General features: G+C 50.2%; 1 protein-coding gene and 1 long non-coding RNA gene across 4 annotated transcripts; both read left to right on the top strand.

The window, feature by feature from the left end:
* Positions 1-2818: 2818 nt before the first annotated feature.
* LOC116537340 lies at positions 2819-8588 on the top strand. The gene is made up of 3 exons (XR_004263081.1): positions 2819-3203; positions 4008-4172; positions 8438-8588. It is a non-coding gene; the product is annotated as an uncharacterized LOC116537340 (long non-coding RNA).
* An 8052-nt stretch (positions 8589-16640) lies between these two features.
* SMAD7 (SMAD family member 7) lies at positions 16641-47129 on the top strand. 3 transcript variants are annotated; one of them, XM_032259420.1, is made up of 4 exons: positions 16641-17533; positions 18850-18903; positions 24698-24769; positions 45071-47129. In XM_032259420.1, the coding sequence occupies exons 1-4, from the start codon at positions 16921-16923 to the stop codon at positions 45607-45609; spliced, it is 1278 nt and encodes a 425-aa protein (XP_032115311.1). In that variant the 5' UTR covers positions 16641-16920; the 3' UTR covers positions 45610-47129. The 3 variants fall into 3 exon arrangements, with proteins under 3 accessions (XP_032115311.1, XP_032115310.1, XP_032115312.1); XM_032259419.1 differs by having other exon boundaries at positions 24695-24769; XM_032259421.1 differs by lacking the exon at positions 24698-24769 and having other exon boundaries at positions 16864-17533.
* The last annotated feature ends 19378 nt before the right edge of the window (positions 47130-66507 follow it).

Raw genomic sequence — 66507 nt, 5'->3', positions numbered from 1 at the left:
GCCTCGGCCTCCCAAAGTGCTGGGATTACAGGCTTGAGCCACCGCGCCCGGCTAACCCTGTCTCTTAAAAAAAAAAAAAGAAAAAGAAAAAGAAAAAGAAAGAATCTGAAACCAATAATACAAAGAAGGCAAAGGAAAAGATACCCCTTCACGTCTTTAGTCCCAAATGCACAAAATTACGTGACTGACACCATGAAGTTTCAGCACATTCTCTTAACATAACAGTCATTTATGAGCCTTGCCCCCCAAGCAGCCAGCATATACCTTTTCATTTACTTTTTTTTAAACTTCATAGCAAAATCTGTATTAAATTTGTTTTATGAAAAAAATAGAACTTTTTCTATATTTTTCTAACAATTTCCTATTGTGAGAAAAGGAAGATGAACGTGTCTTGTGCTAGCTGGTAACTCAAAAATGTAAAACCAAAAAAAAAAAAAGAAAAAAGAAAAGGGACTATTCAGTGGATTTATATCTGTTTTTCTTGTTATTAGGGTAGTAACCTTGGAAAATGAATTATTTTCATAAGTTGAAATTGGTTAGTTGGTTGGTTGAAGCAGAGGATAATGAACAAATAATGTCCTTGTCTAATTTGGAAAACATTTTCTCTATGTTATTAACATTTCCCAATTTTACTTTTTAAGTTCATAATTATGTAATGTTCAAAGTTGATTGTAAATTATTCTAAATAAGTAAATATAAGGAGGCAAAGGCAAGAATAAACAGAGAAGACTTTATTAAAGAAGAGTGGGGCTGGGCACCGTGGCTCACGCCTATAATCCCAGCACTTTGGGAGGCCAAGGTGGGTGGATCACAAGGTCAGGGGTTTGAGGCTAGCCTGGCCAAGATGGTGAAACCCCAGTCTCTACTAAAAATACAAAAATTAGTCAGGCGCGCTGGCGGGTGCCTGTAATCCCAGCTACTCTGGAGGCTGAGGCAGGAGAATCATTTTAACCTGGGAAGCCGAGGTTGCAGTGAGCTGAGATTGCACCACTGTACTCTAGCCTGGGTGACAGAGCAAAAATCTGTCTCAAAAAAAAAAGAGTACATCGTAGATTCAGGTGTCTTTTAAAGGTACTATTCAGAATGACTGTATGAAGAGGAGGAGGTCCAGTTTTGACTCCTGAAAAAAAAGAAAGAGAATTTTACCCCTATTTGCAATGGAGAAATACAGTATTCTTTGGTTTGGTTGGATTTGCAAATCCTATTTTGTATCAAAGGAAATATCTCTAAGCTACTGGATGTTTTTAGAATATTGACAATTACTAGGTATTAACTAATAAGATATAGAAAAGATAGCTTTGCTTTTTTAATCAGAAGAACATAAAATAAATTGCAATATGAATGACTGTGAGACATCAGAGAAATGTTTTACTCAGTGATATAAACTACTGTACATTGCTGCTATTCCTAGGAAGCTGTGTTTTGGGCAATACATGGAACCTGAATATATGACCAGAAATGCTTTCTGCCTTGTAATATAGTGTATTATATATTAGAGCTAAGTTTAGTAAAAAATACATTTTGAAATTTGGAAACATGTTGTAATAAAGTTACCTTTAACTTTAAAAAAAAAAAAAAGGAATGGATGAAATTAAAATTCTGAAGTTTGCATACCTAACCATGCACTTATGGTATTCAGAGTCTATTTCATTCATATGCCACATGCATAGAATTTATTGCAATTGCAACTATGCAGCATCAAGTTGTTGCAAAGGAGCCTCTGGAAAGAACTTTCCTTCCTCCCAATGTGTATGCGTGCATGTATATGTAATACTTCTACATATAATGAAGGTTATATATATGTGTAATTGTATTATACCATATATAATTGCATACATGTACATAATAAATTTATATAATCTTCAATTACATGTATATATATTATATATACATACACACATATTGGGAGGAATATATACAATATATACATAATGGAAAATATAGAATTGAAGATGAGCATATTTAATATTTATCAAAGGGTAAAGGAACTTATCCACAGTTTGGATCAGAGCCTCAAAATCTAAATTCATGCCATGACTAGCGTTTTTAAGATGTTGACTTCCCAGGACCCTATTCTTTTAAACCTGATTCAATTTTTTTTTTTTTTTTGAGACAGAGTCTTGCTTTGTTGCCAGGTGCCAGGCTGGAGTGCAGTGGCACGATCTTGGCTCACTGCAACCTCCGCCTCCCGGGTTCAAGCAATGCTCCTGCCTCAGCCTCTTAAGTAGCTGGGACTACAGGTGTGCACCATCACGCCTAGCTAATTTTTGTATTTTGTAGTAGAGACGGGGTTTCACCATGTTGGCCAGGATGGTCTCGATCTCTTGACCTCGTGATCCACCCGCCTCGGCCTCCCAAAGGGCTGGGATTATAGGCGTGAGCCACCACGCCAGGCCACCTGATTCAATTTTTGTGCCTACCAAGAAAGGCACCAAAGATTTCTTTAGGAGGAAATACCTGGTATTCTTATTAAACTTTTCAAAAGACATCGTTTATGTGATCTCACTAGGTTTCTACAGCGTTCCCAGCCTTAGGAGGCAGGCAGAGTGGTATTGCCAATCACATTTTTGTAGACACAGGCTCAGAGAGGTGACATTACCTGCTGGATGTCACACAGCCCATCTGGGACCTCAGGGCTCAAGCCCCGACCTCCTGGCCCCAAGTCTGGCCTCTGCCTGCGGACTCCCAGCTCTTGCTGTTGCTAGAGTGTGTGGTTCCTTTAGTTGGCATGTCCACATTCCTGGGTTGTCCAGGAACACACATTCTTGGAGAGGAAGAGGAATAGATATTTTAGCCACATACAACACACTGAGCTTGCCAGACACCTAATAGGGACACTCAATAAATATTAATTAAAGAATGCAGCCACATTGGCTTACGCGCTGGCCAGATCCTTTAAAGTGTCAAGAATATTCCATGAGAGATTGAGTGTTAGGCTGGAAGGCTATGTGGAGGCGGAGAGGACAGAAACGTATGGAGTAATGGAGTGCATTCTCTTGGAAGATGAAAATACCCACCCGCCCCAGGGGGAACCTATCTGTCACTGTCACAAGCACATAAGGAGGAAGGGAACGTGCGCTTGTGGAGTGCCTTCTGGGACCTGCATTTTTCTTGCTGGAGTGGGATTTATTCTGCTTCTCCTGTAACTTCTGCATCTCCAAGGCCAGTGGCTGACAATAGGGAAGAGCTGGTTGAGACCAAGGGTGGGTGCGACTCGTGGGGTGTGCAGTGGGGTGGGCAGGAGAGAGAATGGATGGGCCCACCCTCTCCTAGTGCCATGAGGGATTTACTGCCCACTGAGTAGGTGCTCTTCAGCTTGTCTGTCTTGACAGCAGAGGTCTACTTGGATAGGCAGTTCTGGGCACACACCACCAATTGTCGGGGTCTCTCCCCTAGTCTGAGTGTTCATGCTCACACAGCTGGTGTACCCTGGAATCCAGGGGCTTGGAAGAGGGGGAAACTGAGCTGGAAGTGGAGAGTGAGGCAGAGGCCTGGATAGGAAACCCCTGGGGAGCCCCCAGCCTGAGGGCTGCTGCCCATTAGACTAAAGTGCCAGGAGGAGGAAGGACATGGGGGCAAACGGGGGTCTCAATTCCACCCAGAGCCTGTGCCTGCCCTCTGTGCCTACCCTCTGTGCCTACCCTCTGTGCCCACCCTCTGTATCTAGCCTCTGTGCCTACCCTCTGTGCCCACCCTCTGTGCCCACCCTCTGTGCCTACCCTCTGTGCCCACCCTCTGTGCCTACCCTGTGTGCCCACCCTCTGTGCCTACCCTCTGTGCCTACCCTCTCTTTGCATTGGGAACTGTTGCGTGCAGAAAGCACAAGTGAGGAAAGTGGGGCTCCTCTGGGAAAGCCAGAACCCAGACATGGATCAGGCTCCTGGGGCTTTTTCAGATGAGCTCATCCCTGCTTTCCTAGGCCTCTTTTGGCATTGAATGGCATTTTCCTTTGGTTCTTTCAAAAGCAAGATGTGTTTGTGTAATTTTAAACAAGTGACCAATTTCAGATTAACGTCAGAGAGTTTCTTCATCATCTCCATCATCAAATTTCACTTAACATGCTCTGCCCATTCCAAGAGAAAAAGAGGAATGAACGTGAGCTCTATTTGGACATACAGCCATTTAGTCCAAAAATGCAGCCGGCAGAGATTCCACAGCTGGAGAGCTGACTGGTAAGCACCCTGTATAAGTGAACGTGCTCAGCGGGACGGAAGGAAGAGGCCTGAGGGGATGTGGGAGGGAAGGGAAGGGCTCCGGGTCACTCAGGGTTTTGTATGCCCAGGAAGGGAATTTGTCTTTGATCCAAGGGCGTGCAGAAGCCCCGCGGGGTGGTACTGCCCTCAGACCAGCACTGAGCCCGGCTGCCTGGCAGGGGAGGGGGACTGGGTGGGTCTGAGGAAGACGACAGAGGCTAGGCTAAGGTGTGGACCAGTCCCAGACAGATGCTGGGTGGCTGTGGTGTGTGGACCTGGAGAAAAGCAGATGAGTGGAGAGGCATTTTGGAGGTAAAATGGATAGAACTGGAGTTGATAGGATAAGAAGTGAGGGAGAGGTTTGCTGTTCTTGGTTTCTGGCTGTGACCACTGGATGGTGAGGACTGAGCTTTCTGAACATGGAGTTCTGGAGGAAATGCCTCCAGAGTGTTTGGGAGTGTCAGAGGTGGTTGAACCAGGGCAACTCCATCTTGAATAGGGGCTGGGTAAAATGAGGCTGAGACCTACAGGGCTGCATTCCCAGAAGGTTAGGCATTCTAAGGCGCAAGATTAGATAGGTCGGCGCAAGATACAGGTCAAAAAGACCTTGCTGATAAAACAGGTTGCAACAGGTTGTAAAGAAGCTGGGCAAGACCCACCAAAACCAAGATGCTGATGAGAGTGACCTCTGGTCATCCTCACTGCTACGCACCGTGACAGTTAACAGATTCCAGGGCAACATCGGGAAGTTACCTTACATGGTCTAAAAAGGGGACACATGAAGAATCCACCCCTTGTTTAGCATATAATCAAAAAATAACCATAAAAATGGGCAACCAGCTGTGCTCAGGACTGCTCTGTCTATGAAGTAGCCATTCTTTTATTCCTTTACTTTTTTTTTTTTTTTTGAGATGGAGTCTCGCTCTGTTGACCAGGCTGGACTGCAGTGGTGCAATCTTGGCTCACTACAACCTCTGCCTCCTGGGTTCAAGTGATTCTCCTGCCTCGCCTCCCGTGTAGCTGGGACTACAGGCGCGCGCCACAACACCCAGCTAATTTTTTGTAGTTTTAGTAGAGAAGGGGTTTCACCGTGTTAGCCAGGACGGTCTGGATCTCCTGACCTCGCGATCCTCCCGCCTCGGCCTTCCAAAGTGCTGGGATTACAGGTGTGAGTCACTGTGTGCTCGGCTGAGGCCTGATCTTTTTATTTTATTTTATTTTTTTAAAGACGGGGTTTCACCATATTGGTCAGGCTGGTCTTGAACTCCTGACCTCAGGTGATCCACCCGCCTCAGCCTCCCAAAGTGCTGGGATTACAGGCATGAGCCACCGCGCCCGGCGAGGCCTGATCTTTAACTTGAATCATGTTCTGCCTCGTTGGCTGTAATGATGGCCGCCTAAGACAGGCATGGGTGGCTGGCAGACCAGGTAGAAGGAAACCTGATCTTTCTCTCTCTCTCTTTTTTTTTTTTCCAAACAGAGTCTTGCTGTGTTGCCCAGGCTGGAGTGCAGTGGCATGATCTTGGCTCACTGCAACCTCCACCTCCCGGGTTCAAGTGATTCTCCTGTCTCCGCTTCCCAAGTAGCTGGGACAGGCGCGTGCCACCATGCCTGGCTAATTTTTTGTATTTTTAGTACAGACGGGGTTTCACCATGTTAGCCAGGATGGTCTTGATCTCCTGATCTCGTGATCCGCCCGCCTTGGCTTCCCAAAGTCCTGGGATTACAGGCGTGAGCCACCCCACCCGGCCAAGGCTTGATCTTTCTCTTCATCCCCTTTTGTATTCTTGGAATTGTGTACCACTCTGCATGCATTGTATTCAAAATGCATTCAAAAATCAATAAAACAGAAGAAGCAAACAAAAGGTATCAAATAATTTGACTTCTGGAAAAATACACTACAGTGTTCAAACTTGACCGCGGACGGTGGGTTCCGGTGTTTGGACTGATGACGGGGACTCTCTGGGCTATGTAACCTTTATAATTCCTCCTGGCTCTAACCTCATTTTGACTGCATTTCTCCAACTTTTTCTTTTATGGTCTACCAGACTCTAACAATGTGAAATAACATCATCTTCCCCCAACCTTGAAAGCCTTCAAAATAAATGTTTATGGGATAGAGGGGGATGAAAACTAAATTGGGCACTGCAGAATCCTGCCCACTGGGTATCTCCTCTCCATGAAAATGAATCCCTCTTCACTTCCTCCTTGCATCTCGTAATTACCAGGGGAGATATTTCCAGGACACAGGAAAATATGTATGACTCATAGTAGTACTAGAAAAGAACTCAAAACACATTGTTTTTTCACTTAGCCCTCTCTTATTCCAACAGGGTAAAGATTTCCCCAGCTCTTTGACAGAGTTCTAATTGGTCCTTATAAAACCCACCCAAGGGGCCGGGCGTGGTGGGTCGCGCCTGTAATCCCAGCACTTTGGGAGACTGAGGCCGGCAGATCACTTGAGGTCAGGTGTTCGAGACCAACCTGACCAACATAGCAAAACTCTGTCTCTACTAAAAATACAAAAATTAGCCGAGTGTGCTGGTGCACGCTTGTAATCCCAGCTGCTCAGGAGGCTGAGCCAGAAGAATTGCTTGAATCTGGGAGATGGAGGTTGCAGTGAGTTGGAATCACACCACTGCACTCCAGCCTGGGCAACAGAGCGAGACTCTGTCTCAAGGAAAAAAAAAAAACCCCACACAAACAAAATCCCAGCCACAAGAAAAAGTAGCTTCCTTCTTCATTACCCTATCACTTGGACAATTATCTCCTCTAAAAACTCATTTCCTAGGCACAGAAGATTAGGCAAAATGTGCTTATTGGGCAGCTCAGACCTCAGAATCCATGATAATATGCTAATTAGCATCTGTGTACCACTTGGTTTACATAGCTCTTGTGGTTTACTGGGGCTCTTGTGGTGTAAACGCCTCCTCCCAGCAACCTGCTGTGAGGACTTTGTTCTTGGAGCCTCACACTGAGTCTGGCACACAGAAGACACGAGACATTGTGAATTTCACATTTGTAGTATGAAGAAGATACACAGACTAGAAACTGACTTTCCTAAGGTCTCGAAGCTAGTAACAGAAAAGTCTATTTAATCCTAAAACTGAGCTGAGGGCCTTTCTAGTCTTGCAGGTCTGCATCAAGAGAATGACCAAGAAGCCTTGGCGGTCACTGCTTCAGTGGGTCCCAGTACGTGCCGGGGGCAGCATGTGCGGCCACCTGTATGACCCCTTTGCTCTAGTCCCAATTCCCTACTACAGGTGAAGCATCACTCATCCCTCCGCAGGCTTTCCGTTCTGATTCACCGTTACCTGTGTGTCTCATAGCTCAAATCCTAACCAGCACTTACTAGGCAGAATTCAGCACCAGAGTCACCCTTTGAAGGACTTTTGGGGGAGGACTGGGAAAGATAAAAATAGGAAAAAAAATTAAGAAAACAGAAAAGGATAATTTGGTAGCCCAAGGTGACCAGGAACTTGGGGCTGCCCAGTTGAGTGTGGCTGGAATTTGGAATGAAGAACTTGTCTGCAACATGGACAGTGAGAAACACCACCAGGGCCCCTCACGGTCCATCTGGGTTAGGCTCAACACTTATTTCCTTGCTTTGTTGTCTTTAAAATCAAATTTTTGACTGGGCATGGTGGCTCAAGCCTGTAATCCCAGAACTTTGGGAGGCTGAGGTGGGTGGATGACCTGAGGTCAGGAGTTCGAGACCAGCCTGACCAACATGGCCAAACCCTGTCTCTATTAAGACATGGTTGTGGGTGCCTGTAATCCCAGCTATTCAGGAGGCCAAGGCAGAGAATTGCTTGAACCTGGGAGGCGGAGGTTGCAGTGAGCCGAGATTGCACCAATGCACTCTAGCCTGGGTGACGGAGGGAGACTGTCTCAAAAAAAAAAAAAAAAAAAAAAAAAAAAAAAAAAAAAAATCAGCTAACTGTATGTCTCTCCATTTATACTATAATGACAAATGATAATTTTTAATTTTTTGTTGTTGGCATATGAGAGCATTATTTAAGTACCCCCATTCCTGAGGCATCTCAGCCAACTTCACTGCTAAGGGCACTTTTCTTCCACTTGTCTTAAAACTGGCATAACTTCCTAACATGACAGTTTGACTCAGGTAAGCCCTGCTCTTTATCTGAGGGGTGGAGATCATGGCCATCTCTATAGTTATTTGAGGAGAAACTTCTCTTTAACTGTAGATGATCTAGTGTTTTTCCTCCAATGTTTTTCTACAGGAGAAAACTGCCTTCTGAGGGAGATACCCTCCCAGAACCCACTGCAGGGACCTCACTTTCATCACTGACTTCCTATGGCTTGGGAGTGTTTATAGATAAAGTTATACTCTTAGGTGATAAATGTAGCGTGGGTATTGAAAGTTAGCTCGAAGAGGCCGTGTGTGGTGGCTTACACCTGTAATCCCAGAACTTTGGAACACTAAGGTGGGCGGAACACCTGAGGTTGAGAGTTCGAGACCAACCTGACCAACATGGAGAAACCCCATCTCCACTAAAAATACAAAAATTGGCCGGGCATGGTGGTGCGTGTCTGTAATCCCAGCTACTCAGGAGGCTGAGGCAGGAGAATCACTTGAACCTGGGAGGCAGAGGTTGTGGTGAACCAAGATTGCACCATTACATTCCAGCCTGGACAACAAGAGTGAGACTCCGTCAAAAAAGAAAAAGAAAAGAAAAGAAAATTTAGCTGCAAGAAAACAAAATTTCGTTCCTTTTTTTTTTTTTTTTTGAGACAGGTCCTGGTTCTGTCACTTAGGCTGGAGTGCAGTGATGCAATCTCAGCTCACTGCAGCCTCTAGCTCAGAGCCTCAAGCAATCCTCTCACCTCAGTCTCCAGAGTAGCTGTGACTACAGGCATGTGCCACCGTACCCAGCTAAGTTTTGTATTTTTTGTAGGGACAAGGTCCCACTATGTTGCCCAGGCTGGTGTCCAATTCGTGGGCTCAGGCAATCCTCCCATCTCAGCTGCCCAAAGTGCTGGGATTACACATGGTGAGCCACCATGCCAGGCCTCATTCCACGTGTGGTGGCTGATATTTGCAATCTTTTCTTTTTTGTTTTCTTTTTGATAGGACAATTAGGACTCTGATCACCTTTGTCTGACTAGTCAACTCAGCCAATCTAGTCCAAAGTATTTCTTCCTTTGGGACACCTTTTGAGGCCTCTCCATACAGAGTAAGTCCCTTAACTTTCTGTTCTTAGAGATAGCGCCTTCATTCTTGCTGTCGGGTGGCACAGATCCCATTTCATGAGTGTTCGTGGCTCTCCTAGGCTATGGGCTTCCTGAGGGCAAAGGCCAATTAACAGTGACATTTATATCCCTTAGAGGTCTCTCCTGGATCCTGGCTCAAATCAGCTCCAAATCAGTGCTGGCTAAATGAATTGAGAATCATGTGAACACATTTCTGTTCCAAAAAGGAAAGCTCTCATTTTCTCAGATGGGGCAGGCTCCTTCCGACAGCAGTATTTATTGTATTTATCTTTTTATTTTTGACATGGAGTCTCACTCTGCTGCTCAGGCTGGAGTGCAGTGGGGTGATCTCGGCTCACTGCAACCTCGATCTCCTGGGGTTCAAGTGATTCTCCTGCCTCAACCTCCCAAGTAGCTGGGATTACAGGGGCACACCACCATGCCAGGTTAATTTTTTTTTTTTTTTTTTTTTTTGAGACAGAGTTTCGCTCTTGTTACCCAGGCTGGAGTGCAATGGCGCGATCTCGGCTCACCACAACCTCCGCCTCCTGGGTTCAGGCAATTCTCCTGCCTCAGCCTCCTGAGTAGCTGGGATTACAGGCACGCACCACCATGCCCAGCTAATTTTTTGTATTTTTAGTAGAGACGGGGTTTCACCATGTTGACCAGGATAGTCTCGATCTCTTGACCTCGTGATCCACCCGCCTCGGCCTCCCAAAGTGCTGGGATTACAGGCTTGAGCCACCGCGCCCGGCTCCATGCCAGGTTAATTTTTTTGCAGTTTTAGTAGAAATGGGGTTTTACCATGTTGGCCAGGCTGGTCTCAATCTCCTGACCTCAAATGATCTGCCCGCCTTGGCCTGCCAAAGTGCTGGGATTACAGACAAGAGCCACTGAGCCTGGCCCCAATGCAGTATTTCCTTGTATTTATTAGGCTGTCCATCCTGGGTTAGGACTTGCACCTGACTGATATCTGGAATGACTTTTGATTAGGATGGGCGTGTTTCCTCACTGACTCTGGCCAAAGTCATGATGAAGCAGGCTCCACCCTTGCCGTCTGGGATGAGACATTGGCCTCTGTTGTCACCAGCCTCTTCCTGTAGTAACTGCCTCACAGAGACAGAAGCCGTCTACAGCATCATTTCCATGTGGGACCTTGCCAACTTGTCCTTTTCTATAAGGACATCAGAACAACACATTCCAGGAAATGAGAAAAGCAGGCAGAGATTTTTTTAAAATTCTAAAATTTGTGTTTTTTAAAAAATTATTTTATTTATTTTTGAGACAGAGTTTCCCTCTTGTTGTCCAGGCTGGAGTGCAGTGGTGCATTCTCAGCTCACCAATACCTCTGCCTCTTGGGTTCAAGTAGTTCTCTGGCCTCAGCCTCTGGAGGAGCTGGGGTTACAGGCATGCACCACCACACCTGGCTAATTTTGTATTTTTAGTAGAGATGAAGTTTCTCCATGTTGGTCAGGCTGGTCTTGAACTCCCAACTTCAGGTGATCTGCCTGGCTCGGCCTCCCAAAGTTCTGGTATTACAGGCGTGAGCCACCGTGTCCAGCTAAAATCTGTTTATTTTTGAATAAATAACACCTTTGCATGGTTCAGAATTCAAAAGATACAAAATGATACAGAGTAAAGTTCTCCTCCCAGCTCTGTTCTTCAGCTGTCCAGTGGCCCTCCTTGGAGGAAAGTGCACCTATATGTGACTACAGATTTGAATGTTTCTGTTGCCCTCACTCTTTCCTCTTTCTGGGGGTTTCTCTTGTCTCCTTCACAGCAACATTCATTTCACTCTGCCCCAACTCCAAACCCTGGTACCTAGCTGCATGCTCTGGACAGGCACCTGGCAAATGTTGGGGATCAGCTGAGAGCTTGTCTGTAATCCAAGAATATTTGTGGAGTCTGGGCTTGGAGCATCTTTGTTTGATAGTGAATTAGATGCATTTTCATTCAGTTATGTTTTTGTTCTTCCAAGAGAAGCCAAGAAGCTTTGATTGTCCCATCAGCCCCCCTCGTACTGTCTTCCTTTCCTAAGCCATCACTTCCATTTATATTGCTGCCAGTTGAGGATGGTTTAAGGCTCACTCACACATTTTTCAGGGGATGATTGTGCAAGAAATGTTGATGTTTTCCAATACTTCTTTGGCCTCTTCAATTGTTTCTTCTTTTGGCTTGTGCAAGAAAAAAATCTTTACCCCTGTCCTCACTCCCATCAACACACATCTATACATGCATGGGGGCCTCTCTCTGCCCTTCTCTTCTGGAAACCACTGAAAATGAGCAAAGAACTGAAAGGTAGACTCCTGTCTTCTGTAGATAGGCGCTTTTCAGCTCTTATGTATAGTTGTTTTGAGGTGTCAAGAGTTTTGGAGATTTTTTTCCCTTTCTCTTTCAAGTCAGGCCCCTCCAGCAGCCTGCCTCTCACCTTGGAAGGTGGGGAGAATTCACCTGCTTTTTTGGCCACTTTCGGTCCACTCTGCTGCTCTCCTTCCTGGTGCATTCTGGAGTCCCCTGGCCGCTCAGAGACCATGGGCCTTGGAGCAGTTCCCTCAACTTCCTCTCTCCTCTGGATGCCTAGCCAGCGACCGGTCAAGAGGCAGCCCCACAGTCCTCTGGGCAGCAGGGGCCGGTGATTAAGTAGCCAGGTCCTTAGCTGATTCCATCCTTGTTTGTCATAACTCTGCTGCAAGTTATTTTGGTCTCTGTGACTTGTGGCGGCACCATGATTAGGGTTTGATTACTATCACCAAAGCGACTAAAAGATGAAAATAGAAGCCACAACAGGAAATAAACAACTGCAAATGAGATATTTTATTCCATATCCCCTGCCAGCAAATGATTAGAATCAAACTCATTCACAATAGTTTGGTGAACTCCTAAACTTTTTTTTGAAGGGTCAGAATAGTCTGAAACTGTGCATTTGTTGGCCTCCTTTGTGCCTGTGGAAGGGAAAGAAAGAAACTCCCTTTCTAGGCATACCAACCAGCCCGGAGTTCCTCTATTGCCAGGCTTTCGGCTTCTTTCTTGGAATGGAGAGGGATTAAGAATGTGACGGGTGGGGCTAACGGGAAGGTTGGGATGTTAACTGATTCACGGGATGCCAGGGAGCTATAAAGCAGTACCAATCATTTAGCTACTTGCTCAGCACCCCCCCACACCTTCCACCCAGGGTAGCAAAATGGAAGAGGAAAGCCATGTAGAGAGGGGTGACACCTGAATTAATACACCTACAATTACACTGTATGGGAACATATCTCTGCAAGTACATGCATGTTCCACCCAAACTGTGACGTCAGACTCCACTCCTGAAACACCCATGAAACCTACCTGCCCTGTGTGTGCTCTGGCCTCTCCTTATAGAGCCTTAGCACTGCTGGCCAGATCTCCAAAAGATTCTTCGGATTCTCCATTTAGCCAAGAAGCTTAATTAGAATTATGACCTCTGCTTTCTCTGCTTATTTAAGTCCTTTCTGTTTCGATGAAGCCTGGTCTGACCACTCTCAAAAAATGAAGATCTTTTAGGGAGACCCAGAACAGAGAGGGAATGAGACCCTAAAGGGCAGGAAACTTACACAGAAAATCTCATAAACCCTGACAAGTGCTGGCCTAACGTGGGGATCGCTGTTGGCCCAAGTTGCTTAACCAGTGAGTGGCAACGCCCCAGCCTAGAATCAGGTTTTCTACCTCTAGTCTGGTACTCTTTCTAAGCCTTTCTAAGGTGAAAATATGATACATTTCCCAGACACTTTAAAAATCCCATTTCTGTCTCTTCCATCTTCCCTTGTCTATAGCGATAGGATCACCCCTTCTCCATTCTCTCCTGTGATTACTTCGCTGCTGTCTTTACAGTGTGCTCTTAGAATGTTTTATATACACACATAAGGTTTCCATGCCCTTTTCAACAAGCCATATTTTAATTTACAACAAAATTATGATGTTATACAGTTGCAGCTTATGTGGCCTTACACAGTAAATGTTCAGAATGGCAGCTTCTGTCCTGTCCAGCAGATTTCGGCACTGCTTGGCAGCCTATCCTCCAAGTCAGTAAGTGTTAGGATCTCCTTGCCTGGGATGATCTTGTAAGCAATGTTGCTGATTTCTTTGGTGGGGTGGAGGAAGGGTCCAAATGGCCCTTAAGCCCTAAGTGTTGATTTCTAAATATTTATTAAGTATCTACTAATTGTTACTATGTTAAAAATCTTTTTAATTGCTGGAGGCGGGCGGGGATTGGTGGTTCCCGCCTGTAATCCCAGCACTTTGGGAGGCCAAAGCGGGTGGATCACCTGAGGTCAGGAGTTGGAGACCAGCCTGACCAACGTGGAGAAACCTCTTCGCTACCAAAAAATACAAAAATTAGCCGGATGTGGTGGCGCGTGCCTGTAGTCCCAGCCTCTGCGGAGGCTGAGGTGGGAGAGTCGGTTGATCCAGGGAGGCGGAGGCTGCAGTGAGCCGAGATTGAACCACTGCACTCTAGCCTGGGTAACAGAGTCAGACTCTTTAAAAAAAAAAAAAATTCTTTAAAACCCCCATGAGTTTCATTGTTGGCCTGATCTCACAATTCTCAATGGCTTTTTAAAAAAAATCGTATTTTACTGAATATGAGGTGAGGTTAGATCACCATGCCAACTAGCGGTCTCATCAATACGGATGTGTGTGTATTTAAATCACTACGTTTCTCAGAACTATCAGCTTTCACGCTGTAAACGCGTTCATGCCCTAGCAATGCCATGCCCGTTTCTATGCAGTAACCCGCCAGCTTGGGTATATGTTTCTTCGAGACCTGGGGTCAAGGAATAAACTCTGACCCTAAGCACCTTGAACGCTACGAGGCCCAGAAACAGGCCCTCCATGCAAATAAATGCCCTAGGCAGGTCTGCTCGCTGGGTAACCTTCCCGCGCCGGGAGGCAGGGTGGCGGGTGGCGGAGGTCTTCCGGGCCGGGGAAGAAACCTGCCGCTGGCGCGCAGGAGAGCCCTCCTCCCGCTCCCCTTCTCCCGCTCCCCTTCTCCCGCCCCGCTTCTCCCGCCAGGATGCTGCCCCTCGCAGCTCGTCAGCCGGCCAAATGCATTCCAGAGCTGTGCACAAGACACGCTTCTCCAGGCAGTCCTAGAAACCGGAGCCGGGAGCGGAGAGGGCGGGAGGGAGCGCGCGGCCGCCGCTGAGGTCATAATCGCGCTGCCTCCCCGCCCTCGGCGGCTGTTCCCTCCAGCGCACGCTTCCCAGGGCCTCGGTCCAGTCCGGTATAAATGCCTTTTAAACCGAGACAGCGCTCTCTTCCCGTTGCCCTCCGGCGCATCCAAGGGATCCGCCGCCAGGGCCTTTAAAACAAAACCAATGAATGAAGCGCTAGGGCGAGCGCGCGCGAGATGGCCACCGCGAAGCCCCGCCGGGTCGAAATCCGGCCACCGACCCGCTCGCTCAGCTCCAAAACTCGCGGCGAAGCCCGCTCGGTGCTCCCTGCGTTTCCAATTTCTCCATGGCTCCGGCCGGAGCTCAGTAGATTCTGGGAGCTTCTATGCCCCCCACCTCTCTCTCCTCTCCATCGGTACCCAGTCTACAGACCCGGGAGGGGGTGGCGGTGGCGGGGGGTTGGGGGGAGAAATAGCTTTTAGAAACCCGATCTGTTGTTTGCGAAACACAATCGCTTTTTTTTTTTTTTTTTTTAAAGCGACAGGGTGTCTAGACGGCCACGTGACGAGGCCGGAGCCGGGCGCGCCACTGCGCAGTGGAACCAGCCGAGCAGAGGGCCGGAGGGGGGGGCGGGGGGGGGCGGGGAGGAGGAGGTGGCGGCGGCGGCGGCGGCTGGGGGCGGGGGAGGGAAGAGGGAGGAAGGGGGAGGGAAGGGGGAGGGAAGGGGGCGGGGGCGGGAGGCCTTGCGGGAGGCGGCGAGCCCCGGGCACACTCGCTTGCTGCTCGGCGCACGGAAGAGCCTGTCCCCAAGCCGCGCCAGCCGAGCCAGCCGGGCGCCGTGCTCGGTCCGCTCGCAGCGCGGGAGAGAGCTGCCCGAGACAGAGCCAGCCCGTCGGCGCCGAGCCGCCGAGCGCCCGGCCCCGGAGCCCCTGAGTGCGGCGCGGCGAGCCCTTGGCGGCGGCAGAAGGACCCGAGCGCCAGGAGAGGGCGGACGGGGGACAAGGAGGCTCCCGGGCGCGACGAGGAGAGTCTCGGAGGAGGAGACGCCGAGAGGACACCCGGGCCTCCTGCCGCCGCAGCTGGGTCAAGGGGAGCAGCCCACGCGGGGAGCCCCGGCGGCCAGCCGCGGCCAGGGGAAGGGACACCAGCGGCCCCCGCACTAGCAAGCAGCTTGTGCCCAGGGGGGCGAGAACGCGCTACCCGCCTGGGGCCCGCCGCCGCCGCGCCGCCCTCCCCTGTGCTGTCAGCCCCGCCGGGCTCAGCCGTCGCCGCAGCATCTTCTGCCCCTGCGCCCCCGCCAGCCTCGAGGAAGTCCCCGCTGAGGACCTGAGCCCCCAGGCGCGCAGGAGGGAAGACCAGAGACTCCCCTAAACCACCCAGATGCGCAGGATTGAAGCGGTCTAGTCAAAGCTTTCTGTGGATTAAAAAAATACACGATTTTTTTTTTGTTTTTGGCAGAAGAAAAGGAGAGGAAGACCAGCGGGACTCTGCAAGGAAAAAAAGGGGGGGTGTAACTCGTGGATGCGTTTTTCCACCCCTCAAACATCTTGTTATACTTTGTAAACATTTTCTTTTTTTAAGCCCCAGCTCCAGCCGGACGCCCCCAGACCTCCGAGGTTCGAGGAGGTGGTGTTTTTCATTTGGGGCTTTGCATATTTTGGTTGTTAGGTTTTGAGAGAGCCTTCTTATTTCGCCAGACGTCTCATGCGGGGTGAAGTCCACTCGGCCCCCTCCCCTGAGCCTTCGTGTGCACGAAATTCGAGGAGATCCGGTTACTAAGGATATAGAGGAAAAAAATAAATCGCGTGCTTGCTTTTTTTTTTTTTTTTTTTTTTTTTTAATTGCCTGCTTCTCCCCACCCCCAAATTAAGTTGCTTAGCAAGGGGGAAAGAGGCTTTTTCCTTCTTCCAGCAGCCCAGCCGAACGCCTTTCGTTTTTTGCTCCCGCGGATCTTCCATGTAGGAAGCCGAGGCTGGCGAGCCCGACATTCGGGAGCCACTGCGGGGGGGCCTCTTTTTGGGGAGGCGCCGACGGGAGCAGGCTCGGCCGTCCCCAGGGAAGCGGCGGCCGGGTTCCTCCGGGGCGCGCCGGGGCCCGAGAGCCGCGCAGGGCGCGGGCCGCGCGGGGTGGGGCAGCCGGAGCGCAGGCCCCCGATCCCCGGCGGGCGCCCCCGGGCCCCCGCGCGCGCCCCGGCCTCCGGGAGACTGGCGCATGCCACGGAGCGCCCCTCGGGCCGCCGCCGCTACTGCCCGGGCCCCTGCTGCTGCTGCTGTCGCCTGCGCCTGCTGCCCCAACTCGGCGCCCGACTTCTTCATGGTGTGCGGAGGTCATGTTCGCTCCTTAGCCGGCAAACGACTTTTCTCCTCGCCTCCTCGCCCCGCATGTTCAGGACCAAACGATCTGCGCTCGTCCGGCGTCTCTGGAGGAGCCGTGCGCCCGGCGGCGAGGACGAGGAGGAGGGCGCGGGGGGAGGCGGAGGAGGAGGCGAGCTGCGGGGAGAAGGGGCGACGGACAGTCGAGCGCATGGGGCTGGTGGCGGTGGCGCGGGCAGGGCTGGATGCTGCCTGGGCAAGGCGGTCCGGGGTGCCAAAGGTCACCACCATCCCCACCCCCCATCCGTGGGCGCTGGCGCGGCTGGGGGCGCCGAGGCTGATCTGAAGGCGCTCACGCACTCGGTGCTCAAGAAACTGAAGGAGCGGCAGCTGGAGTTGCTGCTCCAGGCCGTGGAGTCCCGCGGCGGGACGCGCACCGCCTGCCTCCTGCTGCCTGGCCGCCTGGACTGCAGGCTGGGCCCGGGGGCGCCCGCCAGCGCGCAGCCTGCGCAGCCGCCTTCGTCCTACTCGCTCCCCCTCCTGCTGTGCAAAGTGTTCAGGTGGCCGGATCTCAGGCATTCCTCGGAAGTCAAGAGGTTGTGTTGCTGTGAATCTTACGGGAAGATCAACCCCGAGCTGGTGTGCTGCAACCCCCATCACCTTAGCCGACTCTGCGAACTAGGTAAGAAGTTGCCCCGCCACCCCCAATATTTTTTCCGGCGCCCCAGTGCTGGAAGAAAAGCCCCTAGGGCAGTGCGTGTGCAGCCACCCCTTCAGGGGGAGTGTACAGCCCCTCCTGGGAGGAGACTTGGTGGGGAAAGTAGAGAAGGGACACCAGGAAACTCGAAGGGCATTCCCTGGGGGTTCCCTTCCAGGTTTTCTCCTGTGTTGCCCCGAAAGGGTCTGCTCCTGCACACAGTGTACCAGACGTGCGGTTAAAAATTAGACGCCTTCATTTCCGGATCAACAAGGGGGTGCAGAGGGAGGTGGAGGGATCACGCCTCCCCGCACCCGGAAAGGCGTTAAGGTGTGTGGCCGAGTTGGATCCGGTCCAAGCCCGCCAAGGAAGGTTGGGAGAAGCGAGCTGTAAAGGCTGGAAGGACTCCTCTCCTTTAGTAAATACGGTGAATCACGTCGAACACAAGTGGCTCAGATACTGCCGTGGCCGTGTAGCCTTGGAGTTTTGGGGCAAAGAGGGTTAGGATGGAAGGCCGAGCTGGGTATCTCCTTTCAACTCTGCCAGTTCCTGGCTGAGGAACAAACAGCCAGAAGTTAGGTGTCCCCTACTTTTTCCTTTCTTCTGTACAGAGAAGTCTATAGATAGTCGGCCCCCGGCGCCTCGGTGACGTTGTCTCCCCTTATTGCGCTGGGGCCTGGACTCCTCTGCTGAGACCCTGAAACTCCTTCTTTTTTATCCTCTCTGCTTTCTCCGTTCCTTCCTTTTCTCTACATTTCTGTACAGTGTGTTGTGAGGGTTCACCCCGGGTGTCCGCAGATCTCCCAAGTTCACCAGCACGCTTGGGATGCATCTCCCGAGTGCGCTGGGAATGGGGAGCCCCGTGTCCCCCGCGCAGGTGCCCAGCGGACCGGCGGGGGCGGAGGTGAATTGCACCCCTGGGGGGCGGGCCAGGGCGGGGAGCCGGGGTTGTTGGGAACTGGGTCTGGAGTCTGCGGACGAGGAGGGGGGCACGGTCGCCCCCCGCCCTGTGAACTGTGAAGTGCGCGGCCCCGGCTGAGCCGGTGGTTTCCAGCCGGGCCAGCCGAGCGCGGCGGCGGCGGCCGCAGACGTGGAGGAGCGGAGCGCCGAGGCTGGCGCCAGGCGGCCTCTTTTGTTTATCTGACAGCTAAATATCAAGGCAATCACCGCCTCGCGGCCCTGCCTCCAACCCCCACAGCTAAGACAAACAGTTGGGCTAAAAGAATGCCTCTGTTATCATAAGTTTCTATCTCTTTTTCTCATGGCTGGGCCTTTATTTTCTCTTGCTTTTTTAATTTCAGAGTCTCCCCCTCCTCCTTACTCCAGATACCCGATGGATTTTCTCAAACCAACTGGTGAGTAGCTGATTTTTAAAAAACCCTTCCTGTCGAAGTTAGAAATAGAGCCCGTAGAACCTGGGCTTCTATGTGTAGGCAAAGGCCTGGGAAGGAAGGTGCTAGGCTTGCTTCAGGTTAGTTCTAGGTTTCCTCTGTTGGAAGTTTGGTGGATCTTTCTGTTGTGGCTGGGTTTTTGTTTCGTTTTTTTTGCAAAGACGTTCCCTTGATGTGCTTTACGTTTTGTTCCTTTTTCACATATTTGCACTCTGTGGCTGGGGGGCTCGGCTTTAACACGTGGATGCTTTTAGTTCAGAAAGAAGTATCTTGGGAACCAAATAGGACTGGTTGGTGGGGAAAGCTTGGAGACTTCGTGAGTGCCGGAGCATCTGGAAAGGGTGATTAGATGGATGGGAAGACATTTTTAAAAGGTGCAAAGAATACTTTGGTCTGGAGTAGACACTAGAACATTTCAGTAGAGGCAACAGCCAGTTAAAGAAGAGTGTGGGTTCCCCCGTCCCAGTCACTTGCAAGTAACCCTCTCCCGGGGCTTTCGTATGCTCCTTAGGGACCATCAAAGTTTTGAGCATAGCTCTGCCTGTCTGTTGCTTTGTCACTGGCTGGCATGGAGCCAGGGCAGCCCATTTGAGACTGGCACCAGCCCTGTTGTGGTTGTCTGCATTCAACTTCTGGCCGGCAGCAGCACAGGTGTTCCTCCTCTGGACCTCACAGTGCTGGGGACAGGGTCAGCAAAATGAACTTGGGGGCGACACAAGGACGAGCCCCAATTCCTGGCACTCCTTCTTACAGTAGGAGATAGATCTATTTGCTAGAAGTACAGGCTGTATGTAACCTTGGTTTTTGTGCCCTGTATACTGGTGCCTGTAAAAACATTAATATTTGGGACATTTTTATTTTGCCAAGGTTCTGGGAGAAGGAAAAGTGAAGGGTTGGGCACCATTTAGCTCCTGGAATTTTGCAGTTCCTTCCGCCTCATGTGTTTTGGCTGTTGGGCTTTTCCCCCCACTAATTAAAAGTTTTGCTGGGGCGTTGTCATAAATTAAATACTTTAATGAACGTGTAACCGAAGCCCATACTCTGCAGCCAACCCTCCTGGGACTCCACCAGCTCCCTCAAGTTGGGAAGGCGTTCCTGCTTGCCTGGTGCCCGTTCTAATAAGTGGCCCACAAAGCATGTGATATTTTGCTTTCGATTTACAAAACACCAGATAAATGGTTATTAATGAGGAGATACCCAGCTCTCTGTATTTGTAACAAAGGTTCGCTGGAATTACCAAGCTCTGTTTTCCTAAAGACTGTAACTTGACTGGGTTTTGGCTGAAAGAGTTAAGAATTCTTTTTATGAAGTTAGTTTTCCAGGGGGCCACCTCTGACCTGTTTTTATTTTTCCTTCCATATTTTTCAAATTTGGAGGTTTTCCTTAAAAGAGAGACAACAGTGACCTTAGCCCCAGGGGTAAAGACCAGCAGGGGTAAATGTTCCCAGAAACCTCCAAAACCCATAGAAAAGAAAGGCCATGTTCCCTTTGGTTTCCTGCAAAGACTCTGGGATAAATCTGTTCGCAGGATTTAAGCAGTACTTCTGCCAGGCCCGGACCTCATTTTCGGGGAGTGGAGTGATCTATTTATTCATTAGCAAGTGTTGACATTAGGTAGCAAAATGTGTGTAAACAGAGAAGCCACAGAGACAGGAATGTGCCATTTCCAAGGGGGAGAAAAGTTCTCCAGATCAGCCAATAGGAAGTGATTAACCTGCCGATCGGAAACTAAGACAGCTGGTTACTCACCCAAAATGTTTTGTTGAAAATAGAACAAAAAAAAAGAAATGAGAAAAGGTGCTATTGTGTAAGAATTTAACATCGGTAATAGACAAAGCCCCCTGGAGGGGAATTGTCCTGCCACATTGGAGGACCGCCAGGTCTGGGGGTGGAACACACCCCCCTCCCACAGGTCTGGGGCTGGTTTTGCCAGCTGCTGTGGCCAGGGGCATTGAGGTCAGACCACAGATGGGCGCTGACCCAGGTTTTCATCCCTATCTTGCGTATGGGATAATGTTTGGCCCAGGAATCTAGATGGACCATTTACATTTTTCAGTTTCTAAGTTCTAGGTTGAATTTTTGGTCTGGGGTTACTAGGTGAAACAGGCACAAAGCTTTACAGTGGACAACTGTTAAAATCTTAATCAGTTGCACAATTAAAGGAATACATCCTGTAAAGTCTCCATCTTGGAAAAAGGCGATGGGAATGGGGCTGGGTCCTGGTACCGCTGCACCCTTTGGAGATGCAGAGGCTTCAAAGCTGGAAGCTCCATTTTGCTGTAGTTGAAGCCACTCCACCCAGCCTCTGGAAGGCCTGGACTTTAGACACCTAGGTGCTGTGTGATTTAACCAGCAAAGAGCCATCTTTGAAAGAGTGTTCACATGACTGAACCTAGGGCAAGCCGGTTGTGACTTGTGGCTGTCAGAAGTCAGAAAGACACCCCCACCTTCGTATCCCACAAGAAATCAGAATTTGCTGTTTAAAACTGGATCTCGGGAATAGCTGTGTGGGCTCTGTGTCCACTGTTCCATTGTATCTGATGGTCTGAAAGGTTTGAAGAATGACTGGCCTTGGGGGGTGCTGGGTGAGCTCTTGGGGGACCCAGGTGGCCAGTGGCCGTTCGCAGATCCAGCTTCTAAATCTAGGTTGGAAGTCTGGCATCTTGATCTGAGATCTGGCACTGCATTTGCCTCTTAACTCAGATTCCTCTTAACTTTTCTAGGCCTCTTTTAAAATCAGCAATGAAAGAGAGTAGATCATTCATTCATTCATTCATTGGCTCATTTATTCATGTTACAGGCACGATGATGTACCCACCTAGAAATTTGAGGATTCTGATACAGTGTGGTGTTCTTCTGTAACCAGGGTTCATTTGAGTTCTGGGTAGAGTGAACTACCTGGGGCAAAGCTGGGATCCTTGGGATATACTAGTGGTGCAGTTGGTGGGGAGGGCCTCCTGTGTCTTTAACAGTACTTAAGAAGCTCAGAACACAGTTGCTGAGACTATGGTGTGTGGGACTCCCAGCTCCCTTACCTTGTGCCTATGGGTCGGGTTTTCAAAGACTCTGTTGGAGCTGCTTGGAGAAAGGAATGAGTCTTTTTCTCTCTCAGAACGTAGCAGTTACTGAGGGCTTGGTAATATTTAGTGTTGCATGAGTCAGGAGTGGCCTAGAGCTTCTGTCTGCCTGGGCTCTGGAGAAGAGACGACACAGGCCTGAGGTGAGACCCTCACTTTAGAGATGTGTCTAATGCAGAGCTTTTCTGTGGGTGAGAGATGGAGGTGTGGCTCCCCAGTCTGGATGGCCAGGCCACCTCCAGGAAAGAGGGCAGGGACTCCATGGCCTCCCTGGGGAGTGAGAGCTATGGGAATAGGGGTTGGACTCTTTGGGGATAGCCTGGCTCACTGGGTGGCCCTTTGAGTGAGTCAGTGACGCCTCAGTTTCCCTGGGTGCCTGTGGAACAGGTATACTTTGCTTCTTCACAGGGGTGGTAGGGAGGCCTAATTAATGTTTGTAAATCCCTCCTGAGATCAAAGCCACTGCAGAAGGGCAGAGCATCATTTCATAAAAACGCTTGTGGTTGCCTGCATGGAGCTGGCTTACCTTTGATCTGAGATGGGCTGACACCCTGAATGTGGTCCCAGCTCTGCTCTGAGATGCCTGGCTTTTCCTTTGAAACATACCTTGCCCCTGGGATTCTGCCAGCCAAAGGTGAGGGAAGTGGCTTTGGATAAGTCATCATGTTTAATGTGGGGGTATCTTCCATCTGGGGGGAGTGGGTGGAGGAGAGGATTGAGAAGCCTATCTCTAGAAAATGATGAAGGCCATCAAAATGGTTTAGAAAGTGCAGGGTACACACCATTTAACAAGTAACTCCATTTCCTGCCTGCCCCTATTGTTTTCTGTTTGATTAAGTGTATCCTGTAGAACTGTATATTCCTGTTAGGAATTGGACTCTACCCTGATAAAATCAGATTACACACACAGTCTTCTTTCTCCCCTGCCCATCTCGGCCATTCCCTCCCCCACTCCTGCCTCCACTTCTGCCTCTCCCCTGCTGAGGAGAGTTCTTGAAAAGTTGTCCTTCCAGCCTGGAGAATGTGGGAGAGGGAGTGACCCTGAGTTAGAGAGAGAACCTTAACATTAAAGAGGGCAGACAGCAGAAACCCAGAGATGATTTGGGGGTATGCGTTGGCCGCTAGAGGATTCCCATGGGCTGCTGGCCCCTGGCTGCTCTTTTTTCTGGCTTTCCTATTTGCCAGCATGGCCAAGTGGTTCCAGTTGGAAACCCACAGGGACATTGTCCTAGTGGCCTGGGGTAGGAGGCTGGTGTCTGTGCGATCCAACCTGCTGTGTTTGCTGCGGACCTGGGCAGCATCGTTCCTTAGCCGGGCTCTCTACTAGGACTTCAGGAAGTTTGGCGCTGTCAGTGGTGCGTGACAAGCTTACAGGGTCTTGTATATTTGTGTTTCATGGGACTAATTAGTTGTGGTTCATGGACATTATTTTTCGCTTTAATTGCTTGGAGGGCGGTTGTGGAGTCTCTGTTTCTCAGCTGGAATTGTCATTATCCTCATTAATAGTGAGGTCACTGTGCTGAGTACCTGAGGGTGACAGAAAGGTTGAAGAGAAGCTTATAGTCTAGTTAAGGGCAGATGCAATCTAAAGGTAAAAATCAGTGAGGAAACTCCAAGTGCTGGGTGCCAGAAAGGTTTTATAGGAACTGAGGGCAGAGAGCCTTGCAGGTCTGGGGTTGCCTGGGAAAGTTTCCAGGGATGAGGGGTTTGGACTAGCCTGGAAGAGGTAGAACATTTCCCCTCCGGCTGGGAGCCTTGCTGAGAATGTTCTCTGTCTTGATCTGGTGGTGGTTACACAGGTGTATACATGAGTAACATTCATTGTGTCTACTTGGGATTTGTATACTTTGTTATACTTAAGTTACTACTCAATTAAAAAGGGAAAAGAAGTTGCTGCAGCCTAACACCAATCTTGTGAATGTTCTCAAGAACTGAGAAACCTGTCTTTTTTTTTTTTTTGGGATGGAGTTTTGCTCTTGTTGTCCAGGCTGGAGTGCAATGGAGCAATCTCGGCTTACCACAACCTCTGCCTCCCAGGTTCAAGTGATTCTCCTGCCTCAGCCTCCTGAGTAGCTGGGATTACAGGCATTTGCCACCATGCCTGGCTAATTTTGTATTTTTAGTAGAGCCAGGGTTTCTCCATTTTGGTCAGGCTGGTTTCAAACTCCTGACCTCAGGTGATCCGCCCACCTCAGCCTCACAAAGTGCTGGGATTACAGGCGTGAGCCACCACGTTTAGCCTGGGGAACCTGCCTTTAAAAGAATGAAGGCAGAGAGGACATGGGCTCCAAGGAGGGAGGCTTTTGCTCTTGATGAGGGATGACAGAGCAACCAGGGTTGAGAAAGTCCAACTCAAACCTCCTTTGACCTTGGGAACCACCTGGTATCCTCAATGGGGGACTGGTAATGCAAGAGAAATTCCAGCCAGTCTGATTGAGCCTGACTCCAGTAATGATTAACTGGCTGCCCGGAGCCCAGACAGGTGACAAGGTGCTGTGGTCTGTCTTACGATGGGCAGTGAAGCCTGAGCAGACCATTAATAATCAGCATCGAGGCCGAGAGTCAGCCTTTTGGAATGTGTGGTTTGTCTTTCATGCTGTTTAGAATGTGCTTAAAGGTGGATCTTGGTGTTTTTATTTGTGTATTTATTTCCTTCTCTCCCCTTTTCAAATCCACAGCAGACTGTCCAGATGCTGTGCCTTCCTCCGCTGAAACAGGGGGAACGAATTATCTGGCCCCTGGGGGGCTTTCAGGTAAGATGCTTTCTCTTATTTTCCTGGCAGTTCCAAGGTTTCTTGAAATTGCTAGAGACTGGAGGAATGGGGGTGGCCTTCCGCCACCCCAGCTGGTCTGGACTTCATTCTCATTTTTATGTGCCCTAAGCTGGGTGCATTGGTGGTGACATTGTGGTGCCCTTCAGCTCCTTAGCCTACAGTCCTTTATGAGCCAGGACTCTGGGTCTGTTCCATGGACAGGGAGACAGGAGCTAGCTGGAGACCGACCGCTTTGGTGTGTGAAGTGTTTCCCAGTGATTTTTTGAAGCAGCTCCTGGCTGGAGGGGCTTCAGCTTGGTGGCTTTGGTGTCATTAACTCATGCGTTTGAGCTGTTTTTTGCTTTTCCCTTGGCGCATGGGGAATGTAAAGGGAATGGACCTGTCTTTAAGGAACTTGTTGAAGACAGATCCCAAGTGTACGATGGGGTTTCAGAGTAGATCTGAGGCTTCCCTCCAAGTTCTGATTCCCAGCCCAGCTTGCTGCAGGATTTTGTAGCACATGTCCCCGGCTGGGAGCACCGGGGTGGGAGCACTGCCGACAGTAGGAGCTATAACTGTCCCGCAGTGGGACAGGTTTTTCTTAGGGTCCACAGGTGTGCGTGAAGGCTTGGAATGCCAGTGCTGGGGGTCATGGGGCTGGCTGAGACGCAGTGGGTCACCAGAGGATTGTTGTCCTCAGGACGTGAAAAGACACTAATACTTAGAGTAACTTACTGGCAATGTACATGGGATGCATTTCATGTTTTCTGAAGAAATCCTATTTCTACCTGTTTTTCCATCCCCATTACGTGTCATCACTAGATTTTCTAAGAACTGGCTGAAGCAAGAGGGAAAACCTTAAAAACAGAAATGCCAGCAGAGTTTTGGGCATTTGGCATTTGGCATTTCTTTGCCTGTAGGATCACGTGATAGCAGCTGGAGCAGAAGCTGTGCCGGGTCCAGGTGTGTCCTCCTTTGTGAGGTGTACCCTCTTTTGTGGGGTGCCTGCTTTGACTGCTTGGTGAAGTGTTTAATCCATGGCTGGCCCAGGCAAAGTGCATTCCAGACGATTCCCTCCCTGGCTCTCCTCTCCAGGAACTTGGCTTGCTGAGAAAGTCTTTAGGGAGACCCTTGTTTGTTTTCATTTCAATGCAATATATATTCTGACTATTAACTGAAGGTATTGTTTACTCAAAGCTTCTAGTGAGAATTGGGCAGGAAAAAGAGGGACCCAGAGAGGGGAGGGGCTTCAGGCAGGAGGGTGGGAGTGGACAGAGAGGCCTCAAGGAGGGAGAACAGGCAGCAGTGTGTGAGCTGCATGTTTTCTGCTTTCTAAGGCTGAGAGAATTCTTGAAAGAAAGAAGGCCAATGAGAGGATAGGGTCTCAGCAGAATAACACATTCAGGATGTTGTTAGATGATTTTATTTTTTAAACCCTGAATGTGCAGGGAGGAGCCCTGGCCCCTCCAAACCACATGAAATAAGCAAGGGAAGTGGCAGCTTTCGAAAGGTTTGTGTTATTGATAACATCTTGTCTGTCTCCCTGGCCGGAGGAAATGACGACACCAGGCTGAGATGCCAGCCTCCTCACCCGCCCTGCCATGTGACCTGTGAAGCCCTCATGAGATGGGTGGTCTTTTTTTTTTTTTGAGACAGAGTCTCACTCTGTCGCTCAGGCTGGAGTGCAATGGCGTGATCTCAGCTCACTGCGACCTCCCGGGTTCAAGCAATTCTCCTGCCTCAGCCTCCCAAGTAGCTGAGATTACAGGCATCCACCACCACACCCAGCTAATTTTTTGTATTTTTAGTAGAGATGGGGTTTCGCCATGTTGGCCAGGCTGGTCTCAAACTCCTGACCTCAGGTGATCCACCCACCTCAGCCTCCCAAAGTGCTGGGATTACAAGCGTGAGCCACCGTGCCTGAAGGTGGGTGAGCTTTTTGTTCCCCAAAGCTCTTCCAGTCCTAGAAAGAAACTGGGGGTAAAACAATCATTAACTCCTTCCCCTCACTCCTCAGGTAATTGCAGACAGGAAGGCACAGTGACTCTCTGAGGGACAGTGTGGCTTAACAAGACTGCAGAAAGAAAAAAGAGGGGGGCCTCCGCATGGAAAGAGCATTTGTTTTGAATTTCACCTCTTGATTGACTAATTCCGAAGGCTTCAGAATTGGAGCAGTGTATTTGTAATGGACCATGGTGGGGAGGGTAGGTTGGAGACAGTGTTTTGGGGGTTGATGTCACTGGTTTGGGGGCATCTGGAGGGGACGTGATGGGCACGAGAAAGCCTAGAGCTGTCCTCTTTGTAGTGAGAATGCCTTCCAAGAGGGAACTTTATTGGCCCCGGCCCAAGGCAGAGAGTTTTGTAAATGGAGAAAGCCCAAACCTCCTCCTTTTCAAGAAGTGGATCATCCCATGGGGGGTGGCCTGGGTGTGCCTGCCTTGCTGAGGATGAGGCCAGTGGCAGGGCTGGATGTGGCAGGGCTGGATGGGGGGAGGGGCATAGCCAGATGCTGAGGTTGGGGGGTGGGAGCCCCGCAGCAATGTGGGGAGCAGTGAAAACGCCTGCGAGGAGTTTCTTCCTCCTCCTCCTCCTCCTTGAAATAACCTCTCTGAGCCTCTTTCACAGGCCCTGTGTGCTGTTTTCCTTCCTGTCCTGCCCTGGCTGAGAGCAGGCTAAATGAATGGGGCTCAGTTTAGGGTGGGAGGAAGGTCGGCAGCAGGAGCCAGGGCTTGATTCTCTTGGCAAGGGAAGAAGGGAAAGAAAAAACAGCCGAATGTGAAAATGTGGTGCCTCGGAGGTGGGGGTGGGGTGTGCTCAGAGGCCTGCCCCCTCCTGAAATGCAGGGGTGACTCCAAGGCTGGCCCTTCCCTTTCCTGCGCGCTTGCAAGCTGCCTGGGAGGAAGGGGAGTGGTCGGGTAGGAGCCCTGGGGGCGGGGCTGTTGGCTGCAGGTTGGAATTCCAGCATTGCAACTTTGTTTTGGGGGGTTGGAGGACGGTAGATGACAGCCCTGGTCCTTAGGGACTTGCAGTGAAACACACCCCACCCCTGCAAGTTTCCTCAGTCTGGGAAAACGGGACATTTTTAGAAGGCAGTGACTTGCTTCCAGGAGATTGTACTTTCATTTTTGACAGCTGGCTCTCTGAGACAGATGGATTGCTGGGTGCAGGCTTGTGTGTGTGTGTGTGTGTGTGTGTGTGTGTGTGTGTGTGTGTGTGTGTGTGTGGGTGGGTGGGTGTTGCTGCAGATGTACAGATAGACAATCCCGTGTCCAAACACATGAGAGTGCAGATGCCCCTAGGCAGGCTCTGGGATAGGCTGGGGTCCCTGTCACCGGGGTGGGTTAATGTCAGGGTGGCCTCTCCAAGAGTTTTGGACTTGGGTGTGGAGTTTGGATTGATTCTGCCTTGTGATTTGGCAGTCTGTGCCCGGCCCTCTAGGGTGCGTGTCTTTTGAAAGGTGTGCAACCCCAGAACAGGTCTTTGCTGCTGCTTGGACATGGTTGTGTCATGGCTCAGGAAGATCACCTGGGAGAGGTCTCATGTAGCTGGGAAGCCTCTGGGCTCAGCTCTGTGGTGGAAATGGAAAAGATTCGTTCTGCTCCCAGAGCTTTCTGGGGGTCACTGGGAATGCAAAGCATGTGCTGGAAGCTGCATCTTTGCAGCCTCCATCTGGAGTTTCTGTCTGGGGGCTTTCATTTTGCCTGTCTGCTGTCCTGGCTTGGGTGGGTTGAGAGCATCATCTCCCTGGTGAGTTCTAGGCTATTCAGCTGCGGGCTCATCCTCTAGACTCCTCCTGTATAGATGAATGTCTGGAGCTGGCTGGGCCTCAGCCATATGGACCTTCCCAGCTGGGGTAGGGATTGGAAGCCAGCAACCACTTGTAGTTATTTAAACTTAAAAAGAAGTGCTCCCATGGATCTCAAGGAGGGAGTTAGGAGGCGGTGGAGACAGAAGTGGTCACATGTCCTGGGAAACCCCATCTCTTGGCTGTGCGAAGTCATGCTTGTTGGAGAGACACGGCACCATGCCTCCAACCCAAGGGTGGCCAACTCCTTTGCTAAGGTCTTAAATTCGTATGTTCCCAAGTCTGGGGGGTGGGAGTGTCCTTGAGTCAGTATCAATTTGGCATCCAAGAATGTTTCTCCTCCTCTTTGATCCCTGCTGGCATCTGTCATGGTCTCACAGGAGAGCCTTCAGAAATACCTAGATAATCTGAAAATGCTCCCCTGGCTTAGTACACAGTTGACTTGGGCTCAAACCAAGTAGCTTAGGAAACATTGCTCCATCCTGTTTTAAGGAAAGTTGTTCAGCTGCACGTGAACAATTATTCATTGTCTGGCTTGGAATTGTGATTGTGAACTGGAAACCTGGGCCTGGGTGCCTGCTGCTCTGGTTTTAAATGTAACCTCCCCTTGCCTGTCAACAAAACAGCTCATGGTTTCACGGGGGTCTCTAATACCATTGTGGAGTGAGGGCAGGGGGTGCAGGTTGAGCTCACAGGCATGGGGGCCTTTCACCCACATGCTCCTGAGCATGGATTTTGGGAGACTCTGGTGGACAGGTGCACGTGACCATGAGTGAGCTCCTTCCTTCCCATCTCCTCAGTACCCTGCAGGCCACTGTGAGAAATGACAGTCTGGAACTGCAGGGACACCTTCTACCTCTCCTTAAACACCTGCCAACAGGATGATTCAGAGCTAGGGTGGACTCACCTGGTGCACATCCACACCCTGGTGAAGACCAGTCCTGGACCCAGTCTCTTCTGCAGTGCCCCAGGTCATACACTTCCCCCTGGAGAAGGGCTTACTGATAAAACCCCTTTTGTCCTGGAAAGAATGAGGCAGTCAGACAGGGGTTAAATACAGAGTGACAGCATTGAAAATCTCTGGAGCAAATTTGGGCTGCTGTGCCGGCCAGACAAGATGGGCTGCTGCCTCACGCATCCTGTCCCCAGGCAGAACTGGGCCAGCAAAGGGGGAGGGGGCCAGGCGAAGGCCAGGCACGCTGATTACCCCTCAACTTCCTTCACACACATACACTTGGGCCTTTCCTTAGCAAAGCCTGGCTATAGCTGCATAGACTTGTACCCCTATGGGACCTCCGTGGCAAGCTCAAAGCCAGTGGGGCAGTGGAAAGGGAGGAAATGCCGAAGAATTCATGATCAATTTCGGCTTCCTTTGCTTCCTTAACGTTGCTGTTACTGTGCCATCGTATCGTTCCTTGCAGAATTATGATGGCCAGGCCGGGCTGCATTCCCTTCAGTCCAGGCCTTGAACTTGAAGAAGCACCCTCAAAGCAGGTGTCTGCCACCTGGCAGAAGAAAACAAAAGCTGTGAAGTGCTGGCTCCTAGACTTGCTCGCACACGGAAATCCCTCAGGATTCAGCTCCCCCGGTAGATTTTTTTGCTTGCTTATAGAAACATTTGAGGGAAAATTATTATGCATAACTCTGCATGGTTCACTGTTTTCTTTGCTGTCATGAATGGCATTGTAAAGTGACCCATGGGACCGGGTTTCCTTTTGGGGGGATGAAAATGTTCTGGAACTAGAGAGTGGCGATGGCCGCACCATTGTCCCAGTGTATTCAATGCCATTGGTGGCACATGTTAGGTTATATGTATTTTACCACAATTTTGACAAAAAATGGCCAGTGGTAGGTTTTAAATACATGCAGATATTTGTATAATCTGTAAGGAGCAATGACTAGAGGGAGTAAAGTCGGAGAGACTTCTGTTAGTTGCCTGGGACCTGCTGATGGTAGACACTTGTTTTGGTGGCCGCCCTTTTTTGGAGGTCACATGGGAAGTTGGGGAGCACACTGATGGACCAGGAAGCAGGACAGGTAGTCTGCCTGCGATCTCTGATGTGTGTGTTTGTTTTTTGAGACACAGTCTCACTGTCACCCAGCTTCACTGTCCCCCAGGAGTGCAGTGGCTTGATCTCGGCTCACTACAACCTCCACGTTCCGGGTCCAAGCCATTCTCGTGCCTCAGCCTCCCTACCAGCTGGGATTACAGGCAGGCACCACCACGGGCCTTACTAATTTTTTTCTAGTAGAGACGATGTTTCACCATGTTGGCCAGACTGGTCTCGAACTCCTGACTTCAAGTGATCCACCCTGCTCGGCCTCCCAAAGTGCTGGGATTACAGGCCTTCTGCTGTGTGTGACCTGAACATGCAGACACATCTGTGTTGATCCTTCGACCTTCCCTTTTTCTTTGTGGATTCCAGAAATGAGAGACAGGAAAGTTCCCTCTGGTTTGGTTCCCAGCCTGACCTTTCTGCTGGGGGAAGTGAATACGTTTGTTCCCACTCTATGGTGTCCCCCTGGCCTGCCCAGCCTAGTGACTGTGAACCAGGGTGGTACCAGGGTTGGCTCCCAAAGCTGGTGATTCCAGACCTTTCTTGGGCAGCTGGAGACCCCAGTCCCTGTGATGTCCTTGCCCAGGTTCTAGGGCTGCAGAGGCAGCAGGTGACTGGCCCGGGCGCCCTCCCTTCGAGGGAGGATACTGTAAGCACAGCCGCCGGGAGGTCACTACTCGCCCTACCACCTCTGCTCAGTATTGAATGGCTAGCCCCGAGGCTGGCCGCCTGCCTACTGTCACACAGAGGCTTCCTCTCCGGGCTATTTTCAGCGGGAAGATATTATTAACTGCTGAGGCACAGTTCTCAATTTAGTGGTTAACACACGGAGAAAGCAACACTCACCCGATCCCGGCCACTGTACCTAAACCTGTTGGCTCATTTGGGGGACTCACAGCCTCCCAGCCCCTCTGTCTCTCCCTGTGGGGTCACTTAGGGGATCTGGGCCACTACCCCCATTCCCGTGGAAGCTGCTCCTGTAGATTCAGTATCTGCTATAGAGAGAACCAGGCTTCTTATGAAGCCAGCTCTTAAAGGTGTAGAAAATGATGGTATTTGTATTCTAAAATGGGGATGTTTTTTGATTGAGATGGGCACTGGCAGGGGAAAGGGACTTTCATCGGCGTTGTGGACAGTTATTTAAAACAGGGTGATAACTTTCACCTCGTAAGTTAACAGGAAATATTGGGACAAGACAGGAAATTGCATCATCTCTTTTTTGAGAAGAACTCCAGAAAAAAGTGGTTCGTGAAAGGTAGTGGCTGAGAAACGGCTAGCCTGTTTCTGTGTTGTGTTCTTTTTCCTTCCCTTCCACTCCCACAAGAAGGTTTAGGCCATTTTCTTTAAGAAAGGCTGTTTGAGAACTTTATGTTATTTTTATTATTTAAAAAAATATTATACCAGAAGGGTCACCTTCAGTTGAAATGTTAACTGCCGCCTTACTTCCCATTTTACTAAAGAATCTTTCATGACTGTTTCAGCTTCCTTCCCCAAATGGTAAGGCGGAGCAGCTTTTGGCTGGAAGCTAATTTTGGTTTGGCTTCGGAGTCCTCAACACGGAGCCCCACCCAGTGTCATTAGCTCAGTTTTAACTTGCAAAAAAAAAAGATTGTTTTGTTTTTTTTTTTTTTTTGGTGGAGGGTAGGTAGGAATTCACTCACGCCTTTAGCCCTGTGCCCCAGCCCCGGTACTGCTTTCCCCAGCAGACGCACCTGGCATTTGGCCACTGGGAACTCAGGGCCGCCTTTGTCTTTTCAAGCCGTGTCCCCTTTACCCCCCAGGAGTTCTGTAACTTTCCTGAGACTGTTTCTAGGGTGCTAGTGAGGAGTGGAGGGGAAACGGGTCTTGGAGCGCCCCTGGTACAGCTGTGTCCAGTAACCGTGCTGTGCTTTGGAGGAAGGGGTGACACGGGTCACCTAGAAGCATCTCCCAGAGAGGGGCTTGACGCAGCCCTCCAGTGGTGTAGATAAAGGCCAGTTCCATGGATTTATCTCCAGGTTTCTAAATCCTTCTTTGTAGATGTCATTGTTCTCATGACACAAGGCATGGGACAGCCCCGCCCGTGCTGCCAAGGAGCCATCTTTAGGATAGAGACAAGAAAGAAAGAGACCTGTGTGTGGCTGGCCCGCTCTCCACTCACGCTCACCCCCACCCTCCCAGCTCTTTCCTTAGTGTGCTTTGTTTTCATAACACAACAAGGGCCCTGGGGTGTGTAAAAGCATTGTTGAACACTTGGTGAGGGTAACTTGTCCAAACAGAGCAGGACGCCAAAGCAGAATGCGATGGGCAGGTGGTGTGCCCACAGAGGGTGGCGGGCTGGCGCCTGCCTTGGAAACACCTCTCAACGGCATCTGCCGACACGGGCTGAGCGTGGCCTAGGGCAGACGGGCGTCTCCCTTTCGTCCTCCGCAGGGAGTTCTGGAGAGGGACTTGGTCCTTCTGGCTGACTCGCTGTGTGGAAGGTGGGCTCCCCTCTCAGATGGGTTCACATGTGCCTCCCTCTGCCGGGTATGAAGCTGGGTGGGCCCACTGCTTTGGAAGAAGCCAGCGTGTCCTTGTGATTCATTTATGTTGCACATATATATTGAGCACCTACTATGTGCCAGGCTGTGTGCTCTGCAGAGCACCAGTTCCTGGGCCCGGATAGAATTAAAAATTAGCAGATGGAATGGCTTGTCTGAAGATGATGTTGAGTCATCTTCCACTGGGGATGGGGCTGGGGGAAATGGGGATTGAATAGGAGTTGCTTCTATCTGGAGGCAGGCAGGGGCAGCTTCTACAGGACAGAGGAGCCTGGTCCCTCCAGGAAGCTGGGCCATGGGTACTGGGAGGTGCCGTGGTGGGCCCCTGGGGTAGGCAGAGCTCTTGAGTCATCCACTTCTGCTTCTGCTTCTGTCGTGTGGCCTGTTGAGAATTGAGATAAAGCAAAGCTTGTGGATAAACAGAGGTCAGTCTCTCGGGTTCTGGTTCTAGCCTGTCTTCCTACCTGCCTCCTTGATGATTGTAAGATGACAGCAGGAAGAACAGGAGCTGTGGTTATAATCCACCCTCCTGACTGTGGTAGTACCTGGGGTGCAGCACAGAGTGGAAGTGACCAGCCTAGCACCAGGCTCCTCAGTGGACCACAGCCGAGGGGTGGGGAAACGCCTGGAAAGATGGAGTCTAATGTCTTGACAGCCAGAGGGGAGAGGGGATGTTTTCAAAGCCCGGGAGTGACTTTCCCTTTAACTCCAGAGGACTTGATTCTCATGAAGGCCATCTGGGGGATGAGACTGTTGCTTTTAAATTTTAAATCTGAAGGTCAAGCCCGTTTCTGAGGTGTCAGCCCTGTGTGTAACGCCCTGGCCCATCTGGGGTCGGGTTTGGATGCGGTAATCTAAGATGGAGTTACCAGGGTGTTTCATTTTCAGGTTCATCCTTCCCTGTCTGTTCCCCTGGGGCCAACCGATGGGGTAGGAGCTCTGTGGAGTTCACTAATTGAATTATTCTTCTTGCTCCTCCTTGGAGCCCCACCAGGAGGAAAACGCTGGGAGAGCTGTTTTTGCTGGGGGTTTGATCAGAGCAGAAAGGGAAGATCTGGTCTCAACTCCAGTTTCATCTTTCAAAGTTGGGAGTTTCATTCAGCCACAGACAACTCGGACAACTAGGCCAGTGACTGCGTGCTCATTTCAGTATTGCTTTCTTAGGTTTGGATCTGGGCCTGTCACTCAACTGGAACATAAACAATAAGACGCCAAGATACCACTGTGCCAACTGCAGATTAGCTGTCTGCATTTTCTGGGGTGGCTTACTTGGAGGTTAAATGATTGTCCCCGTCCCCTGTCCCACCTTCCAGTCACCTCCTGAAGCTGTTAAGTGTCTTGTCCCCTCGTCCCCAGCAGGCTAAGTGAGGGTCATCAAGAGCTGGGCCTGGGGACCTGGTCAGCCCCACCTCGGCCTCTGAGCCAGCCCTGCCCCACCCCCTCATGAATCAGTAACCGAGAAGGAAAAGCAAGAAGTTTGTTCTCAGTGTGATCTGAGTGCATGGTACAGTTCTTACAAATAGATGGGCCCCATCTCCTGCTCAGTGGGGACACAATCAAAACCCCGCTGGGGGCTGTTTCCTGGGGAAGAGCCCTGGAGAGTGGGGCCTGCAAAGATTCAAAAGTTCCCCCCTCCCCCCTAGGGTGTGCAGGATGCCCGAGTCCCAGGAGGGGGCCAGGAGAGAATTTCAGTGGTGGGGCCAGCATCCTCCAGGTTTCTGTTGCTAGAGGCTGGCCTGCTGTCCTGGTTGAGGCTGAGTGTCTTAGCCCCTTGGCTGGCCGCTTGGCCTTTGAAGGAGCCATTTTTGTGTTCTAGGACTCAGTTTTCTCATCTGCAAAATAAAGGCTTGGACTTGGCTGTCAAGTCCATTCAGTGATGTGATCTTTGTCTCTTGGGTTTGAGGGGTGTGGCAGTGATACCCCTGTTGTAGCCAAAGTCTGCTTCCATTCTATTTTTTATTTTATTTTTTTAGAAGAGACAGGGTTTCCCCATGCTGGCCAGGCTGATCTTGAAATCCTGACTCCAGGTGATCCTCCCACCTCAGCCTCCCAAATTGCTGAGATTACAGGCCTGAGCCACCGCGCCGGGTCGGCTGCTTCCATTCTAAAATAAAAAGGTTGCAGTTCTTTGTGTTTCTTGGCTTGCAAACTCTTCAAGTATGGGTGAAACCTGAGGACTCTTTGCCCAGAAAAATGCACGGCAGGATACACTGCAGTTTGTATACATTTGCAGAGGGCCGATATTCTTGCTGAAGCCCAGCCCCACCCGTGGATTCCCCGCTTCAGGAACGCTGTGTTTAGGAGGACAGGTTATGGGGTGCAAAGGAGAGTATTAAGAGAGCCGAGGCCTTTTTCTTTTATTGTGGTAAAATACGCATGAAATTTACCATATCGACAATTTTTTTTTTTTTTTTTTTTTTTTTTTTGGAGCGGAGTTTCGCTCTTTTTACCCAGGCTGGAGTGCAATGGCGCGATCTCGGCTCACCGCAACCTCCGCCTCCTGGGTTCAGGCAATTCTCCTGCCTCAGCCTCCTGAGTAGCTGGGATTACAGGCACACGCCACCATGCCCAGCTAATTTTTTGTATTTTTAGTAGAGACAGGGTTTCACCATGTTGACCAGGATGGTCTCGATCTCTTGACCTCGTGATCCACCCGCCTCTGCCTCCCAAAGTGCTGGGATTACAGGCTTGAGCCACCGCGCCCGGCCCATATCGACAATTTTTAAGTGTATAGTTCTGTGGCATTAAGTACATTCATACTGTGCTGTTGTTGTCCCCACCATGCACCCCCAGAACTTTTCATCTTCCCTAGCTGAAACTTTGTCCCCAAGAAACACTAACTTCCCTCCTCCCCTCCCCCCAGCACGTCTCTGTCTTTGCATTTGCCTTCTCTAGGTGCTTCATAGAAGTGGAATAGACAGTGCCCTTTTATGACCGGCTTATTTCACTTAACATAATGGCCTTGGGGTTCATCCATGCTGTAGCGTATGTCAGAACTGCCTTCTTTTTTCATGTTGAATAATATTTTATTGTAAGGATATCCCGTTTGGTTGATTTGTTGCTTGATGGACACTTGGCTTGCTCGTGCCTTTCGGCTGGTGTGAATAGTGCTTCTGTGAACATGGATGTGCAAACACCATTGGAGTCCCCACTTCCAGTTCTTCTGGATATGTACCCAGGAGTGGAATTGCTCAGTTCTACAGTCATGCTGTGTCTAATTTTTTAAGGCGTCGCCAATGGCAGGGTCTCTTTGACTTGTGTGACTGCACATTCTGATCACATGGGGTGGGGAGCCCAGCCACTGGGGGTGGGCTTGAGGGTGAATCCTGGGGCAGAGAGAGTGAGAAAGGGGGGAGGGGACAGTCTGTCCCTGTGCAGTGGGGGAGGGGCAGCACTGGGCTGCTGCAGTAACCAGCTAGATTGGAGCTCACATTTATGGGAGCCCACGTTTCTGGGAGGCCTGGAGGCTCTGGAAGGTGGGGCACCCAGCATGGAGCAGCTGGCCGTGTAAGTTGGACTCCAGAGCCTTGTGACAGCAGCTTCTGGGTGGGGGACCCTTTCATTCTTCTTTTATTCCCTTGACCTCCTAACTGGAGGTTAGGAGTGGGAGGGCCTGCCAGAGGGAGTGGGGCTCTGGGGCTCAGGTCTGGGAGGTCCTGGGTGCTTTAGGGGTGAAAGGGCTGGGATGGCTGAACAGTGAGTGTGTCCAAGCGGGAGAGATTAGATTACAGAGGCAGACAGAAGTAATGATTAACTTTTCCAGTCTGCACACTGTCTCCAGGCTGGCGTACTGTTGTTTTTCCCTCTAAGTACAGTGCGGCCCTGGCCTGGCCAAGCCCTGGTATTGGGTTGTAAAGTGAGAGATGGAATGAGGGCTGGGAGTGCTCGGGGAGGGGGCCAGGGAGGGAGCTTGCTGGAGAGAAGGGAGCTTTTCCATCAGATCCAGCGTTGGAATTTATTGGCCAGAATGCAGTAAATGTTCAAAATGCCATCCCATCCAACAGTTTTCATAATTGTTATGGAACAAGGGGAGCTGGGGGAGGGGAGGGATGAAAAGGACTTTTGTTTCTCACTGTATTTTTCCACGTCTTCCGACAGTTTTCCTACCCTCTAGAAACTGGAGAGGAGTTGGACCTGTAGGGGATGGGTGCGAGAGGGCTGGGTCTGCATTTGGGTCCTGTGATACCTTCCAGGGACCAGGGGTCCTGGTACCCTGGGCTTTATGAAAATGAGGCCCGCAGCAAAAGTAGATTGGTTTCTTGCACACACGGAGCCCCCACACCTGCAAAACCAGGGAAAAACTGTCCTGGCCATCTAGGGGTTTTGTCCTTTTGGAAAATTGGCTTATGATGTAGTGGTTTGTATTAAGATTTTTATGATGCTTTAAAGTGTGTGTGTGTGTGTGTGTGTGTGTGTGAGAGAGAGAGAGAGAATGAGAATGAGAATAGAATCAAATCAGCATTCAGTGCCAGCTGCCCATTTGGGAATCCAGATAGGGATTTTGGGGACTCTCCTGACACTCTTCAGCGTGGCAGGTGGGTAGGTGGGTGGATCCAAGAGACTTGGATGTCCCTCTTGGACATGATGGACTTTCTGTTCCAGGCTTGTCCTAGCCCTTGTGTCTTCCTGGGGATGCCAGGGCCATGCTAAGAGGGAAGGCAGCTGAGCAGATAATGCCATGCGCAGCTAAGGGCTTCTATGTCTGCTAACATGTGAACCCCCTTCCTGAAGAGAGCTGCTCTGAGTCACTTGGGGGGTAACAGGGGGAACCCGGTTGGTGCACCACGGAGGGGAAGTGTCTGGAAATTCAAACTTGAGAAATGATTCGGCTGCATGCACGCTAAACAGCAGCCAGAGAGGCCCTTTACTGTCAATATTATGAATGGAGTTGGCTGGGTCGGGAGTCCCCACCCTTCCTCTGAGGCCTCTCTCCGAGGAGCCTGGGCAGAGCAGGCCTCCTCAGACGGCAGTGGCTGGAGGCTGCTGGGTACATGCTGTAATTTGCACGGCTGAACGCTGGGGCACAGGAAGCCGCGTCAGCCCGGCTGGCGAGACAGACAAGAGCTTTTGATTTGTGTGGCTTTCCTCCCCTTCACTGTGCCACCCTCAATTACGTTCTCCATGGCGATATAAATGCTCTTAGGAGCGTTTCTCCCCAGGTTGGGGGCTTCAGGCTCAGATGTTTGGGGGGTTTGGGGAGGTGATGTGGGACCAGTTTGGGGAGCCAGGCGGTAGTACATTTTAGTTCTAGGAATTGATGATTTAACATAATTTGTAAGGATACAGTCACTAATTAGTGTTCTAGACCAGCAGGGTCTGCCAAATATGTAGGCTTGGGAGAGGTGGCAAGGAGGGCGATCATGGAGAAACTTGGGGAACCGAGCCTGCGCGTGGGACAGTGGGAGGATGCTGGTGATAAAAGGTCTTCTCTTGGGGCTTACCTTCTCTTGCAGGTGATGAATAGCAAGACAGAGGAAAAAGTCATTTCTGACTCTGAAATTTAAAAAAAAGTTGGTTTAGAGGTGGACACAGCAAAACCTGACTCAAACCTCCTTTACCTTTTGATTCTATTTTGTTTTATTGTTGCAAATAAAATGCAAAAATGTGCCCTGCTCCTCAAAGTGGTTTTCTTACCCTTTGGAAGGTAGCAAAAATAAATGGAACCAGTGTTGTTTAATACTGAGAATCAGAGTGCAGCCAGAGACCAGGAAGGCCCCTGGGCCCATCTTCACTTGTCCCCTTTACATTATTTATGGACTGGTCAAACTGAGACCCCGAGAGGACAAGCCACTTGGCCAAGGTCACAGAGCAGCTTGCTGGCAAAGAAGCCATTTCACCCCCCACTTCTTGTTAAAGGGGAGCCGGACCCCGTGCTCAGCTCTGAAAGCTGGCACAGCATTTCCACAGCATGTTCCGAAGGTTGCTTTGGGAAGGAACAGTGGGACTGCCAGCTTCAGAGGCATGTGGCCACAGCCCACATCGGCAGTATTCTGGGCTGGAACTGCAGCTCTGCACTTTGGCCAGTGACTTGTGCCTTTTCCCTCCACTCCCTTTTTTAAGATAGACTGGGGATCGTGTGCCACCTCAGAGGGCTGCCGTGGGCCACTTAGAAAACACAGCCTATGCAAAGCGAGTGCTCAGTGTAGGCATTGGCCCAGAACTGTTCTCGCATGGGGTGTGGGGCTGTGGGGATAATAGGAAAGATGGGTGGGCATTTCCTGAGCAGCTGGAGAACACAGGAGCCTCAGAGATGAGACCAGGGGGTACCCCACAGGCTGGCCTCAATCACTTTGGCATCGAATTGGCACAGCAACCTTCCGAGGCTGGCCTTGGGGGACCCCTGCTTTAAGGATGAGCTGAAGGTATCCCAAGGCTACATGCGAGGTTGGTGTGAAATGGGTGTCTGGCTCTGTAGCTGGTCAGCTCACCTCTGGGGTTGGCACAGGGGCGTGGTTTCTGCCATGGCCAGAACTCCCTGGGGTGTGGAAACGAAGCCTGCTGTGTCCAGGGACCAGAGAGCAGCCTGGTCTTTGAAGGAGACACTGTGGCACCCCCTGCCCACCCCCAAGTCCAGCCATCTCACTTCACTAGAGATGTTGCAAAGCATGAAAAAAAAAATTCCAGCATTCTCAGGTCAGCCTTTTAGCAGCCGTAGTCAGCCTCTGATCTGTTTGGGGAAGGAGCGTGGGGTGGTGGAGATGGGTTGGGCCCTAGCGTTTTCTGAGTAACTCAGAGTTTACCTGAAACAGCGGTTTCTTTCCTCCATGAGGAACTTGCTCTAAACCCCAGCATTGTCTGTGTTTCCCGAGGAGTCTGAGGGAGCTCTGGGGTCCTATTTCCCGTTCTTGGTGAGGCTGTGAGCATGGTGGATTAGAGCCCACCCCAGACCTTAAAATGAGCCCAGATATCTCAGCAAGTTTTATTCGTCTCTATTAGGGGGGTGGCATTTGCCTGTTGAAAACGAGACCAGCAAGGGTCCTGTTAATTCCCATAGATGGGATGGATTGGCACTGGTGCTCCCTTTTATCCTGGGCTTGTCCCTAAAGAGGGCTTGTTCATATGAGAACAGCCAATTTCCTGACAGGGTTGGGAGCAGGGGATGGGTGCTGTGAACCTTTGAGATGTCTGCTGCGGAGGGAGAGACAGGATGAGGCAACTGTTGGTGGCGCCTGGGTCCTGAGGAGGGAGGGCCCTGGACCTGGTGAGGGCAAGGCGTGGTGATGTTTGTGCTCCCAGGTTGCCAGGTGCAAGCTGTCTGTGTCCACACTTCTGCCCTTCGTTTGCCCCTGATTGGCACCGGGAGTGTGCATGAGGTGGCCGCGCATGCCCAGGCACCCCTCCTCCCCAACTTCTCTGTCCTCAGCCTTCTGCTCTGCTGGACCACGGAGGAGGGGGCTCAGAGGCGCGTGGCCCTGTTGGACTTTGGCAGAGAAGTATCGCTTCATAATCCAAGTGGCTCACAGAGATGAGAGCCAGTGTAGAGCCCTCCTCACCCACCTTTGACCCCAGCCCCCGGTACCCTGGCAGTTGGGCACATTTAACCATGGGGCATCAGCTGCTGGAGTTCATGTCTCTACTGGCTTTGTTTCCCAAGCTTGTCCTTGTTCCTAAATGGAAGCTTGGGGACCACCTCTCCGCCAGCACCTCCTTTGTGTGTATGGACCCAGCCAGGCCCAGATGGCCTCTGTTCCCTGCCTGCCCATGTTCTCCCAACCCCGTGATTGTTTGCGGAGCTGCTCTGCCGTCTGCCTTCAGGTGGAGACAGAAATGGTACTGTTGAAGCACCGAGCATGGCCTTCCCTCCCTCCCCCCATTTTTCTTTTCTCCTCTCCTGATGCCTTCAAATAAAAAATTTAAGAAAGGAAAAATCCTGGCCAGGCACGGTGGCTCATGCCTGTAATCTGAGCACTTTGGGAGGTCGAGATGGGTGGATCATGAGGTCAGGAGTTCGAGACCAGCCTGGCCAACATGGTGAAAACCCTGTCTCTACTAAAAATACAAATATGAGCCAGGCATGGTGGCGCATGCCTGTAGTCCCAGCTACTCGGGAGGCTGAGGCAGGAGAATCGCTTGAACCCGGAAAGTGGAGTTTGCAGGGAGGCCGAGCCATTGCACTCCAGGCTGGCGACAGAGCAAAACTCCATCACATACAGAAAAAAAAAAAAAAAAAAAAAAGAGGGAAAATTCCTTGCTTACCTAAAATGTGGTCTTGAGGCCTGGTCACCCTGTGCCATTGGGACCTGGGGTATGAGTTTCATTCATGAGCCTCTGGTCTCCTGGAAGGGTCTGGTCTGTTCATTCATGAGCAGGGTAATTAAATAACTCTTTGTAAGAGTCAGGGAGCTCCTTGCTAAGTGGTCTTCCCCAACGCCAGTGCAAACACAGGCTGGAGTCCTCTCCCTTCTCAATGCCCACCTCCCCCTTCCCTTTAAAGGGAGGATTTTATGCTTTAAGGGAAATGGGGAAGGTGGGGGGAACACCTTAAAGGAATTTTAGGCAGATTCAGCATTTTTCTGGTGTTGCTCCAAAAATTCCCTCCACTGTAATAAAAAGAAAAAACTGTGAGCAGGCATCTGATTAGTGAGCTTTTTACAACACAGCTTTTCTTTTGAATGCTTTAAAATGAACACATACCATTTTAAAACAAGCCCCTGTACAGCTTTCTGGGGAGGGGAGAAGTTTGTGGAAAATACCAGAGAAGGTTATAAAGCTGAGGGAAATTAACAAGGGACTGTGAGTTTTGCCTTTGGAGGTTAAATATCAGCGAGGGGCCAAGGCACTTCCTTAGTCCTTGTACTCACTGAACTTCCCAGCCCCTTGACACATGGCCTGGGAAGTCCCGGGAGCAAAGCGCCCCCACAGACCTTTGTGGGGACACTGGAGCGGGCTGTGGGCCCAATTCAGGGAACTGTTTTTCTGTGAAGATGAAGCTGAGTGTTTCCCAGAAATGAGCCCAAATGGCGGAGAATTCAGGGCAAAGAGGGGAATCTCTGTACTGGTCATGGGGGATGTCGGGTGAGGTCCCCAGAAGGTGTGACGTTCACACAAGGGTGTGTGTTCCAGGGCCCTTCGCTGTTGCCGAACGGTTTTGCTGGTAGTCCCGGCAGGAGGGAGGAGAATGGAGCTGTCCTATGGAGTGGACAGAGGCTGCTCAGGGGAAGCTGAGGGGACAGCAGGGGAGGAGCAGGCAGGGGTCTCCCTGAAGTAGGTTAGGCACCCAGAGGACTTCGGGGCCTTGTTCTCACACAGTGACACTCACGATATTCACGCGCTGCCGTGTATCTGGGCTGCGCCATTAACCTCAGCAGAAAAAGGCTTTTTCCTCAGCAGAAAAAAGGGGGTGTCTGGCAGCAAATTCCCGGGGGGCTACACGGATGAAACAGAAACCCTCCTGACGATTCCCCTCCTGCCACAGGCCTCAGGCTCCAGTCCCTACCCAGCTCCCTCTGCCCACAGAGGCCCTCACCCTTGGCAGACAAGGCTCCCACCCCTTGCATCGGTGGCTAACAGGCCTGGCATGGGGGTACCTCGGTCCCAGGACCCTACTCCACTCACTCACTCTTCCTCCTCCTCCTGTTGGCCCATGCCAGGTTTCAGTGGGTCTCAGTTGCATGAAACAAAGCATTGTGAGGCTCTGCTGAGGGTCCTGCTCCCTCCCTCCCTCCCTCCCTCCTTCCCTCCTCCTTCCCAGCAGCTCCGTGAGTCTTCTTTTTCAGGCCAGGTTTGCTGTCCTGAATTGCGAAAATAAGCGAAAGCGTCTTGTATTTCAAAACACCAAAGGGTGGACGTCCTGTGCCTCCCAGAAGAGAGCGTTCTCCCCGCTACACGCTTGCAGGCCAGCGCACCCTTCCTCCATGGGCCTTCAGGTCTGTGGTGTAGCCTTCAGAGCTGAACTCCTTCAGCAAGAAAGTTCCAAGCCTGCCAGTGCTCACGAGCTTATTAGCAGTTGATGGATACTCCGCAGGAACAAGTGACTGCCTGATGAGTCCCCTTCTCCTTGTCCCTGTCTCGTTTTCCATATGTTCTAGTACATGTGTGCACACAGAAGCACAACAGACTCATACACACAGTGACATCATGGACACACAGCCTTGCACACACACGTGCACACACCATGCCTCCTAGATACTTGGGGCAGGTGGTGACTAACCAGTTTTCTGGTGTTGATTTTCAGTGGAGTGGGGGTTGAGGGAAAGGAATGAGACCTCCGTGTCCCCCTTTGTGGAGCCATCGGGGCAGGCATTTGGGAAGGCCAGCTGGGGGTGTCTTCAGGGAACGGCCGCGCAGGGGGAGTGTGCGTGGCTGCTCAGCAGGCTGCAGTGTGCACGTGTGCAGCTTTACTGACGGGCGCCTCCGTCCAACACTGGCTGCTACTTTAACAGAAAAAACTGAGTGGAGCCAACTGGTTCCCAGGTCCTAACACGCCTGTGAAAGTTGGAGCGAGTTGGTGTCCTGGGCTGCCTCAGTCACCCAGCCTGCGGGGGCAGCGGGATGCGGCCTGTCCTCTGCCATCAGCCCCTGCATGGTGCCACCCACCATCACTGACTCCGAACCCAGTTACTCCAGAAACACAAAGGCCACACCAAGGCACATCTCACTCTCAGCCCCGCCTTTGTGCCCCCCAGACCCCCGAGAAGGAGGAGCTGGGGCTGCAGGGAACGAGGAGTGACGTGGGCCCTTCCCCTCTTCCCCCGCTCTGCTCTCCCCATTTTTGTTAACAAATACAAGACTTCCGGTCTCCACCCTGCAGCCGCAAACCACAGCGTTCCTGCAGTCTGGCTGGGCTGGGGAGATTTATGGTCCCAAGTCTGAGGCCTGCCCGCTGGCTCCTGCTTGAGGAGGAGTCAGAATGCCCGCCGTGGGGGCTCCCTTTCCCTCTGTGTGACCCCCTTTTTAAAGTCCTCCCAGCTCCTGCTGAGGAAAATCACCTTACCAGAATCACCCGGTGCCGGTGGGAATAGCCCTGTGCAGGGAAGCAGGGTGGGGCCTGCTGGGAGGGAGGAGGGCGGCAGGGTGCCCTGCAGGTTCCAGATGCTTCTGCAGAAGGAGGGGTGAGGGGGTCCCCCCTGGGGACAGGGGTTCTGGCAGAGAAGGGGAGCGCATCCATTTGAGACACATAATCTTCTGTCTGGGCTGGAGGAAGCTTTGTTAAGGTAGCCGGGATAATACCGGAATGCAGGTTGTGATTTGGCATTTTGACACAAATTCACCCGTTGTGTACAGGGCCACTGCGGACACACTTGAGACTTGTTTTTCTATTAGGAATATCGATGTTTTTGTCCCAAGCCACCCTCGTTTTTATTTTTACCAGATAGAGAGGTCCCTCATGATCACGGCACTGATTTGGGAGCTGGGTGACAGGTACCCAGAGACCGTCGCATAGGTGGCCCCAGGGTCTGGACACCTGGGTTCTTGCTTTGGCCGTGTCGCCCCTGGTTCTCCAGCAGCAGCCTTTCTGAGTCCTGGTTTTCTCATCAGGATGACAAGGGGCTGGAGGAGCTGGCCTTCCAAGGTTCCATCCAGTTGAAAAATCTGTAACTCCAGGATGTGGCTGAGGCTTTTTGCAGCCCTAAGACCAGACCACCCGAGTTAATGAGGGTCCCTGTGCATCTGTGCGCTGCAGAAAAGAGGCTTGGTTGGCCAGGTGGGCACGGGTGCTAGTGTATTCCTGATGGGCAGGAGCCTGCAGAGAAGCAGCACCCAGAGCTTCCTATGCTTAAAGAAAGGCAGGGTCCTGGTCAAAGGGCTGAACAAGCCTGGGCAAGTCCAGGACCCTCCTCACTGCCACCTTTCTTCTGTCTTGTCCTGAGAAATGAGCTCGTGATGGGGGTGTGTGTATGTGTGCGTGTGTCTTTATTCTAGGACTCACTCACCCATACCCGTCCCCACCAACCCTCTCTGCCATTGTGTTTTCTAGATTCCCAACTTCTTCTGGAGCCTGGGGATCGGTCACACTGGTGCGTGGTGGCATACTGGGAGGAGAAGACGCGAGTGGGGAGGCTCTACTGTGTCCAGGAGCCCTCTCTGGATATCTTCTATGATCTACCTCAGGGGAATGGCTTTTGCCTCGGACAGCTCAATTCGGACAACAAGAGTCAGCTGGTGCAGAAGGTGCGGAGCAAGATCGGCTGCGGCATCCAGCTGACGCGGGAGGTGGACGGCGTGTGGGTGTACAACCGCAGCAGCTACCCCATCTTCATCAAGTCCGCCACACTGGACAACCCGGACTCCAGGACGCTGTTGGTTCACAAGGTGTTCCCCGGTTTCTCCATCAAGGCTTTCGACTACGAGAAGGCGTATAGCCTGCAGCGGCCCAATGACCACGAGTTCATGCAGCAGCCGTGGACGGGCTTTACCGTGCAGATCAGCTTTGTGAAGGGCTGGGGCCAGTGCTACACCCGCCAGTTCATCAGCAGCTGCCCGTGCTGGCTGGAGGTCATCTTCAACAGCCGGTAGCCGCGTGCGGAGGGGACAGAGCGTGCGCTGAGCAGGCCACACTTCAAACTACTTTGCTGCTAATATTTTCCTCCTGAGTGCTTGCTTTTCATGCAAACTCTTTGGTATTTTTTTTGTTGTTTGTTGGTTGGTTGGTTTTCTTCTCGTCCTCGTTTGTGTTCTGTTTTGTTTCATTCTTTGAGAAATAGCTTATGAAAAGAACTGTTGGGGGCTTTTTTTGGAAGGGGGGGTGGGTATGATCGGCAGGACACCCTGCTAGGAAGAGGGGAAGCAGAAATCCAAGCACCACCAAACACAGTGTATGAAGGGGGCGGTCATCATTTCACTTGTCAGGAGTGTGTGTGAGTGTGAGTGTGTGGCTGTGTGTGCACGCGTGTGTGGGAGCCACAGATGGGGAGGCAACGTGCTCTTTGTTTTGTGTCTCTGACGGGTGTCCCCAGCAGAGAGGTTTGCAGCCCCACGTGGTATCTCTCGTGTCCTTTGGATATGCTCAGTGGGACAGAGGCAGTACCTGGGCAAGCTGGCAGCTGGGGGTCCCCGCAGCTGCCAGGAGCACGGCTGTGTCCCCAGCCTGAGAAAGCCCCCACCCTTCCTCTCCCACCTCTAGGACACGGGCCTGTCCACAGGCTTCTGAGCAGCGAGCCTGCTGGTGGCTGAACCAGAACCAATTGTTTTTATCCTCGTCTTATTCCCCTCCCGCCAGCCCCTGCCATTGTAGCGTCTTTCTTTTTTGGCCACCTGCTCCTGGATCTCTCTGAGATGGGCTTCCTGAGGGCTGCCGGGGCAGCCCCTCACAGTATTGCTCACCCAGTGCCCTCTCCCCTCATCAGCCTCTTCCCTGCCTGCCCTGGTGACATCAGGTTTTTCCTGGACTTAGAAAACCAACTCAGCACTCCCTGCTCTGAGCCTGGGTGTTGAGCTCTGCTATTAGACCAGCAAGGGGGGACGTCCCTGGGAGGGACATGCTTAGCAGTCCCCTTCCCTCTAAGAAGGATTTGGTCCGTCATAACCCAAGGTACCATCCTAGGCTGACACCTGACTCTTCTTTCATTTCTTCTACAACTCATACACTCGTATGATACTTTGACACTGTTCTTAGCTCAATGAGCATGTTTAGACTTTAACATAAGCTATTTTTCTAACTACAAAGGTTTAAATGAACAAGAGAAGCATTCTCATTGGAAATTTAGCATTGTAGTGCTTCGAGAGAGAAAGGACTCCTGAAAAAAAACCCTGAGATTTATTAAAGAAAAAAATGTATTTTATGTTATATATAAATATATTATTACTTGTAAATATAAAGACGTTTTATAAGCATCATTATTTATGTATTGTGCAATGTGTATAAACAAGAAAAAGGAAAGATGCACTTTGCTTTAATATAAATGCAAATAACAAATGCCAAATTAAAAAAGATAAACACAAAATTGGTGTTTTTTTCTATGGGTGTTATCACCTAGCTGAATGTTTTTCTAAAGGAGTTTATGTTCCATTAAACGATTTTTAAAATGTACACTTGATACCGTGTTGTCCTCCAACTCCTTTTTCTTCTGCTGCTTGGAGGGGATTGGGGAGGAGTATTCATCCAGTTCAGTTGAGTTGGCATCTTCCCAGCCCCGTTCTTGGAGGAGGGGAGACGTGGGCCCCAAAAGAGAGACATGTAGAACAGCCCTGGCCTTCAACAGTGCTGCAAACACCTGCAGCCTACCAAGACCTGGCTCCCTCCCTCCTGTGTCCCGAATTTGTAATGGGAAACAACCTACAGGAACCCTGTGGGTGACGATGCAAAAGCTGGTAGGATCGAGGAAAGGGAATTACATCTCGGGTGATTGGGAAGACCGGATTAGGGGATGGGTGGATGGGGAAGGTTAGCCCCAAGAACCTGGATCCCTCTGGTTCTTGCCAGCAACCTGCTTGGCGATAATCCCAAGCCTACTGTAACTCTGCCAGACTGGATTCCAGGAGGAGTTTCCTGGGTGTGAGGCCCTGGAGGGGTGATGAAAGTGGGGGTTGAATGTCAGTGTTGGTCAGAGGGACTTGGCCGCCTCCTGGCTGCTTCCCAAATACTGTTTTGGGCCGCAGAGATCACAGAGTCTGGGTTCTACTCTGCAGTATTCTCTATTGTCTGCTGAGACGTTAGCTACAGTTCACTGGTCCCCTTCCCCAGCCCAGCCCAGGTGGCACTTGCGGTCAAAGTGCCTCTTCAGTGCTGGCTTTGCATCAGCCTACCTTGGTTTGCTGCTGATGGATCTGAGTCATGTTTTAGATTCGGGGAATCTTGCGTAAGAGATGGTCTAAATCAGGTACCAAACAAAGGGCTATGCAGGTGTCTCTATGCAAGGGGCTTTGAATCTTCTACCCAGGAAGAGGAGGCCTTTGGAAGTGGGGGTTAAGAATTTGGGTATCACAAGCCTGTACAATTTCATAAAAGCTTTCTGGAAGGCCAATGTAGGACAGCCAACTTTCTGTTTTGCCGAAAGGTCACCCAAAGCACTACAGCCTACTGGCGCCACTACTTCATTAAAGGGAATTATAATACAATTGTGTCGCAAGAAATATTAATACATGTTGATTGTTGATTCATGCTCCAGGGCGTTAGTGCCAAGTGCTCATCCGGGCCACCTTGTTTACGTGTGATCAGGAGCTCACTACCTCTCAAAGCAGCTTTTTGCGCTTTTTTTTTTTTTTTTTTTTGAGTCTGGCTCTGTTGCCCAGGCTAGAGTGCAGTGATCTCAGCTCACTGTAGCCTCCGCCACCCGGGTTCAGGTGATTCTGCTGCTTCAGCCTCCCAAGTAGCTGGGATTACAGGTGCGCACCACCACGTCCGGCTAATTTCTTGTATTTTTAGTAGAGGTAGGGTTTCGCCATGTTGGTCAGGCTGGTCTCGAACTCCTGGCCTCAGGTGATCCACCCACCTCGGCCTCCCAAAGTGTTGGGATTACAGGCGTGAGCCACCATGCCTGGTCGCTTTTTGCTTTTTGTCATTGAACTGAAACTTGCTTTTATTCTAGTTCTGTAACCCAGATAAGTGCAAGATCCCATCTCTAGAAAACACCCAAGGAGGGTTCTAACTAACTCCAGGGTGGTAGAGGCGGAGGAGGGGTAGGGAGGGAAGCTGTCACACCGGGGGCTGTCAGTCATTTTAGTTGGCTCTAACTTGCGTTGGCATGCCAGGAAGCTCTTTAATAACAGTGGCTACCGTGTATTGAACGCTTCGCTAGGTGCCAGGTATAATGTCTAGGTATTTGAGGGAATCCTCATTTCATCTTCATTGGGACATGCTGCACAAATGGAGGCTTTGAGAGGTTAAATGACTTGCCCGAGGTCCCCCAATGAGGAAGCAGGTGGTTAGGAGCTCAGGACCTGACTGGTTGAGTGGTTCTTACTGCTTGGTCCACGCCCTGTTGAGATGTTTGATAGGGTCCTGCGTGGCTCTAGTCCCACAGCTCCCTGAAATGCAGAGAAGGTGGGAGGGTGGTCTGCCACGTTTCCTCCTGGCCCTGCCACTTGTGCAAGGCCTCTGGATTTGGGAGGCAGAAGCTGTGGCTTTTGGAGGAAGGAGAGGCTGGAACAGGGGTGGAGGTGTGCGGGTTCTGGCAGCACGGCTGATTCTGGGTGGGTGGTGGGGAAAGAGGAGGGCTTAGGAGGAGTCTGGCATTTGCTGGTCGCTGATGCTTCCCTCTTTTTACCGGCGAGCCCGTCACCCACAGTCATCTCCTGAGCACCTTCAAAGTGCCCAGGACTGTGCCGCAGCTGGCGTGGTGGTAACACGGACCTGGACCGTGCCTGCACGTGATGCTGGAGGACAAGACGCCGCATCTGAGATGATCAGCAGCAGTGCAGGCAGAAGAAAAGGCGAGAACCCAGAAGGAGGCCTGGTCATGGGGCCACAGGGGCTTGCAGCGGAGGTGGGACTTTCAGCACGGATGGCATTGAGGTGAGCAGAGCAGGGGGAGAAGTACCCCATGGGAAGGACGTTTTCCTGCCTCTCGGTACTCTTTCCTTTCAGTTTACCCCTCAAATGTCAGGGTGTCTTACGCAATTCGATCTCAGCTCTGCTCAGGCCACACCCTCTCCCTGCGTGGCAGCACCACTCTGGTGGCTTCATCTCCCTTGGACCTGTAGATGCCTCAGTTGTCCCAACCAGAAACCTGGATTCTCCATCCTTGCCCCTGTCCATAATAAAAAACCAAACCCCTTCTACTCTATTTCATTCAGTCAATAATTACAAATTGTACATGTCTCTCACAGAGTTCCCTTTTCTGTGCCCCCACTAGCATGACTTAATCCAGGGGCTGTTAGTCTCCCCTGGGTCTCCCTTACCTCTATTCAAAGCAGCCCTTCAGCATCCACCTCCGCCAATCTCCCCACGGAGTCCCGAGCCCTCCACACACAGAAACCTTTTGTTCCAGGCGTGTAGGGAGATGCACCATGCTGCAGGCGCAGGTTGCTTATGTGCTTCTGCAGCAAGTGCTTTGCAGCCACTTCAGTTAGCTACCTCCTCCTTATCCTTTGGGATCTGTTGCAGGCAGCACTTTCTGCAAGAAGCCTCTTCTTTGTAAAAAATTTCTGTCCTAAAGAGGGATCAATAGTGTGAGATTCTAAGCTGGGCGTGGTGGCTCACGCCTGTAATCCCAGCACTTTGGGAGGTCAAGGCGGACAGATCACCTTAGGTTGGGAGTTTGAGACAAGGCTGACCAACACAGAGAAACCCCATCTCTACTAAAAATACAGAATTAGCCGGGTGTGATGGGGGGTGCCTGTAATCCTAGCTATTCAGGGGGCTGAGGCAGGAAAATTGCTTGAACCTAGGAGGCGGAGGTTGCAGTGAGCCGAGGTCGCGCCATTGCACTCCAGCCTAACTCTGTCTCAAAAAAAAAAAAATAATAATAATAATCGCTTGAGATTCTCTCTCCTACTGAACCATAAGCTCTTGGCACCCTGGAGTCTCAACTGGAGCCTTAGGTAGGATCCACCGCCCTGACAACTCCTGGAGTAATGCTCAGAGAGGACTTGTCTCATGAATGAGGCAGAGCTGTGGGCTTAGCTTGGGCTGGGAATAACTGTCATCGTCATCATCAAGAGGCAACACTGAGTATGTCCCGACTCTGTGCTAGGCAGTGTTCTGAGCACTTTACACTGGGATTGTCCCATACAGTTCTCACAGCCACCGTGCGAGTAGATACCATGATCATCATTCCCATTCTACAGATAAATAGGTTCAAAGAATTGCCCGCAGCCTCCCAGCTGTCAAGTGATAGCATCGGATTTCATCACTTCTGTGTTATCTAATCTCTCCGGGCAGGCCTGGCTCAAGGGGTTGGGTATATGTTTTTTCTAAAACAAGTTCTGGTTTGGAAGGACCAAGCTGATCTGACTGCTGAAAGAACACCTGCCATTTGTGCATGTGGGTGCACGCTAAGGGGCATGCTGCCTGCGCTCCCACGCTGCAGAGGATGTGGACAGGCCTTCCCTGATTCAGGAAGGAGCCGACCCTCCAATGGGTGAGTGATTTGCCTGGGACCACCTATACACAGCCTGTGATGGAAGCTGGATTTGTACCCAAACCTACAGCAAACAGTGACTTCTTGATGGGTCTATTAAGCTCCCAACGCTCAGCAGCCTGCAGAGGACCTATTGGTCAGCCCAGCCTGTGCGCTCTCAGTGTCAACTCCTGACTGTTCCTGAGGGTGTGCTGGGGGCAGGCGAGGTGGGGGCCTGATGTGATTCACAGTCACTGGTATGGGAGTCAGAAAGATCTGGGTTTGAGCACTCACTTGGGCAAGTCACAACCTCTCCGAACCTCAATTTCCGAAGCATAAAGTGTGTATTATACTTTTGTGAGGCTAAAATGGGAATTGGGAGAAAATTCATATGAAGAGCTGGCCATATGCTAATTAGATTGAACCACGTGGGATTGCTAATATCTGATCACGTTGACCTACAATAATGGCAATTTCAGATACTTTATTAGATACTCAATCCAAGACTGCCAGCTGTGATTGGGGTCCCCACCCTTCTTTTCACCCCGCAGCTGCAGGCAGAGGCTGATGGTGCCCTCTGGGTGATGGATTTTGCAGCAAGTGAGAGAAGACAGTGGGAAAGCCAGTCCATGGATAGTAGGGGGGTGGCCAATATTGGGGTGATTCCTTCCTGCTCAGAACGTCAGCCAACTACTGAGCCCAGGCCAGGGCAGGAAGCAAAGACCAGCAGCAGTCAGGGCTGCAGGGTTGGGGTGCCCTGGCCTCAGGAGGAAGGGTGCATGGGCCCAGGCTGCCACCCTCAGAGCCAGGAGCAGCCTGCACAGTCCCCGGTTTCCTGGCGGCTCTCAAGCAGGAGGCCCGAGCTGCTAGCTCAGCAGTTTTCCCCCAGCCAGAAGCACCCCCCTCTCTTTCTGAAAGTAATGATTTTCTAAAAATGGATTCCCTCCCCTCCCCCAGCTGCAATTAATCTACCCAACACAAAGTGGCCGCTGGAGGAGGACTCTAGTGAGTTGGGACGAGTGCAAGTGCTTTGATTAATTCAGGGACAATCTCCTGGCTGGGCTGGGGGTGAGAAGCTGGGCAGGGGCAAGCTGCCTGGGTGGGGGCTGGCCACTGCAGGATCCATTTAAACAGCTGTCAGAGCCAAGGAGACCTGGGAGAGCTGGGAGCCTCTTCCTAGGGAGCCTGTGCCCGCCTTCCTGGGGATTTGAGAGGCAGAGTCTGCCATGGACATGTGCCCAGGTGCCAGGGGAAGCTCTTATTAAACCTGCAACTTCCTGGAGCTGCCATTTTAGTGGAAGCTTAAGGGAAGAAGGAAGACAATTGTTTCTACCATGAGCACTTATATCTTATGTAGGAGAATGCAAACTTGACAGGAATTGTTGAGAAAAAATAAGACACTTCAAGGACTCGTTGTTGCCCTTGGTGTTGCTTTAAGTGGTGGCCCCAGGCCCTGGACTGTTTCCCTTCTGCTGTGGGCACTTTGGTGAAGAAGTGTAAGATCAGTAGGACACAGAAGCCCTGGGGACAGAACTAGAGTCTGTATATTAGGGAAAATAGAGATGTGTCATAGACAACTATATTGAATTCATTCTCAGTAGTGTAGACAGTCCTCTCATACATGTTCTTCTAGTGATTCTGGATGGGAGCTCTGACTACCCCCATTTTAGAAGAAACTAAGGCTAAAAGAGATCAGAGGCTTACACAAGTCACCCAGCCATGAGGTGGCCAAGCAGTTTTCCTTAAGTCTAAGCCAGGGCTCTTTATCCAAAGCCTGCTGCTTGCCGCTCTGTCCCATGCCCGTTTCAAACTCCAGGCCTTGTGCTCAGGCTGTCCAGATCCCAGCAGTAATGACTGACGTAGGGTCAAGGAATTTCATTCCCAGGGAATGCTTATGCACTCCACTCATTTCCCAGCCTCTCTTGCAGTTTGGGCCCATGTGACCAGTTCTGGCCGATGGGTTGTGAGAAGCGTGGTGTGTTACTTCTAAGCTAAAGCATTGAAAAACTGGTGCAGGGTGACCCAGCTCTCTCTCTCCCTCTTGCCACAGGGACCTGGATGATATGTTTTATGATGATAGAGACATAAGATGGAAACCACTTGGCTCCTGACTCGCTGCTCCGGAGAGCCACTGGGCCCACTGCAGGCTTTGTTTGAATATGGAACTTTTTCTTTGTGGCTGAGATTTGGAGGTTTGCCTATTCAGATGATTATGTGACCTGTGCCCTGCCCTCAGTCCCTTTCAGAATCTGACTTGCTTCTTTCTTTTATGGAGCTGGGTCTTGTATCTCCAGCATCTGGGAGCTCCTTGAGGCCAGGCACCTGCCCAGTCCTCATGCTTACTTGAATCCTTTCATACAAAGTGCAGCACTGGGCTCACAGCAGGTGCCGGGTAAATACCTGCTATAATTGGCATGAAGTTCCTCTCCAGTGGTGCTCCATGAGGGACTGCCAGGGTGTCTGTCCTCCAAGGGCACATCTGGTCCAGGGCTCCTCTCTCATGAAGCCCTGCCCTTGCCTGCTCCTCACCTACATGGCCTTTGAAGCCACTCTTCACCTTCTCCTCAACCTCATCTCCACAGGAGCAAGCTACAGTTGCAGCCAGCCAGGGGGCACTTCAACCTGGCCAAAACCAGTTCCCTCTGGCCAAGGAGAGACAGTCTCCGGGCAGCGCTCTGGCTCCACTGAACACATTGACTGGCGTCATCAGACCATGTTTCCAGGCCCTGTCTCCTATCTGCTTGATTTTTCTTCATACTGGGGGTTGACATTATATTTATTGTATTATATACACATTTGAAATTTTATTACATAGCTGTTTGTTGGCTTGACTATTGTCAGAGGTCTCTAGCAGAGTGTGAACTATGTGATAGCAGGGACTTTGCTCTGGTCACTGCTATAACCCCAGAATCTAGAACAATGCCCAGCACATAGAAGGCACTCCACAGATATTGGATGAATCAATGTTGAATGACTATTTATTTATTTATTATTACTATGTTTTTATAGAGACAGGGTTTCACCTTGTTGGTCAGGGTGGTTTCGAACTCCTGACCTCAGGTGATCCACCCACCTCGGCCTCCCAAAGTGCTGGGATTACAGGTGTGAACCACCACACCCGGCCTTGAATGACGATTTAACTTTTTTTTGTTGTTTTTTTGAGACAGAGTCTTGCTCTGTCACCCAGGCTGGAGTGCAATGGTGTGATCTCAGCTCACTGCAACCTCTGCCTCCCGGGCTCAAATGATTCTCCTCCTCAGTCTCCCAAGTAGCTGGTATTACAGGCACCCACCACCACGTCTGGCTAATTTTTTATATTTTTAGTACAGATGGGGTTTCACTATGTTGGCCAGGCTGGTCTTGAACTCCTGACTTCGTGATGTGCTTGCCTTGACCTCCCAAAGTGGTGGGATTATAGGCATTAGCCACTGCGCCCGGTTATTTAACTTTTCAACTAAAATATATGAATTTAAGTTCCAGGTGAATTTTTCTTCTTTTTTCTTTTTTTTAGAGACAGAGTCTCTGTTGCTGAAGCTGTAGTGCATTGACATGATCATAGCCTTGAAATCCTGGGCTCAAATGATCCTCCTGCCCCTAGCCTCCCAAATAGCTGGAACTATAGGTAAGCACCACCCTGCCTGGCTAATTTTAAATTTTTTTGTTGAGACTGAGTCTTGCTATGTTGCCCAGGCTGGTTTCCAACTGCTGGTCTCTAGTGATCTTCCTGCCTCGCTGGGATAAAAGGAACGAGCCACTGTGCCCAGCCAAATTCCTTTTTCCCCAAGAAAAGTGGGTATGTACTTACTCTACAATACTTATGAAAATAAAAAGTGCATTATTATATTCTTTTCTCCCAAGAGGTGAATGCAAAACTTTAGCTCTTGGGTTGGTGGTAATAGTGGCAACTATGCCCACAATAATAATAACAAAAACCTGAACTTACTTAGGGCTAAGTATGTGCCAGGCGCTCTCTGCAAGGTGTGTTGTGTGTGCATGTTTTTTTTTTTTTTTTTTTTTTTTTTTTTTTTAAGAATGGGGTTTCACCATGTTGGTCGGGCTGGTCTTGAACTCCTGACCTCAGGTGATCTGCCTGCCCTGGCCTCCAAAGAGCTTGGATTACAGGTGTGAGCCACCACGCCCGGCCAGAGTTTCACTCTTGTTGCCCAGGCGGAAGTGCAGTGGTGTTCTCAGCTCACTGCAACCTCTGCCTCCCAGACTCAAGCGATTCTCGTGCCTCAGCTCCCGAGTAGCTGGGATCATAGGCGCCTGCCACCCTGCCTGGCTAATTTTTGTATTTTTAGTAGAGACGAGGTTTCACCATGTTGGTCAGGCTGGTCTCGAACTCCTGACCTCAAGTGATCAACCCACCTCAGCCTCCCAAAATGCTGGGATTACAGGCGTGAGCCATCACGACACGCCTACATTGTGTTGTCTTTAAGGTAAGTGCTCTCATTAGCTCATTTTACAGGTGAAGACTTGCAGGCCCAATGAGAGACTCACAGCAAGAGCGTGGTAGAACTAAAGACCAGCTCTGCCTAACTCCACAGCCCTTGCTTTGAGCCCCCGATCCCCAGGGGAGGCTAGAGGCACCAGCAGTCTTGAATGAGTAGTTTTCCCAGCTTCTATTCCTGAAGGTTGAGATAAAAACATGCTAAGGCCTGATCCTACTGAGGCAGCTTGAGACTCTTGGGGTATCTCTGCAGGAAGAGCTTGCTCCTTGGCCGAGCTGCCCTGTCCCTGTAATATTCACTGTGTATGGGCGTCGTGTTATCAGCACCAAATCTTCTAATGACACACTGCAGCCAGGGAAATTACAGTGCCCAGGAGACTTGTCCCTGAGGCCCTGCCCGGCCGGGGTAATTCCAGAGCAGGAGCAATTGCTGGGAAATAACAAGAAAGACAGATGGGGCTGCCAGCCTTAGGTAATGGAATGGTGAGTGGTGGTAATGGGGGGTGGAGGGTGGAGGATTTTACTTTACTTATACAGGTTTTTTTTTTTTTTTCCCTTGAATTTAAAAAATACTGAAAAATGGTATCAAAAGTAAAAATTAGCCCTAACCCCATCATGTAAATGATGCCCTCCAACTCCACTCCCCAGAGATGAGCATGATGGGGACTTGGATATGTCCCCTTTCTGAATTGGTCTCTGTCCCTACGTATGCACAGACACAATTCTCATTAATGGAGTCACATTCTACATATTGGCCTGAGCCCTACTTATGTCACTTAATGGTACATCACAGACATTTTTGGAGACTATTCATTTTCATGGTTGTCTAGCAGTGGGGCAGAACTTAAAAGATGGTCCTTTAAAGATATACCACTTCGTACTGAATGGGAGTGAGGGTGTGGAGCAACAGGAACTCTCTCGTGATGATGCTGGGGGTATAAACTGGTTAACTTTTTGGCAGTATCTACCAAAGCTAAGAGAATCATACATGCATCAGAAATGCACACATGTATTCACTAAAATACATGTACAAGAATATTGATAGCAGGCCGGATGTGGTGGCTCACACCCGTAATCTCAGCATTTTGGGAGGCTGAGGCAGGCGGATCACTTCAGTTCAGGAGTTTGAGACCAGACTGGCCAACATGGTGAAACCCAGCCTCAACTAAAGAAAATACAAAAATTAGCTGGGCATGTTGGTGTACGCCTGTAATCCCAGCTATTTGGAAGGCTGAGGCAGGAGAATCATTTGAATCCAGGAAGTGGAGGTTGCAATGAGCTGAGATGACGCTACTGCACTCCAGCTTGGGTGACACAGCGAGGCCCTGTCTCAAAAAAAAAAAAAAAAAAGAATACTAAAAGTGCAGTGTTCATAATAGCACCAAACCAAAACAACTTAAATGACTGTCAAAAGTAGATGGTTAGGGCTGGGTGTGGTGGCTCACGCCTGTAATTCCAGCACTTAGGAGGCCGAGGTGTGTGGATCACGAGGTCAGGAGTTCAAGACCAGCCTGGGCAATATGATGAAACCCATCTCTACTAAAAATATGAAAATTAGCCAGGCATGGTGGTGCTCACCCTGTAGTCCCAGCTACTTGGGAGGCTGAGGCAGGAGAATCGCTTGAACCCGGGAGGTCGAGGTTGTAGTGAGCCGAGATCATGCCACTGCACTCCAGCCTGGGCAACAGAGGGAGACTCCGTCTAAAAAAAAAAAAAAAAAAAAAAGGAAATGGTTGCCGGGCGCGGTGGCTCAAGCCTGTAATCCCAGCACTTTGGGAGGCCGAGGCGGGTGGATCACCATCCTGGTCAACATGGTGAAACCCCGTCTCTACTAAAAATACAAAAAATTAGCTGGGCATGGTGGCGCGTGCCTGTAGTCCCAGCTGCTCAGGAGGCTGAGGCAGGAGAATTGCCTGAACCCAGGAGGCGGAGGTTGCGGTGAGCCGAGATCGCGCCATTGCACTCCAGCCTGGGTAACAAGAGCCGAACTCCGTCTCAAAAAAAAAAAAAAAAAAAAAAAAAAGGAAATGGTTATTTATGCAGTACATATCATGGGAATGGGAATGAAAGAACTCCAGCTATACACAGCAGCAGGGTGATCTGCACAATTGTAACGTTGTGCACATGCGGAAAAGAAGGCACATGCAGAAAAGTCCACACTGCATGAGTCCCTTTATATAAAGTTGAAAATCAGGCAAAACAAATTTGTGGTGTTAGATGTCAGGAAGCGGGCAGGAGAAGAATATCTAGGGGCTGATGAGGTCCTGTTTCTTGGAGGTGGGTACATGCGGTGTACAGTTTGTGATAATTGTGCACTTTTCTACATGTGTTATACATCAGTAAAAGGCTATATTTTTAAAGGGGATCAATGGCAGGCCATCCCCTCCAGAAATTCAGTCTTGTTTCCCCTAAGTTTGTCCCTTTTTTTTTTGAGACGGAGTTTCGCTCTTGTTACCCAGGCTGGAGTGCAATGGCGCCACTGCGGCTCACCGCAACCTCCGCCTCCTGGGTTCAAGCAATTCTCCTGCCTCAGCCTCCCGAGTAGCTGGGATTACAGGCGCGCGCCACCATGCTCGGATAATTTTTTTTTGTATGTTTAGTAGAGACGGGGTTTCAACATGTTGACCAGGATGATCTCGATCTCTTGACCTCGCGATCCATCCGCCTCGGCCTCCCAAAGGGCTGGGATTATAGGCATGAGCCACCGTGCCCGGCTTGTCCCTTCTTCTTTTAATTCCAGCACCTAATGAGCTGCACACAGGGCAGTGCCTTATATACGATGTGACCCAGGGAGGGAATGGGAGTTGCACATTTTGGTTTTGGAATCTCTGGAACCTGGTGTCTGGCCTCAGGTGACGACTGAGCCTGTGCTGCCCCCACGTATTTGCTCTCAGGTAGTCAGTGAGCAACGGGTTAGAGAGAATGTCAGGGGATGGGCTGAGAGGAGGAAGAGAAAGAAGAGGAAAAGGAGGAGGAGGAAAAGAAGGAGGAGAAAGGAAGAGAAGGAGGAGGAAGGGGAAGGAAAAAAGGAGGAGGAAGAGGAAGAGGAGGAGGAGGGAAATGTTGCAGTTTTCAGGACTGCTCAGGGGACTGTCTTGTTCGTGGGCACCTTAATGAGTGGTGGAATTGCTGGGGTCCTATTTCTGGGGTCCTGAATTATAAACTATTACAGCAATGACAATATCAACAACTACTACTATTTTTAATAGCATCTAACCTTTCTTGAGTACCAAACACTGTGTTGAGTGCTTTATATGCGTCACTCGTGTGGATCCTTTTAACACTGTGTAGTTATCAGTACCTATTTGCATGTTGGAAGCTCACATACATACAGTAAATTCCTGATCACCATACTGCACAAGCCCCTGCTTATTTTGATTGTTCCGTTGTTTATCTGGAGACCTATTATGTGCCTGATGCTGTTGAGGATTGAGGTATAAAAATGGATGTGTGCCAAGCGTGGTGGCTTATGCTTGTAATCCCAGCACTTTGGGAGGCTGAGGCGTGTGAATTACCTGAGGTCTGGAGTTCAAGATCAGCCTAGTCAACACTGTGAAAACCCGTCTCTACTAAAAATACAAAAAAATTAGCTGGGCATGATGGTGTGTGCCTGTAATCCAGCTACTCGGGAGGCTGGGACAAGAGAATTGCTTGAACCCAGGAGGTGGACATTGCAGTGAGCCAAGATCGCACCACTGTGCTCCAGCCTGGTCAACAGATTGGGACTCTGTCTCAAAAAAAAAAAAAAAAACAAACAAAAAAAAAACATGTGTGTGATACAGTCTCTCTATTGTCTGAGCAGGTTAATAATTGGGTGCTTTTCCAAACCAATTGTCAGTGCTTTATTTCTTATTTTGGGAGTACTCAAAATAGGTGATTCATTTCTTTTGCTATTTACTTTTATCTCCTTAGTAAGGTATGTTCCCTCTTTAAATATTAGAGACCAAATTAACAAATACAAAGGAAGAAAAATTTTGTAAAAATCACTTATTGTGCCACCATCGTAGAGAACTTCTTGACATCTGAAGACAACTCATTTTAGACTTTTTAAAAATACATTTTTATGTGCCCACTATATAATAGGTGCTCACAGAAAATTTGCTGAATGAATGCTTACATTGTTATAAAATGACACTATTATATGATCTTGTAAACTCATCCCCTAACACAAAGACACTTAATGCTGTAATGAGAACATATTTCCAGGTTCATGAACACGCAGCTACTTCTGATGCTTTTGTTCATCATTAGTAGGAGTGATTTTTTTTCCATGCCTTTGGGAGACCTTTCTGTTTCTTTTGTGAATTTCTTGTTTATGTCCTCTATCTATTTTTTTCTCTTGGTTTGTTAGTCTTTGTGGTCAATTGTTTTTAATTTTTTTCCAAAGTAATTCATACAAAAAATTTTTAAAGTCAAGTACTATTGAAAGGCTTATAATAAAACATAGCGGTCCACTGTCCTTTCGCTCCCTCCCTAGGCTTACTCCCCAGAAGTAACCCTTTCAACTTTTCGAGCTGTTTCTTTCAGTATTTATCACTGTAACTTTCAGGGATATATAAAATATTTTATTCATTGAAAATGTAAAAATAATATATATTCATCATGAAATATTCAAAAGACACAGGAATGCATTAAATAAAATGTTAAAGCCCTTCTTAATTTCTCCAATGCTACTTTTCAGGGGTAAATTTTATTAGAATGGATTACAATAGTCCCTCCTTATCCGCGGTTTTGCTTTCTGCTGTTTCGGTCACCTGTGGTCTCTCTCTCTCTCTCTCTCTCTCTCTCTCTCTCTCTCTCTCTGTGTGTGTGTGTGTGTGTGTGTGTGTGTTTAAGACAGCGTCTCGGTCTGTCACTGAGGCTGGAGTGCAGTAGTGTGATCTCAGCTCACTGCAGCCGCCACCTCCTGGGCTCAATGGATTCTTCTACTCTAGCCACCTGAGTAGCTGGAACTACAGGCATGTGCCACACACCCAACTAATTTTTGTATTTTTTGTAGATATATATATATATATTTAGACAGTCTTGCTCTATCGTCCAGGCTGGAGTGCAGTGGTGCAATCTCGGCTCACTGCAACCTCTGCCTCCTGGGTTGAAACGATTCTCCCAGCTCAGCCTCCCAAGTAGCTGGGATTACAGGTGTTCGCCACCATGCCCTGTTAATACTTTTGTATTTTTAGTAGGGATAGGATTTCACCATGTTGACCAGGCTGGTCTCAAACTCCTGACTTCAAGTGATCTGCCCACCTTGGCCTCCCAAAGTGCTGGGATTACAGGCGTGAGGCACTGCGCCCAGGCTAGAGATGGGGTTTTGCCATGTTGCCCAGGCTGGTTGCAAACTCTTGGGCTTAAACCATCTGCCTGCCTTGGCCTCCCAAAGTGCTGGGATTACAAGCGTGAGCCAGTGTGCCCAGCCATGGTCTGAAAATATTAAGTGGAAAATTCCAGAAATAAGGAATTTATAAGTTTTAAATTGTGTACCATTCTGAGTAGCGAGATACAATCTCATGTTGTCCTGCTCTGTCCTGCCTGGGACATGAATCATCCCCTTGTCCAGTGTGTCCAGGCTGCAGGCACTTCCCACCCACTGGTCACTCGGTAGTGTCTCAGTTAGCAGAGCAACTGTCATAGTATTGCAATGCTTGTGTTCAAGTAACCCTGATTTTACTTAATGATGGCCTCAAAGCTCAAAAGTAGTGATGTTGACACATTGGCTTAGGTGCTCTATTTTATTATTATTGTTATGAATCTTTTACTGCATCTAATTTATAAGTTAAACTTCGTCATAGGCATATGCGCACAGGAAAAAATATATAGGGTTCTGTACTCTCTGTATTTCAGGCATACTGGGTGTCTTGGAACATATCCTTCAAGGATAGTGGGGTACTACTGTATATCCCATATCCTAAAATAATATTCTTATTCTGATTTTTTTTTTTTTTGAGACAGAGTCTCACTTTGCTGCCCAGGCTGGAGTGCAATGGTGTGCTCTTGGCTCACTGCAACCTCTGCCTGCTGGGTTCAAGTGATTCTCCCTGCCTCAGCCTCCTGAGTAGCTGGGATTACAGGCGCCCACCACCACACCCAGCTAAGTTTTGTATTTTTAGTAGAGACGGGGTTTCACCATGTTGGCCAGGCTGGTCTTGAACTCCTGACTTCAGGTGATCTGACTGTCTCGGCCTCCCAAAGTGTTGGGATTACAGGCATGAGCTACTGCACCCAGCTTTCTGATGTTTCTTGTTTAGATATTTTCTAGTAACTTCCTAGGTGGGGATTAGCTCTCTTGCAGTACCACACTGCCTCCCTTATCAGTGGCCACAACACTTACATGATTAGGACTATGCCCGTATTGTACACCCTGAGCCATGTAGTATACTATGATTGCATTTATTTTTTTACACAATGTTTTGGTGTTTCTGAAGTCGAGTTGCCTAGTTTCTTTTCATTTGCTTAGGATTCATTGTATTTCTGCCATTGCTTTCCACACTCTTCAGTCACTTTTCAATACAGTTTTTCTCAAGATTAAACCTACCAGATAGTTTTTCAGTTCAATTTTTTCCCTTTCTGAAGTCTCCATCCTACTGCCTTAGTCTGGACAGGTTGCCTCATAGGCCTGATGCACAGCAGTCACCCGAAGCATCCTTCCACTTTCTATCGGGTGGGACTCTTGTCACTGGAATCCCATGGCTTTACCTTTCTTGTTTTAGTCCCTCATTTTGGTGCCAATTGTCTTTTTTTTATTATGTATTATTTATTGACTGATTTTTTTTTTTTAGATGGAGTCTTGCTCTGTCACCATGCTGGATTACAGTGGCGTGATCTTGGCTCACTGCAACCTTTGCCTCCTGGGTTCAGGTGATTCTCCTGCCTCAGCCTCCCAAGTAGCTGGGACTACAGGCATGTGCTACCATGCCCAGTGAATTTTTTAAAGTTTTAATAGAGATGGGGTTTCACTGTGTTAGCCAGGATGGCCTTGATCTCCTGACCTTGTGATCCACCTGCCTTGGCCTCCCGAAGTGCTAGGATTACAGGATTACAGGCATGAGCCACAGCACCTGGCCTGGTGCCAATTGTCTTTAAGTAGCCTCCCTCCCTCCCTCCCTCCCTCCCTCCCTCCCTCCCTCCCTTCCTTCCTTCCTTCCTTCCTTCCTTCCTTCCTTCCTTCCTTCCTTCTCCCTTTATCCTCCTCATTCTCTTCTTCTTGTAAGCATAACCAAGGGCTTCAGGGCAGAAGGCAAAGGAAGAAGGACCCACTGGCTGCTTCAGCCTCTGCTCTGTTGTCTCAGCAATTCCACTCTGGCCCTGGACTTGCAGAGTCCACTTAACAAAACTAAAGCCTTGAAAGTAACTACACCTTCCCTGTTCAAAAGGTTGTTTAGGGGTCCAGAGCTTGCCTGTTAGGGACTCACACCCTGCCCATTCATGCCTCAAACCACACGGAGAACCCTCTGCAGGGGAACACTCTATCCTGTTGCTTTACTGATGACTTTTGGTTCCATTGTATAAAGGGACCCTGATGACTAAATCCAGCATCTCAAAAGCCACCTGCCTAAAAAGGCGGTCACATTCTTTTTATTCCCCTCTGCTTTTCTCCATGTGCTTTTCCTCTCTCCCTGGACTGGAAATTTTTGGGTATCATGTCAGACACCCAAAATTGTTCACCCTCTTGAACAATTCAGAGGCCTCCTAGCCACCCTCTCGCTTCACATGCTGCCCCCCGCTGATCCATACTTTTGGTTAGGGCAGAGGGCGTATTGTGACATCCAGCATTAAGTTATTTTGTTTGTAAAAACCATGTACTTCCACAGTCCCCTTGGCCTGAAATGCATGTCTTTGCTCTATAGCTCATGAAACCCATCTCCTTTCAATGTCCAGCTCAAATATCTACTCCTTCAAGAAGGCTTCCAGTCTCTTCTGTTGGAATGAATCACGTTCTGCAGCACTTTATACGATGCTTTCTTCTAACCCCTGTCCCTGTCTGCTATGGGAAAGCAGACACAGGAGCCAAGTAACCCAGGGAAGATCCTGTGGCCAACTAGTGGAGCCGCAGGCCATCTGACCTCAGCCTGCCCACCTGCGGACTCCTCAGGGAGGAGAGCTTGACTTTGTTCAGTATCTATTGAGTGCCATCCCCTAGGCTAAGAATTTCACTGACATAGTGCAATTACATACTCAACCCCAAAGCTTTTCCAGCAAGACACTTCTGTGCACATGTTCACTTTGAGAGTTTGGGCAGATAATGAGATGGACAAAGAATTGAAGGTGGGGGAAATGAGATCGAGAGGACATTTGACATTTGTTTTTGTGGATTAGCCTATTGTCATCTGGCTCTCTACCTGGTTTGGGGGAGTTCTTCTTACTTGAGTCTTTGTTGTTGTTTTTTATTTTTTAAATTTGAGATGGAGTCTCACTCTGTCACCCAGGCTGGAGTGCTGTGGCTTGATCTCAGCTCACGGCAGCCTCCACCTCCTGGATTTCAGTGATCCTCCTGCCTCAGCCTCCTGAGTAACTGGGATTACAGGCATGCACACCATGCCCAGTTAATTTTTGTAGTTTTAGTAAAGGCAGAGTTTCACCATGTTGAGCAGGCTGGTCTTGAACTCCTAACCTCAGGTGATCCTCCCACCTTGGCCTCCCAAAGTGCTGGGATTACAGGTGTGTAATCTCCTGAGACCCACACCTGGTCCTTACTTGAGTCTTATTGAGAGGATAATGAGCAAGAAACTTGCTTTCCCAGCACCTGCACAGCCTCCTGCCTGTGGCCAAGAACAGACATGTGACCTGGGATGGGCCAATCAGATGCCTCCACCCTGGTCTTGGGATCAGGGTCTGTGAAGAGAGAAGCAAGGACGTAGGAGAATCATTCCCGAGGTGGACAGTGGTCACAGCTTGTTTCTAGTGGACAGCAGGGACAGCTAGGCCAATAGCAGCATCCAGCGTTTGGTGTCTAGTGCTGATGTCAGTGGAAAGAGAGGAGCCTTCTGGGGCTCTGTGGCAGGGCCAGTGCGGGTCTCAGGAGGCCAGCCTATGGCGTGGTTTGGCAGCCACCCCTGCTGTGGAGAAGTTCTCTGGAGTGTTGTTGATTCTGTGACCTACCCAGGATCCCCTCATGACTTTTCTTTTGTGCTTAACTCAGCCAGAATAATGTTCTGTATTTTGCAACTAGGAAGACTGACCGTGGATAGAGGCCTGGAGAGGCGGAGGGGCATGGTTGGCTGCAAGTGTCCTGGAGGGCTGGGAATCCCCAAAGGTGTTGATGACCATGGCGTCTTCCCCACCCAGGTGGTCACTTAGGTCCTAAGCAGGCAGAGACCACTCAGCAAGGGCAGAGTCGTAAAGTTACAGAAGCCCCGGGAATGCTCCAGGAGGATGCAGCTAAAAAGTAGAACAGTCCTAGGCAGTGTCCCTTCATCATGACAGCCTGGGAGGCTGGAAAAAAGGCCACTGTTCAGAACAGTAGGGCCTAGGGTTCCATGGACAGGAGGCCTGGGCTCTTACCTGGCTGCAGTGAACTCTCTGTGTGGCATGGGCAAGTCCATCTTCTCCTCTGGGCTGCAGCATCCTCATCAGGAGCCCTAGATTGTGGGCAGATAAACAGGGAGGTCTCATCGTGTGCCACAGCTTCCAGGACCAGCACTGAGGGCTTCCGAGCTGCTCATGCCCCATCCCCCAAACCCACGTGCTCTCCCTGACAGCAAGTCCTTTCCTTTCAGAGTGGGTGCTCAGAAAGTGTGGGTTAATGGACCAGGGACTGGCTGACTCTGTTAGGGTGCGGGGTAGGTAACTGGGGTCCTGGCAAGCTCTTTCTCTTTGGGTCCTTGGCCATGCCTAATGATCTTCTCTTGGGAGCTCAAGATCGGTCTTTCTTGGGTCTCCACAGAGGAGGAAGGGGAGAAAGGGGGATGGAGAAAGGCGAAGGAGGGCAGCTGGCCCGGCAGTGGCCACAAGGCAGCCTCAGCAGGCACTTTCTGGGAAGCTGCCCCCGGAACCTAGCCCCATGAAGGCCTAGGAGGCCCCGTCTCCAGTCTCCAGCCCGTTTCCCTTGAACTGGAGCCAGGCAGTCCTCACACATTACTCACTGGCGGGGCGGCCCTGGCCCAGGGCCAAGGCAAACAGCCTCCAGCCTGCCTGGGGGCTGGTCGGGCAGGCTGGGGAGGGGAGGGAGGCACCCGCACAGCCTCCTGCCTGCCTGTGTCTTCCTGCCAGCTCAGCCCAGCCCTAGCCTGGTTGAGGGTCGGGCTTGGGCCCAGCCTCCCACAGGGTTGGCCCGGCAGTCCCTCTGAAGCTGGCATGGCTGAGATCTTCCTGCTGCCTGTGCTCCCAGCAAGAGCTTCACCCGGGTTCTCCTTTTCCATCAACGGGGAGATTGTGTGACTCCTGCCTTGTAGCCAATGGCTTCATCCCGTGCCTGTCACTGACCAGCCCCTAGGACAGCAGAGGAGGAGGGATCCTTGCCTTTTCCAGGCTCCAGGTCTGCATCTCAGGAACATCTATTCAGGATGACTGATGATGATGACATGGGTTGTCCATCAGTATTGTGAATTAGGAGTGCAGAAGAGGAGCAGACCACACGAGCTAGGAAGGCTTCCTGGAGGAGTGGGGCCTGGCAAGGACTTGCAGGATGATTTGTCTTGGTGGAGGAAGAAAGTGGGGGCTGTACAGTGGGTGTGTTTCTCAGGATGTGATGGGCCTGAAGAGGGACATGGGTAGAGGCTGGGGGAAGACAGCTAGGTGAGGAAGGTAATGCCAGGTACTGTGCCTAGGCAAGACCAGTCAGCTTTTTCCTAGAAGCTCCATTTTCACTTATGCACCTACCCACCCTACACACTCATCTTTTCATCTGTCCATCCACATACACATCCACCTATCCATCCATCTATCTACCCACATATCCATCCATCCATCCATCCATCCACTCATCCATCCATCCATCCATCCACTCATCCATCCATCCATCCATCCATC

The sequence above is a fragment of the Sapajus apella genome, unplaced genomic scaffold, assembly GCF_009761245.1.
Source record: "Sapajus apella isolate SASKATOON/1434 unplaced genomic scaffold, GSC_monkey_1.0 scaffold109, whole genome shotgun sequence".
In the NCBI taxonomy this organism is placed as follows: domain Eukaryota; kingdom Metazoa; phylum Chordata; class Mammalia; order Primates; family Cebidae; genus Sapajus; species Sapajus apella.
This window is presented reverse-complemented; position numbering and strand designations above follow the sequence as displayed.

Bases quoted from the DNA above. Each gene is read 5' to 3' on its own strand.
- SMAD7 (XM_032259419.1), top strand. From the start codon at position 16,921: ATGTTCAGGACCAAACGATCTGCGCTCGTCCGGCGTCTCTGGAGGAGC. The intron at 17,534-18,849 runs GTAAGAAGTTGC...TTTTAATTTCAG, and splicing joins TAGCCGACTCTGCGAACTAG to AGTCTCCCCCTCCTCCTTAC. The intron at 24,770-45,070 runs GTAAGATGCTTT...TGTGTTTTCTAG, and splicing joins GGCCCCTGGGGGGCTTTCAG to ATTCCCAACTTCTTCTGGAG.